The sequence below is a fragment of the Apodemus sylvaticus genome, chromosome X, assembly GCF_947179515.1.
Source record: "Apodemus sylvaticus chromosome X, mApoSyl1.1, whole genome shotgun sequence".
NCBI lineage: Eukaryota > Metazoa > Chordata > Mammalia > Rodentia > Muridae > Apodemus > Apodemus sylvaticus.
Genome location: NC_067495.1, coordinates 148,224,991 through 148,297,079, shown reverse-complemented (window position 1 = coordinate 148,297,079; position 72,089 = coordinate 148,224,991). Strand labels below are relative to the sequence as shown.

Below are 72,089 nucleotides of genomic sequence, written 5' to 3'. Positions count from 1 at the left end.
AAACTAGTGATGTTTTCATTTGACATGCCTGTTACATGACCAAATAGCTATGACAATTTCTCTGTTAGCCCAAGGTCCACAAAAAGAGGGCTGAGATAAATAGATGGCTATAAACTTTGTTTTTGTTTATTTGTTTTGAATGATGTTAGTGTGGATATGTATATGTGAATAGATGTGTCTCTGAAAGCCAAAAAGAGAGTGTCAAATCTCCTGGAACTGGAATTACAGGTGGTTGAGAGCCACTTATATGTGTATAGGAAACTAAACTCAGGTCCTCTGAAAAAGCACTGTGAACTTTTAAACTCTGAGCCCTTGTCAGCACCTTGTTTGTGTTTTGAAACACTCTGACACAACTGTTTTTGAACTTATTATATATCAGAGGATGTCCCATCTCTTATCTCTGACTCCAAGTGCTGGTATTACAGGGGTATAGTGCCACAATGAGTTGTAGATAGGTTTTGAAACCAGGAGTTTGATAACCAAGCCAGCAAATGTAGTGAGTGGGTAAAAAAAAAAAAGTAACAGTGGCTGAGGAACGAGTCTTCTTTCCTTTAACCATAAGATTGAATAAGAAGGAACACAACAGGCCTCCCACAAGTTTTCTGCAGCTCCAGATTTTACCATCCTTACCCTGTAGCCTAAATAATTTACTTTTACCTTTTGCCCTCAAAGCATCATATTTTCCCTTCCAGAGCAAGATCAGCTTGCTCATTATTGCCTTTGTCCTTGTAGTATTCACTAGAATTAGACAATGCCTTATCTTATTATCTCCAGATATCTAGGACCCTGTTGCAACTTAGAGAGCTGGTCACCAACACACATGCAGGTAGGATTTGCTGAACTCAAAGAAATGTCACTATGTAAATATAGCTAGCCAGGGTATGTGTTATGTGTGTGTGTGGGGGGGGGGATCAATTACAAACATGTGGCCATTCTGATGTCACCAGGGTATCTTTTATTGTCATGTGACTGGCTAAGATGTGATCCTGACACTGACCCTAGCACTCTACTTTTGGAATGACTTTAGAACCAATAAGAGACCACTGCAAAATTATTATTCAGTGGTTCTTTTTGGTGAGAGAAATGAGACAATTAAATCTTGAGCCCACAAATATAACCTGGGCTTTATTTTGATATCTGATGTCCCAGATTTCATCAATTAAATCATGGCAAGCCAAGCACTTGAGTTGAAGTATACATCAACTGAATTTAATTAAAAATGTCTTAGAAACACACTAAAATGGCTCACAATCCATTATAAAGTTGGATCTATTATCTCCCATACAAAGAGATCAGATTATGCTTACTATAGAGGCTATGAAATATGACTGCCATTTCTGCCAATCTTTCAAAACTGCAAACTGTTATGAGCAATCAAATCAAGATGACAAAATCTTTGGGACAAAAATGTATAGCAAAGTTAAGTTATAAATGTGTTTGCTTGCTGAAGAAATATTTGGACATTTTAGTTGGGTCTTGAATTACATGTTTCACAAAAATGGAAAACATTATTAATGGGTAAGGAATTGCAAGTTTTCACTCCGGGATAAATATCACTAAATTATTCAAGGACAAAGAACCCCACATATTATTGATACACTAGACACAATTCTGAGTAGATCCCTACTTGTGTCAGAATAGGCATCTTTTCAAAACTTTGGAATTACTCTCTATGTTATATTTTGTTAGAAGAAGAGGTTATGCTGAGAAAGAGAAAGAAAAAGGAGATAGGAAGGGGGAATTCTAGAATTATTGACTACAAACTTTTCTGTTCTTTACTGGTTTCAGACTCAGATTAAAAGCCAGTGAAAATACAACCATCTTAACAAAACTTTGGAAGACAATTGTTTTTGTTTGGCTTTGATCTTGATATTTGGTCTACTTTGTTTTTGCAGTTGCCAATTGCCTCCAGGGCTCCCTTGTATAAAACCAAAACAAACTGTTCAGGTAAATGACAGTCTGACACTTTCATATTTCTGATTCAGTTGGCATTAGTCATATTTCCCTATTGCAAACATCCATGTTTTTGTGACAAGTGCTTCATATTAATTTTAAAAGTGGGTTCAGTGATGTCATAATTTTTCATTTTCTTCAGTCCTGAAGCAAGCACTCATTCCCTATAGAGAAAAGAGATACATTTCACCAGATAATTACTGTTGTTTATTATGGATTCAGAAAGAACAATATCTTTTTAGCATATGCCCCTAGTTCATAAAGAAGATGAATAAAATATTAAGGAATAATGAAGGAGTTGTTATTATACTGTGAGTCACTCTTATTTACTGCAGTAGGTATGTGGTAGGAAATAATGCTCAAGATGGATAGGCAAGGTCTTCCTGGGACATGTGTGGCTAATCTCTAATATTCAATAAACATTATGGACCCAAACTCAGCCCCCAGTGAGGGACCATTTCAGAGTCACTGAATTTCTGAAGCTATGGGAAAAAAAGGATGGATAGCACAGATACAAACGGTCATCAGGCATATTCAGGAAGAAAGCATGTATAGAAACTTGGATTCTGCAGATACAAAGAATGTTGAGTTTCTTTTTTAGTTTGCTTCATTGAAGACACCAATGAAAACAATAGGCTTCTTGTGTGAGTGCTGGCACAGCAATGTCTTCTCCCTTAGACTTGTTTGTTTATACCTAGCTCTCCAGTTAATGTTTTCTGACAACCCCAAGTTTTGAAGAGGATATGAGGAAAGAGGAATCTTTATACACTGCTGGTGGAAATATACCGCCCCCATCCTGTGTGCTGGCCGGTTTTGTGTGTCAATTTGACACAGGCTGGAGTTATCACAGTGAAAGGAGTTTCAGTTGGGGAAGTGCCTCCATGAGATCCAGCTGTGGGGCATTTTCTCAATTAGTGATCAAGGGGGGAGGACCCCTTGTGGGTGGTGCTATCCCTGGGCTGGTAGTCTTGGGTTCCATAAGAGAGCAGGCTGAGCAAGCCAGGCGAAAGAAGCCAGTAAGAAACATCCCTCCATGGCCTCTGCATCAGCTCCTGCCTCCTGACCTGCTCGAGTTCTAGTCCTGACTTCCTTTAGTGATGAACAGCAATATGGAAATGCAAGCTGAATAAACCCTTTCCTCCCCAACTTGCTTCTTGGTCATGATGTTTGTGCAGGAATAGAAATCCTGACTAAGACATTCTGTATGTCTTGGTCCTGGAAACCTCACTGGAGCTACAAGGAAATGAAGAAAGGGCAGATACAAATATAGAAAAGTAACCTGGAAGTGCTGCAAGTTTATTTTATACATCTGAATAAAGACTCAGGCTTATTATACAGCAGAACAAGGAGTCAGGTTAACTAATCTAGGTTTCAGCAGAGACTGGCCAATCATTCACAAATACTCATATTTGTATCCAGAGGAAGGTTCTGACAGTTCCCTGAGTTTGACACAGGCAAAGCTTTACCAGTTCCTGTGAGTCTGAAGCATTAGGGTTATTGCTCAAGGAAACAACAGACATTCATCCAAGATTTCATCGGCTTCTTACACATTTAGTCAGAGCCTCCTCTGCTCCCCACAGTACCCAAGGGCAGTAAATATGGAAATCAATGTAGACAAGGTTTTTTTTAATTTATTGATATATTTATTTATATTTCAAATGATTTCCCCTTTTCTGGACCCCCACTCCCCAAAAGTCCCAGCAGTCCCCTTCCCTCCCCCTGTTTTCCCACCCAACCCTTCCCACTTCCCTGTTCTGATTTTGCTCTATACTGTTTCACTGAGTCTTTCCAGAACAAGGGGCCACTCCTCCATTCTTCTTGTACCTCATTTGATGTGTGGATTATGTTTTGGGTATTCCAGTTTTCTAGGTTAATATCCACTTATTAGCGAGTGCATACCATGATTCATCTTTTGAGTCTGGGTTACCTCACTTAGTATGATGTTCTCCAGCTCCATCCATTTGCCTAAGAATTTCATGAATTCATTGTTTCTAATGGCTGAATAGTACTCCATTGTGTATATATACCACATTTTTTGCATCCACTCTTCTGTTGAGGGATACCTGGGTTCTTTCCAACTTCTGGCAATTATAAATAGGGCTGCTATGAACATAGTGGAACATGTATCCTTATTACATGCTAGGGAATCTTTTGGGTATATGCCCAGGAGTGGTATAGCAGGATCTTCTGGCAGTGAGGTGCCCAGTTTTCGGAGGAACTGCCAGACTGATTTCCAGAGTGGTTGTACCAATTTGCAAACCCACCAGCAGTGGAGGAGTGTTCCTCTTTCTCCACATCCTCGCCAACACCTGCTGTCTCCTGAATTTTTAATCTTAGCCATTCTGACTGATGTAAGGTGAAATCTCAGGGTTGTTTTGATTTGCATTTCCCTAATGACTAATGAAGTTGAGCATTTTTTAAGATGTTTTTCCCCCATCCGAAGATCTTCAGGTGAGAATTCTTTGTTTAACTCTGTACATCATTTTTTAAATAGGGTTGTTTGGTTTTCTGGAGTCTAACTTCTTGAGTTCTTTATATATATTGGATATGAAAACATCCAATGGAAAAAAGATAGCCTTTTCAACAAATGGCGCTGGTTCAACTGGAGGTCAGCATGCAGAAGAATGGAATTGATCCATCCTTGTCTCCTTGTACTAAGCTCAAATCCAAATGGATCAGGGACCTCCACATAAAGCCAGACACTCTGAAGCTAATAGAAAAGAAACTGGGGAAGACCCTTGAGGACATCGGTACAGGGAGAAAGTTTCTGAACAGAACACCAATAGCATATACTCTAAGATCAAGAATTGACAAATGGGACCTCATAAAATTACAAAGTTTCTGTAAGGCAAAGGACACCATCAAAAGGACAAATCGGCAACCAACAAATTGGGAAAAGATCTTCACCAATCCTACATCAGATAGAAGGCTAATATCCAATATATATAAAGACATTGTTTTTTAAAAAACTAGAAATAAACCTACTATATGATTCAGCTCTCCTACTCCTGGACATAACCAAAGGACTCAACAAACCACAGAGATACCTGCAACTTTATTCTTACATTATCCATAGTAGCGAGGATAAAGAACCAGCCTAGATTTCTATGGACAAATAAGTAGATAAAAAATAGAGTACATAGACAAAGTTGAGTATTGCTCATCTATAAAGGAAAATAGAATTCTGAAATTTTCAGGAATATTGATGAAACTTTAGGTCATTAACTTAAGGAAAATAAGCCAGGCTCACACAAAAGCCATATTTTATTTCATATATATGTGTACATATATGAAGAAGGTGTGCTTTATCTCTTATATGTGTGTACATATTTGTGAGAAGTATTGGTATAGGTCAAAAACAAAAAACAAAAAAAAAGGAGATCAGAGGGCATTGGAAGTCTTTTTAATTAATTGTTTTTATTATATTGGTATTTTGACTGCATTATGTCCATGTAACACATGCATGCCTGGTGCTCATGGAATCTAGAATATGATGTTAGATCCCCTGGAACTGGAGCTTTTAATAGGGTTATTTGGTTGTCTGGGGCATACTTTCTTGAGTTCTTTGTATATATTAGATACTAGCCCTCTGTCTGATCTAGGGTTGGTGAATATCCTTTCCCAATCTGTTGGTTGACATTTTGTCCTTTTGACAGTGACCTTTACCTTACAGAAACTTTGTAATTTTATGAGGTACCATTTGTCAATTCTTGATCTTAGCACGTAAGCTATTGGTGTTCTATTCAGGAACTTTTCCCCTGTGCCCATGTCCTCAAGGGTCTTCCCCAGTTTCTTTTCTATTAGTTTCAGTGTGTCTGGTTTTACGTGAAGGTCCTTGATCCACTTGGAGTTGCAAGATAAGAATGCAAGAGGCTAGCAGGGCTTCCAGGCGGCCAGCTGGGAGAAGTCAGTGTGCTCCAGTGAATCCAGCGGGCCCCAGCGGGAGCCTTCGGGTGCCTGCTTTGGGATCTGAACAGCCTGGACAGCAGCACCCTGTCTACAAGCAGTGCAGGGGGTAAGCTGTGCACCAGAGGCCAACGGGGAAGGGGCAGCTTGCACTGGTGAGTCCAGCACTGACAAGACCAAGTAACACCAGTGAAAACTAGATGGCAAAAGGCAAACGCAGGAACGTCACTAACAGAAATCAAGGCAATATGGCAACATCTGAACCCAATTCTCCTCTACCAACATGTCCTGGATACCCCATCACACCAGTAAAACAAGATTTGGATTTAAAATCACTGGTCATGATGCTGGTACAGGAACACATGAAGGACATACTTAAAGAAATTCAGGAGAAAATGGATCAAAAATTAGAAGCCCTTGCAAGGGAAACACAAAAATCATTGAAAGAAATCCAGGAGAATACAAAAGCCAACAATGAGGAAACGCAAAAAAACACTTAAAGAAATACAAGAGAACTTTGGTCAACAGGTTGAGGTCATGAAAGAGGAAACACAAAAATCTCTTAAAGAATTACAGGAAAGCGCAAACAAGCAAGTGAAGGAGCTAAGCAAAACCATCCAGGATCTAAAATCAGAAGTAGAAACAACTAAGAAAACTCAAAGGGAGACAACTTTGGAGATAGAAAGCCTTGGGAAGAAATCAGGGGACAGAGATGCAAATATCAACAACAGAATACAAGAGATAGAAGAAAGACTCTCAGATGCTGAAGATTCCATAGAAACCATGGACTCAACAGTTAAAGAAAATGCAAAATGCAAAAAGCTTGTAACCCAAAATATCCAGGAAATCCAGGACACAATGAGAAGACCAAAACTAAGGATTATAGGCATAGATGAGAGTGAAGATTTACAACTTAAAGGGCCAGCAAATATCTTCAATAAAATTATGGAAGAAAACTTCCCTAACCTAAAGAGAGAGATGCCCATGAATATACAAGAAGCCTACAGAACTCCAAACAGACTGGACCAGAACAGAAATACTTCCCGTCACATAATAATCAAAACACCAAATGTTCTAAACAAAGAAAGAATATTGAAGGCAGTAAGAGAAAAATGCCAAGTAACATATAAAGGAAGACCTATCAGGATCACAGCAGACTTTTCACCTGAGACTATGAAGGCTAGAAGGTCCTGGGCAGATCTCATGCAGACTCTAAGAGAACACAAATGCCAACCAAAACTACTATATCCAGCAAAACTCTCAATCACCATAGATGGAGAAACTAAGATATTTCATGACAAAACCAAGTTTACCCAATATCTATCTACAAACCCAGCCCTAAAAAGGATAATAGGAGGACAACACCAATACAAGGAGGGAAACTTCACCCTGGAAAAAGCAAGATAGTAACCTTTCATCAAACCCAAAAGAAGTTAAGCAATCAAATTTAAAAAATAATGTCAAAAATGATAGGAAGTAACAATCACTATTCCTTAATATCTCTTAACATCAATGGACTTAATACCCCAATAAAAAGACACAGACTAACTGACTGGATACATAAACAGGACCCTACATTTTGCTGCTTACAGGAAACACACCTCAGGGTCAAAGACAAACACTACCTTAGAGTAAAAGGCTGGAAGACAATTTTACAAGCAAAGGGTCTCAGGAAACAAGCTGGAGTAGCCATTTTAATATCAGATAAAATTGACTTTCAACTCAAAGTCATCAAAAGAGACTCTGAGGGACACTTCTTGCTGGTCAAAGGAAAAATACAACAAGAAGAACTCTCAATCCGGAACATCTATGCTCCAAATGCAAGGGCACCCTCTTTCGTAAAAGAAACTTTATTAAAACTCAAAGCACACATTGCACCTAACACAATAATTGTGGGTGACTTCAACACTGCACTTTCCTCAATGGACCGATCAGGAAAACAGAAACTAAACAGGGACACAATGAAACTAATTGAAGCTTTGGACCAATTAGATTTAACAGATATATATAGAACATTCTATCCTAAAACAAAAGAATATACCTTTTTTTCAGCACCTCATGGTACCTTCTCCAAAATCGACCATATAATTGGTCACAAGACAGACCTCAACAAATATAAGAAGATAGAACTAATCCCATGCCTCCTATCTGATCACTATGGAGTAAAAGTGGTCTTCAATAGCAACAAAAACAACAGAAAACCCACATACACGTGGAAACTGAACAATACTTTACTCAATGATACCTTGGTCAAGGAAGAAATAAAGAAAGAAATTAAAGACTTTTTAGAACACAATGAAAATGAAAACACAACATACCCAAATCTATGGGACACAATGAAAGCAGTGCTAAGAGGAAAACTCATAGCCCTGAGTGCCTCCAAAAAGAAAATGGAGAGAGCATACATTACCAGCTTAATGACACACCTGAAAGCCCTAGAACAAAAAGAAGCTATTACACCCAGGAGGAGTAGAAGGCAGGAAATCATCAAACTCAGGGCCGAAATCAATCAAGTAGAAACAAAGAGAACCATACAAAAAATCAACAAAACCAGGAGCTGGTTCTTTGAGAAAATCAACAAGATAGATAAACCCTTAGCCAGACTGACCAAAGGGCACAGAGAAAGTATCCAAATTAACAAACTTAGAAATGAAAAGGGAGATATAACAACAGAAACTGAGGAAATCCAAAAAATCATCAGATCCTACTATAAGAAACTGTACTCAACACAACTGGAGAATCTGGAGGAAATGGACAATTTCCTTGACAGATACCAAATACCAAAAGTAAATCAGGACCAACCAGACCATCTAAACAGTCCCATAATGCCTAAAGAAATAGAAGGAGTCATAGAAAGTCTTACAACCAAAAAAAGCACAGGACCAGATGGTTTCAGTGCAGAATTCTATCAGACCTTCAAAGAAGAGTTAACACCAATACTCTTCAAACTATTCCACAAAATAGAAACAGAAGGAACACCACCCAATTCCTTCTACGAAGCCACAATTATGCTGATACCAAAACAACACAAAGATCCAACAAAGAAAGAGAACTTCAGACCAATTTCCCTTATGAACATCGATGCAAAAATACTAAATAAAATTCTTGCCAACTGAATCCAAGAACACATCAAAACGATCATCCACCATGATCAAGTAGGCTTCATCCCAGGGATGCAGGGTTGGTTCAATATACGGAAATCCATCAATGCAAGCCACTACATAAACAAACTCAAAGAAAAAAACCACATGGTCATTTCATTGGATGCTGAAATAGCATTTGACAAAATTCAGCATCCCTTCATGCTTAAAGTCTTGGAGAGAACAGGAATTCAAGGCCAATACCTAAACATCGTTAAAGCAATATACAGCAAACAACAGGAATTCAAGGCCAATACCTAAACATCGTTAAAGCAATATACAGCAAACCGGTAGCCAGCATCAAACTAAATGGAGAGAAACTTGAAGGAATCCCTCTAAAATCAGGGACTAGACAGGGCTGCCCACATTCTCCTTATCTTTTCAATATTGTACTTGAGGTACTAGCTCGGGCAATTCGACAACATAAGGAGGTCAAAGGGATACAAATTGGAAAGGAAGAAGTCAAACTATCATTATTTGTAGATGATATGATAGTCTACCTAAGTGACCCAAAAAAAACTCCACTAGAGAATTCCTACAGCTGATAAACGACTTCAGCAAAGTGGCAGGTTATAAAATCAACTCAAGCAAATCAGTGGCCTTCCTATACTCAAAGGATAAGCAGGCTGAGAAAGAAATTAGGGAAATGACCCCCTTAACAATAGCCACAAACAGTATAAAGTATCTTGGGGTGACTCTTACCAAACATGTGAAAGATCTGTATGACAAGAACTTCAAGACTCTGAAGAAGGAAATGGAAGAAGACCTCAAAAAATGGGAAAACCTCCCATGCTCATGGATTGGCAGGATCAATATAGTTAAAATGGCCATTTTGCCAAAAGCAATATACAGATTCAATGCAATACCCATCAAAATCCCAACTCAATTCTTCGTAGAGTTAGAAAGAGCAATGCTCAAATTCATCTGGAATAACAAAAAACCCAGGATAGCTAAAAGTATTCTCGGCAACAAAAGAAATTCTGGGGGAATCAGTATCCCTGACCTCAAGCAATACTACAGAGCAATAGTGTTTAAAAAATGCATGGTATTGGTACAGTAACAGGCAGGCAGATCAATGGAACAGGATCAAAGATCCAGAAATGAACCCACACACCTATGGCCACTTGATCCTCGACAAAGGGGCTGAAAACATCCAATGGAAAAAGATAGCCTTTTCAACAAATGGTGCTGGTTCAACTGGAGGTCAGCATGCAGAAGAATGCAAATTGATCCATCCTTGTCTCCTTGTACTAAGCTCAAATCCAAATGGATCAAGGACCTCCACATAAAGCCAGATACTCTGAAGCTAATAGAAAAGAAACTGGGGAAGACCCTTGAGGACATCGGTACAGGGAGAAAGTTTCTGAACAGAACACCAATAGTACACGCTCTAAGATCAAGAATTGACAAATGGGACCTCATAAAATTACAAAGTTTCTGTAAGGCAAAGGACACCATCAAAAGGACAGATGGGCAACCAACAAATTGGGAAAAGATCTTCACCAATCCTACATCAGATAGAGGGCTAATATCCAAAATATATAAAGAACTCAAGAAGTTAGACTCCAGAAAACCAAACAACCCTATTAAAAACTGGGGTACAGAGTTAAACAAAGAATTCTCACCTGAAGAATATCGGATGGGGGAAAAACATCTTAAAAAATGCTCAACTTCATTAGTCATTAGGGAAATGCAAATCAAAACAACCCTGAGATTTCACCTTACACCAGTCAGAATGGCTAAGATTAAAAATCCAGGAGACAGCAGGTGTTGGCAAGGATGTGGAGAAAGAGGAACACTCCTCCACTGCTGGTGGGTTTGCAAATTGGTACAACCACTCTGGAAATCAGTCTGGCGGTTCCTCCGAAAACTGGGCACCTCACTTCCAGAAGATCCTGCTATACCACTCCTGGGCATATTCCCAAAAGATTCCCCAGCATGTAATAAGGATACATGTTCTACTATGTTCATAGCAGCCCTATTTATAATTGTCAGAAGTTGGAAAGAACCCAGGTATCCCTCAACAGAAGAGTGGATGCAAAAAAATGTGGTATATATACACAATGGAGTACTATTCAGCTACTAGAAACAATGAATTCATGAAATTCTTAGGCAAATGGATGGAGCTAGAGAACATCATACTAAGTGAGGTAACCCAGACTCAAAAGATGAATCATGGTATGCACTCACTAATAAGTGGATATTAACCTAGAAAACTGGAATACCCAAAACATAATCCACACATCAAATGAGGTACAAGAAGAACGGAGGAGTGGCCCCTTGTTCTGGAAAGACTCAGTGAAGCAGTATAGAACAAAATCAGAACAGGGAAGTGGGAAGGGTTGGGTGGGAAAACAGGGGGAGGGAAGGGGACTGATGGGACTTTCGGGGAGTGGAGGTCCAGAAAAGGGGAAATCATTTGAAATGTAAATAAATATATCAATAAATTAAAAAATAAATAAATACATACTGAGTTATGGAAAAAAAAAGAAAACCATTGGACTGAGTACAGGGACCCCAACAGAGGAGTTAAGTGGAGAACTGAAGGAGTTGAAGGGGCCTTATCTGGCATCAATGGGAGGGGAGGTCCTAAAAAAAAAAAACAAAAACAAAAAACATGTGTTTAATCAAAAAACTATAAAAAAACATGTGTTTAATCAATAAACTATAAAAAAAACCTCAAGGGATAGCATATGCTGTCAAGGGTGTGGAGCAAGGGGAACACTCCTCCATTGCTGGTGGGATGGCAAACTTATACAGCCACTTCAGAAATTAATTTGGCAGTTTCACAGAAAACTGGAAATAAATCTCTGCCAAGACCCAGCTACACCCCACTCCTGGACATATACTCAAAATATGCCCCACTTTACCACAAGGACACTTGCTCAACTATGTTCATAGCAATGTTATTCTTAGTAGCCAAAAATTGGAAACAACCCAAATGCCCCTCAACAAAAGACTGGATAAAGAAAATGTGGTACATTTACACAATGGAATATTATTCAGCTATAAAAAATGAAGATATCATGAAATTTATAGGCAAATGGATAGAACTAGAAAATATCATCCTGAGTGAGGTAACCCAGACCTAGAAAGACACACATGGTATATACTCACTGATAAGTGAATATTAGCCATAAAGTACAGGATACTCATACTACAATTCACAGACCCAAAGAAACTAAGTAACAAGGAAGGCCTAAGGGAGGATGCTTGAATCTCACTGAGAAGAGGAAATAAAACATACATGGGGGGGGGGGGATGGAAGGAGGGAACTAGGTGGGAGACAGGTTGGGGAGAGGAACAGGAGTGATCTAGTATGGGGAAGAATGAGGGAGAGTGAAAAGTGGAAGAGCCAACTGGAATTGGTTGGGGGAGGCATGTCTGGGACAAACTAGAAACCTAGGACAAGCAAAACTCCCAGGAACCTAGGAGGGTGACCCTAGCTAAGTCTCCTGGCAGCAGGGGATATGGAATTTTAAATGTCCACCTCCTATAACCAGACAAGACTTCCAATGGGAGGATGGGGACATGAACCCAACCACAAAACCTTCTACCCATGATTTGTCCTACCTACAAGATGTACAGGATAAAGTTGTAGCAGACATTGAGGAAACAGCTAACCAATGACTGGACCAACTTGAGACCCATGACATGAGACAGCCCACCCCTGACACAGTTAATGATATTCTCTTATACTTGTCAACAGGAATCTAGCATAACTGTCTTGTGAGAAGCTCCATCCAGCAGCAGATAGAAACAGATGCAGAGACCCTCAACCAAACATTAGATAGATCTTGGCAAATCTTGTGAAAGAGGGGAAGGACTGGAGGAGCTAGAGTGGTCAAGGACACCACAAGAAAAAACCTTCACAATCAACTAACCCATAGGGGCTCATATAGACTGAACCACCAACCAAAGAGTGAGCATGGGATGGACCTAGGCCCTCTGCACTTAACAGAAGCACAGCTTGCTCTTTATGTAGGACCCCTGAAAACTGAATTAGAAGCTCTCTTGCCTGAAAAGGGAAGAGGGGATTTGGGAGTTGTGGGGAAGGACTGGGAGGAGAGGAGGGGGAAGAAGCTGCAATTGGGATGTAAAGTATGCATTCCACCAACTAAACCACAAGGCTTACATTTTTAAATTGCAGTTGTTTTCTGTGGAACATAGCCTTTGGGTGAAGTCTGTAATTTTACAATATAGACTGCACTACTAGTGACCTTAGATTTGTATTTTCTCTAGGTAGTTTGCCAGGATTAATTTTGCACATCATACATTAATCAATAAGTAGGAATATTAAACTAAGGATGATAAGCTGAAATTCACCCTTGTAGAGTTCAAAGTAATTTATATGTGCCATCTGAAAAGCAAGAAAGAGAAATATGTAGTAGGGATTTGATATGATATAACCAACTAAGGAATTTATGGTTATATAACCCTATGTGATGGTTAATCATAGGATCACCATGGATATATACTTCTGGGTTTGTATAAGCATGGTTCCAGGGAAGTTGAACTGAAGAGTGAAGACCCCCCGTGAATGTGAGTGCCAACATTCCATGTGCTGGATACCCAGTACCAATAAAAAAAAAAAGAAAGAAAGAAAGAAAAAGTAAGCTGAGAACATAAATCCATATGTTTCTGCTTCCTGACTGGGAACAAAATGTAAGCTCACATTCCTGCTGCTCCATGGTGAACTGTACCTTTAAACAATGAACTGGTGGCTGCCCTTCAGTTGTTGGCATCAAAGCTTGATATCAGTGCAGTGGGGGAGGGTCTTTGGGGGTTGCAGGGCAATTACACGGAGAACAGCTACATATTTCAGAAGATTTACTGTGATGGATTTCTGGATGAACAAAGCAAAAAGGCTGCCTACAGCTAGCAAACATGCCTAGTGAGATGCTCTCTTGCAATATATCTAACTCAAAGAACACAGTATTGCACTAAAGCCACAGGGCTAAATTCTACATGACCGTAGACTTGATGTTTTCATTATTTCAATGCCAGTTGTTCACAGTCCAAGGAACTTCTTCCACCATACTATGTCAAACATGTGGTTATCCCTCAGTAATTCTTCCTTTCCCTAATTGTAGCAGATGTGCAGTCTACAAATACTCCTTCTATGCCTGTTGTATGCTTTGTACTGTGCTCTCAACTCCCTCCAAAATTCTCTTTTGTTTATTAATCATGCCATTTGTTTATATCTCAAATGATATCCCACTCCCAGGTTACCCCCTCCAACAACCCCCTATCCTATGATATCCTATTTCCTAGTTACCTTTCCACCAACCACCCATCCCACATTCACCCTCCTCCCTCCCTTTTGCTCCCCCACCCACACTCTCCTGCCCCACCACTCCAGCATCCCCATACCCTGAGGCATCAAACCTCCTCAGGATCAAGGACCTCCCCTACTGTTGCTGTCAGACATGGCCATCCTCTGCTACATATGTATCTGGAGCTATGGATCCCTCCACATACACTCCTTGGTTGGTGGTCTAGACTTTGGGAGAACTGGGTAATCAGGCCAGCCTATGTAGTTCTTCCAATGGGGTTGCAATCTCCCTCTGTTCCTCCAGTCCTTCTGTCAGCACCTCCACCAGGTTCCCTGAACTCAGTCTGATGGTTGGCTGCAAGCATCAGCATCTGCATTGGTCAGTTTCTGGACAGAATTCTCAAGGAACCACACACTAGGTTTCTGTCAGCAAGTACCTCTTGACCAGAGCAATAGTGTTGGCTTTGGTGTCTGCAGACATGATGCATCCCCAGGTGGGGCCATTCCCCGGTTGGTCATTCCTTCAGTCTCTGTTCCATTTTTGTCCCTGTACTTCTTTAGACACGAACATTTCTAGGTTAAAAACTTTGAGATGGGTGGGTGGCCCTTTTCCTCAACCAGGGGATGTGCCTATCCACTGTAGATAGTCTCAACAGGTTCTATCTCCCCTTTCTCTGGGCATTTCAGCTAAAGTCAACTCCATTGAGTCTTGAGAGCCTCATGTTTCCCTGGTTTCTGGGACCCTCCAGTGGCTATCCCCAGTTCCTCATCCCCCTGCTACATATTTTTGTTCAATTCCCTGACCCTCTGTTCCTCTCACATCTCATCCAGTACCTGATACTGCCACCCTTATTTCCTACCCCTCCTCTCTCCCTCCCAAATCCCCCTCTCACTCCACCTCCCACAATCATCCTATTCCCTTCTCAATGTAGGACTGAAGCATCCACACTCTAGTTTTCCTTCCTTCTATGCTCCATATGGTCTGTGGGTTGTATCATGGGCTAATTGTGAGCTTTGGGGCTAATATCAATTTTTCAAAATTCTAATTGTAAACCAAAAGTGAATGTTGAAGAGACACTTATTGAAATATTGTTACTATGTGTGTGCTCTATCCTGCCATACCTCACTACTTCATTTCACTTCGACCTAGTCTCTCATGCCTCATGCAAGCCTCTTTCCTCTTCCTTCATTATGCTAGGATCCATGCAAAATAACTGCCATCTACCAGATAACTGCCAAATTTACATCCAGATGCTCAGTACCACCTGAACTTGAAGGCACCAAACAGATCAAAAAAGTGTTCATTGGGACTGAAGGAATGTCTTAACTGGCTGCTCTTCCAGAGAACCTGGGTTCAATTTCTAGCACCCACATGGAGGTTAACAAATGTCTGTAACTCCAGTTCCAAGGATTCTGACACCCTCTTCTGGTTTCCATAAGCACTGCACACATGTGGTACAGAGACATTCATGTGGGCAAAATGCCCATAGACATAAAAATCATTTTTAAAACACTTTCAGAGTGTTTCTTTGGATTGACCCAAAATCTACTTTCCCTTCACTTGGGACACAGACGGGCCATTTACCAACATGGCTGTCAAGAACATTTGGTGCAGGAAATAATGTAGCAACTTTTCGCTGACACTCAGGATAAGTTGTCAGAGGGAAACAAGGGGGAAAGTTTGCCTTCTTCCTTTTTCTTCATTTCGTGCTCTTTCTGTATAAATTACATTTAAATTACCTGCTGGGGAGGAATATAAATGAGACCTAGGAGGCCCTTGTGAGTCATGCTTTCAATGGGAAACAAAGCAGCCTCGATTTCAAAAAAGCAATTGAATTAATTTTGTTAGGTGCTGTGGAAATAAGCTTTTAAAAATGAATCCAAACAGTTGTGTGCAGTTGCCTAAAAATAAGTGAACAACATATATTATTTTCTGGTGTGAAAATATGGGAACAGTAAATAACATAGAAAGATACTTTTAAATGTATAATATCAAATTCTGTGTACATTAAAGAGGGTGGAAAACAAAATAGCATCTTAGCTGGCTACATGTTCCAGATAAAAATCTAACTTGGTCTTTCAGGACAAAGATGGCATATAGGAATCTGTTCTGACTTAGAAGGACAGGATATGTACATACATATAAACATACATACATATATACATACATTGCATCATAGTCTTTGAACTTCTCTTTACTCTGAGTTTTCATTTTCTGTACTTAAAAGTGCAGGTGATTTGTGTTGTAGCTATTTCCAAGAATTGACTGTCAAATTGAACAATAAATATAAACACTCTGTAGAATCACACATAGTGGCTTGCACCTACAAATTTCAGCACTTAAGAGGTTGAAGTCCTCAAACTGCCAAATTGTCAATACCATATTAAGCAAAGTAGTGAGTTTCACAGCAGTTTGGGTACAGGTAAGATTCTGTCAAAATAACTGTCATGAATGTGCTATTCCAGAACCATAAACACATAAACCCTTTGTTTATTGACTAGAAATACAGTCACAAGGTTTAGCAGTTTAATAATAGTAACATCATAAAATTCACTTACCTTGGTAGCCTGGTAGAAGTGAATACAGTTTTTATAATCCAATATTAATTACTGATATTAACATTCACACCATAAAGTACACAGTAAATCTATCTGTATCTCTACATGCATTTACATGGATTACAAAATGAATCCAAGTTAAAGAGACTGCAGCAGAGTTCAAAAGGTTTGGGAACTGGGGTGAACCAAACCAGCTCCTGGAGAGAATTGCTGCAGATGCTGCTAGAGTCAGGGTTTGAGGAGGAAACACTTTTAGCTGCAGAAGAAAAGGCTGAAGTGTTCAAATCAAAAAGTGGGTTGGGAACAGAAAACAGACATGTGAACAGGTGTAACATCAGGCTTTCAAATAGCTACCTGAACAGCAGATGAACAAGCCCCATCCTGGAGTCCTCAGTCCTTGTGTGCCTTTACGCCTGCACCTGGATATAACCTGCTGTTTTCTTGGTCTGCTGTGTCTGATAAGTTCTTGGGCCACTTTCCCTGATATGGTTTTAATATGCTCAGTGTTCCCCCATAATCTCAGTTCTCCCTCCACTTACATAGTGGCTCCCTTTCTATTCCCAGGAAAAAGCCATTCATCATTCTGTGCCACATGGAGTTACCTGACAGATGGTGCAGTTTCTGTCCATCCAGGGACTCCAGTCATCCTTCTCCCTCAAAATGGAGTCAAAGGCTACTTTAAAATTGGAGTTTCCTAAGACAAGGCATAGCCTGAAAAAGAAAAACACACTTTGTATATCATAACAGAGTAGGGCATAGCCTGAGCTCAACAACCATCAGTTTGTAAATGGTGACAAGGCTGCGTTCATGTATGGCATTGGTTCTGTTAATCATGAATAACACTAGTTTTCTAAAGTAAAAAAAAGTAACAATCTGAATTATGGTCTTTTATTTTTGAAAAATCTGCTTTATTTTCTTAACTATTAATTGAAAACTTGGTTAGGAATGAAGGACTTACTCCTGTACTCAAACTGCAGTGCCCTAACTAGGTTTATGCTCCAATGTGCCAAATATTCAAAACATGGTATCCAACTGCATCCCCCTGGTGAAAGCAGACATCATTTCCCCATTTCGTTCTAGGTAATGGACTGCTGGTCCCCTGAACACTGTCCCCATCTCTCTTCTGCCTCTACAACCCAAACTTTACTTTCATGCTTATACTTGGGCCAGGTACTCTCACCCATCCATTTGTTCCACTGTCCCTTTCCTTCCAACTGAAGCCTTCTTTAAATTTAGGAAGTCAGACTAGTCCTTTGGCCAGGCCCAAGAACATGTGACCATTTCCTGACCAATAAGATTTAAGCAAGACGCGCCTACAAAGTTCTGATACACAATGTTTTTCTCCCTAAACCATTAACATTGTGGTATATTCTGGTTGGAACCACCTCTTCTCTCTGGGCTCTTCTGTACCCTGACAGGAAGCAGTCAATAAATGTTGCTATAGGTCCAGAGAGTAGATAGTTCAGATACTGTAGTCCATTTTAAAATGTAAAAAGAAAGAAAAAAGATCAAACCATTTTCCTTGGCCATTTATGGACCATGTAATTTTACATACACTAACAGACATTAGAGACTTTCTTTTTTATATTTCTACTGAAAAAAATGTTGGAAATATTTTAAACACATCAAAAATCATAAAGGGTTGAGTATTCACACCAACTTGAGTGGTGGTGATGTCTTTCTCTGCCTGGGGTGGATACTCCTTTTTGTAAGGCCCACCCCTGGCGACCCTCAGCAAGCAGGCTCCACTCCTAAACTACTCTGGCAGGGCCTGAAAACAGCTAGGTCCCTGCCTGAGGAGTTCTAATGGACAGTTCTCCCCTCCCATCCTGAGGAGCTCCAATGCGTACAGTCTGCCCCTGAGAAGATCTAATGGCCAGGCCTCCACCCCGCCAAACTCCCCTAAGTGTCATAAAGGCCGTTTATCCGTCCAACACAGGACACTCTGGAAGCCTCCATGAATCCCCACCCCACAAGAAACCCTATACAAAACCCTGCGTTCTACCCAGTTATCTGCTCTTTCTCTCTAGAGCATACGCAGCCACCCTTCCTTGGTTTTTTTTCTCCTAATAAATGTCCTTGTGAGGTTTGCTGTGCAGTGTGACTTGGCTCCTGACTGCCAGCATACCGTTCCATCAGAGCTGTAATGCTTGCACTAGGGAAGCCTTCTCCTGCTAGAGGGGAGCTGAAGCATGTCCATCAGGGAAGCCTTTGTCCTCAGAGCTGCAACACAAACAGTAATTCAGTCAGCACCCTGACACCCAAGTCCTCAATACCAGCTGTCACAGACACATGCACTTTACTAAATTTGACCTGTACAGGATTGGGCCCATGAGCATCTTGTCATGGAGACAGGGGCAGGAACAGCCTCACAGAGCCTAACCTTTCCTGAGGTTCTATCAACAATTAAAAGTTTCGGTGGGAAAAAAGATTTTCTTCAATGTTGCAGCCACTGATAAAGTACATGTATTCCTGTAAATAACCCTTATGAAACTCAGTGGGTCACCAAAAGTAAAAAAATAATAAAATAAAAGGCATAAAAGTAGAAGGGGCTAATTGAGAAGGGGAAGTGGATCAGCAGGAATGAGAGGTGAAATGGGGTCTTAAAGGTGGCAAGCATAATCAAAATACATTAATATATGCATACATGAAAATCATAATGAAAATTCCCATTGTGTATAGTTAACATATGCTAATAAATATTTTAAGCTATGTTGCAAATTTTGCTTTTAATAGCTGTTGTCCTTCACACTCTGGATTAACTCCACGGATCCATGTAACTCTAAACAATGCACTTTATTACACTATGTGTTTTGAATTTACATTAAAGACACCCTCCTCCACCATATGAAACCCTCGACCATATGAATGAAGCCCTGCCCCCAAAGGAATTGACTCCTGTGTGCCACACAGAATTGACTCTCATCTACACATCACTTAACATCTGTTGGAGTGTCACTCTTCCATGTCATTTATCATCTTCAGTGTGGGTGCCTCTGTGTTCCTGTACCCTGCTTTTCATGCTTCCCAAGCATTGAGGAGATAGGCTGTACTCACTATATATTTGATATATTAATATCCATATAAAAATTCAAAGTCTCATCTCCACAGCATCAGCTCTCAGGAAAATGAGCTCAAGAATTACGCAGTCTGAAGTGATGCTGGCAGAATCCAATTGCACAGACTTCTCCCCATGGAGATTTGAAATCAGTAAGTTTTGCTATTTATAGCTTCCAAAGTTTTGCTTTCATTAGATGAGTCAACAGATTGTTGGACTGCCCTAAGTGTTCACTTCAAATTATTCTGAAACATAGTTATTTACCTTTAGTTTGGCAGCCTTCCTGTAAAACTAATGAAACTTTCAGAAGTACGTAAGTACTTTTCATGTTGCTAAAAGTCAGTCTTTCTCAACCTGTGGGTTTGACTTGGGTCAAAAGACCATTTCAGGGTGGACAGTGTATATCAAATATACTGCACATCAGATATTTATACTAGGATTCATAACAATAACAAAATTACATTTATGAAGTAGCAATGAAAATAATTTTATGGTTGGGGGTCACCAGTATATGAGAAGCTATATTAAAGCACCACACCATTAGGAAGATTGAGAACCAGTGTGATGAATGAATTTCTAAAAGAGTGAAGCAGAAGCATCCTGGGTGGCAAGATGTAGGAGTTAATGTCACCCCTAAGAAAATTAAGTGAGTAACTGACTCATTAGTCACCAGATGTTTATATTCCAATAGTCACACATTATTTATGGGATCATGGAGCAAAGTCTTTCTACAGAAGACACTGTAAGAAAATGCTTGTATTCCTTTTCAAAACTAAATTACATAACAACATAATTACTATCATCCACAAAATGGGTTAAAAGACTTATAGCCAATAAGTTTTACATCATAATATTCAAGTAGATGCCTATGAAGTTAGGACATGAAATTTGTCCTATTTGGAAGAGTTCCTATAGACACCACACAAAGTTAAAAACACCTCGTTTACTGAGGACTAGGGGGCAATAGGAGATCATTTTTAACATATCTTCAAATATACTCTTTTGATCCAAGGGATTATCCATCTGGAGTCTTTGTCCATTTTTTCCTAAATGAGGCCAACATTCTCCCAAAGTCATTCTCTCTAGGCATTCTGCTGTCAAAGGCTAAGCTGGCAAGAGAACATACTAAGAAGTTAAAGGACAAAGTTATTGTCTTGACATTTTCATGAGCTGGTACAAGACCACCAAGACATTATTTCTCCCTTTCCCCTCTGGCCTTAACATCTGTACAATAAAGATTGACAGCAGATAATTTTGAGACTGTCACTTTCAGCTGTGAATATTCATAACATTTTCAAAAACACATATTATGATTTAGAACGTATACATATAGTTTCACTGTTATATTGATATAGCATTTATTTCACAGAGGGAATATAAGCCTTATGTTCTGGTACCTTCCAGAATTTGGCAGGCTAGAGAAATAAATACATCTTAAATGAAATGCAAGTGCTGGTTTTTGTTCTTAAATGTTACCTTGGTATATACTTTAACAGGAGCAGGTCAGGTTGAAATAATGAGCAAAATGTGTACAATCGATAGGCCTTATTTTTAAGAGACAAACTCTATGGCTTTCCTTCTTAGTGCTATGCTTATTTAGTAATTGAAGAGCTATAATTTCAACATTCCCATCACTCCAAGTATCCACTTACAAAAATGAACACCTACAGTTAATATATATGCATATGTAAGACTCTTGATCCACAAACTACATGTGAAAACTATTTCACAATGTAAAAGAAGTCCCATAAACCCCCCCTTGAATTACAAGGGAATGATGACTAGCAACTGAATCAGTGGAAAATTACCTTGTGCATTCAATGCCTGAAATACTGCTCAAAATGAGAACAAATCAACAAAATAACAGGCTAGACTGAATCCACAGGATGTAATATAGAAGAGGCACTTAATGAGCCAGGCAAAGGGTGCTGCTTGCTCACCAGGTAAGGTGAATAAAAAGACCCTTTAGCCAAGCTCTTCGTGATGATGCTTCACTAATTTTCTGAAAAAGAATCTGTTTTGGTGGTGAGTCACTGCCCTTTTACTGGCATTATTTTAATGATAGAAGTTAGAAGAAAAGGTCACAATTTAGATCAATACCATCTTTGCGTGACAGACTGGGTGAGTCACCAAATGAAATTAACAGGGAAGCGTGATTTTTGCTGTCTATACTCTCCCCTGGTGCTCCTGCAAATACATTCAATGTGATATTTGAAGAGATCTGGTTGCTAGGTACCCACCTCTTTCACAGCTCTTCATTTCAACCTGGACACAAAATATGGAAAATTTTCAAGATAAATGTATCACAAGGCATTAAAAGTCTCAGATGCCTGAATGTTGACATGACCACTCTAGTAGCTGATGCAGAATACAAACACACACACACACACACACACACACACACACACACACACAAAGAAACCAAATCCACAAAACTTTTGAAACCCTCTTTGTCATTCCTTTTACTTTACAGAACACTCTGAGACTCTAAAAAGATAGTGAATCCTTTAGACAACTACTTACTTGCAAAGAAGGTGTGGTCTGATCCAAGTTCACCTTCTTCATTCAAATATTTAATTTTACTTTTAGAGTTCATAAAACACATTACTTGCTCTTAAAAATTAGAAGCGATAGTCAAAACAGACAAGGTGACATTTTTGGAAATGTGACATCTTTCTCAGGGTTATGAAGGTGTGTTTTGATCATGGTAGTGCGAAATAGCTGCACGAACTATTTCTGCCTCCAGTGCACACACGACTCCGGCTTCATTGGCACTTGTTTATAATCCAGCACTGGGGGGTGGGGGGCAGGCAGCTCACAGCTCACTAGTGCTTGCTGGACAGACAGTGTGACCAGCAAGCCCCAGGATCAGTGAGAGACCTTCTCTCATAAACAGTGTATGGTTCCTGAAGAATACCACCCAAGACTCACCTCTGACTTCCATACAGATGCACATGTATGCATGCCCACATACACATGCATGCCCTTACAGACAAAAAACAAATACTATTTTGTTTTAAAATGAAATGTTACACACAAGTTGAAATAAGTATAGAGAATGGTGTTTTGTTCTGTATCATCAGGTAATTGTAAATGAAAACAACCATGAGAGAACCAATATATTCTCTTTAGAATAGCTAAGGTGCAAATCAAACATTATGAAGTACCTATGAGGCAGAGGAGTCAGTCAAAGCCTAGATCACTGCTGATGGGAATTCAAAAGGACACAGTACTTTGGAAAACAACTTGTTGAATTCTGTTTTGTTGTTGTTTGGTTGCTTTTGGTTTGGTTTGGTTTTTAAGACAGAGTTTCTCTATGTAGTCCTGGCTGTCCTGGAGCTCACTCTGTAGACCAAGCTGGCTCAAACTCACAGAGATTTGCCTGCCTCTGCCTCCCAAGTGCTGAGATTAAAACTGTGCACCACTGCCCTGAGCTTGTTGCTTTCTTACTGTATTAAAACATATCGTTATCATTTCGTATGAAACAGCAATTTTTCTCTTTGGTTCACATCTATCTAAGCTGAAAAGAACATGTTTCCATAAAATCCTGCCTAAGAATTTTGATGCTATTTATTTATTTACATACCTAAACTTGAAAGCAACCAAAGTGTCTTTCCTAACAAAAGTGGATAATCTGTGGTAGTACAGATAGTGAAGTATCATTCAGTGATAAAGTAATAAAGATATGGTAAAAGCTTCATTGCATAGCACCAAGTGAAAAAAAGCCACTCTGAGAAGACTACAGTTATCCTAGATGATGACAGCTATATACAATTCCACTGGAAAAGGCAGGTAAAATGATTAGTGGTTAGCAGGACATGGAGGGAGGGAAAAACGAGCATGAAGCACACAAGAGGCAGGATAGTATAATGGTAGAGACATATCATTACACATGTTTTAAGACCCACAAAATGAAACCTAATACAAACTGTGCACTCTGGATTATAAAGATGTGTCAGTGTACATTTATGTTGATGAAGGGAAGGCTAGGGTGAATAAGGAAATAAATGGTGACTCCCTGTACTATGAGCTCAATTCTTTTACATCATGAAAACTAATTACTGCTAAGAAATTCCTAATTAGTAGAATCACATTAACAGAGCACATATTACATATTAATAACTATTCAATATATCGATGCCTATTTTGGTTAACTAATTACATGCAGTTGAATATGTGATCAGAGCTCAGAAAGCTTGTTCAATGAGTTGCTTGCTAGGCTGGCAAGATGGCTCTTGCTGCTAGTGTGATGACCAGTTTTGCTCTCTAGAACCCACATGGTAGAAACAGAACTGACTCTTCAAGTTCTCTGCTGATCTTCCCATGTGCATACACATAATAAGAACATAATAAATATTTAAAATTTTAAAATTTAAATCTGTTCAGTGGACTATATGGTCATGTTATAAGCTATCATCATAAAGTGATGATAAAATCAATGGTTATAATCAGAAGGAGGAAGCCCGTTTCAGTACTAATAAGGAAAGCAAGTGATACAAACAATATAAGCAAAATTATTTATTATGACGGTTTATCTTCATTGTCAACTTGACTGGATTTTCTGATTTCCTAAGAGACAGAACTTCAGCTATGTCTGGGAGAACCTTTCCAGTGAGGCATTCCTGAGGAGTAATGAACCACTGAAGTAGAAACTTAAGGGTTCTTTGGAAAATTGTTTGGATGGTGTTTTGCTGGGGCAAACACGTGAAGGAGTGTTTAACTGAAGTGGACACAGGTGAAAGGCTAAGGCAGACTCATGAAGGAACATTTCACTGAAGCAAACAAAGGAGGAAGGATGTTCTGCTAAAGCAAGCACACGAAACGACACGTGACAACGGATACTTTGCTAACATGCTTGTATTGGTCCACCTTAAATTGTGTGGTTGAGCTCCATTTGTGGGGACACCAAAGAAACATACCCTCTCCAAACACACACACACACACACACACACACACACACACAAAAATGAAAAAAAATAATGGATTTTGCAATCTTTATTGCAAGTTAATGCAAGCTGTATGCTGCAGCTTGCTGCAGTTTCTTGTTGCTTCCATGGACTTAGGCTGACTGGCAGAATGATGTTAGCTGAGACAGATGCATGTGCTGAGGCAAGACCCATGGAGGACACGTGATGTTTGGAGAGTATAAATAGGACTCGATGGACAGTGATGGAGGCTGAGCTGGGCTTGCTCTTAGAGCTAGCTGTGAGTGCTTGTGGGTCTCACTTCTTCACTGAGAGGCATAGCTGAGAACTTCTCCTGGCCTCCTTCCTGTTCCTTCCTGCTGACTTGTGGTAAGACTGAGTCCTGACTTTCTCTGCTAGGTAGTCCATGATGTTGACTTGTGTTTGCTATCCAGACTTTACTGAACTGGACTGCTGGGTATATCCGTGAAGTGTTTGTGAATGGATCGAGCTGCTGCTATTGACCTGCAAATAAAACTGCCGATTTCCAGACAACACAGATGAGAGTTGCTCCAAAGAATCTTTTCTAAAGAGGTCTACCCCCCACACCCAGGTATTCTTTCTTTTCCACTACCTTTGATGGGTGGTGGACTACAAGGGAGGTTAAAACATTTAAGAACTATCATTAAAAATAGGCTTTGAGGACTAGAAAGATGGCTCAGTGGTTAAGAGCACTGACTGCTCTTCCAGAGGTCCTGAGTTCAATTCCCAGCAACCACATGATGGCTCACAACCATCTGTAATGGGATCTGATACCCTTTTCTGGTGTGTCTGAAGACAGCAACTGTATATGAGCATACATAAAATAAATTCACTTCACCATTTGTGCCTTACAGGTCAGGACCAGTTCCTTCAGTTGCTCAAGAATACAGAAAGCAGATACTAATGAGAAAGAAATCTCTACAGGACCACAGAGAGAATGGTCTTTGCTTAGTTGGTACATGCATTTGACATCTAATATGTGCCAGTCCCAGAGATGAGCACTAGGCACCTATAGTGGGGGCAAAATTTGACTGGCATGATATTTGTGTCTAGACTAGGGAAACACCAGAAATGCGAATAAGTTTGTTGAGGACTTGAAGCTACCCTCTCACCTTGCCTGAAGCACATTATTGTGTCTTTGTCATTTGTGTTTTGAGAAACTTATGACCTAAGCAAAATATCAAACTGACCAGGGTTCCAGCTTACAAACTACCTGTATTTCCTGACTTGGAGCTTTCTTTGTCTGTTGGCTATAGATGAATTCCAGGCTGAGTCCTTTCCATATTCATCCTGGATTTTGACAGGAATCCTCATAAGATGAGATTAGAAAAATTTTACACAGCAAAATATTTCTTTGAGGACAAAACAACAAAAAACCAAACATCTGCAAGCCAAGGAAAGAGGCTCCAGGGAGAATCAGCCCTACCCACACCTTAATTTCATAATTATGGCCTATAGAATTGTGAGGAAATATGGTTGTTTTCTGTCTGTCTCGGTCTCAGTGTGTCTGTGTCTGTCTCTGTCTGTCTCTGTCTCTGTCTCTGTCTCTCTCTCTCTCTCTCTCTCTGTGTGTGTGTGTGTATGTGTGTGTGTGTGTGTGTGTGTGTGTGTGTGTGTGTGTGTGCATGTGTGTGTGTGACAGGGTCTCATGTATTTCGGGTTGTCTGGCGGGCAGAGCGGTAACGGGCATAGCCTGAGGCTAACAAAGCGGGGGTCTAGGCCCCAAAAGGCACAGGACTGACCCCAAGAACTGGGCGGCTTGGTAGGCCATCTGTGTGTCAACCCACCCAGGAAGTGGTTAGCACAGCAGACTCTCCCGGCGCTTTCAGGGAGCACAAGCACGCATGCCCACCATCCTGGTCTCCTGGCAGACCCAATTAACAGTCATAGCCCTAGGGGAACTGTGCTCGGACCTTGGCCTCCCAGGCTTTTGCCTGGACTCAGGGCCTGGGCAGCCAGGCTAACCTTGTGTGCACCAGCCCAGTTGGGGGATCGGGTGCCCAGCAGAGTGATCAGAACACAGGGGAGGTCCCAGCAGCATACACAGTCAGCGCTCCCTGGGGGTGCACACAGGCTCCATCTGGTCCACAGACACAATCTGGGGCAAGGTCTCAGGCAGGAGCCCTTAGCTCTACTCTCTCCGCTTCAGGATCCAGATCAGCCTGGGCGGTGGCACCACATCTCCAGGTCCTGCAAGAGGCTAGAGGGGCTTCCGGGCGGCCAGCTGGGAGAAGTCAGTGTGCTCCAGTGAATCCAGCGGGCCCCAGCGGGAGCCTTCGGGTGCCTGCTTCGGGATCTGAACAGCCTGGGCAGCAGCACCCTGTCTACAGGCAGTGCAGGGGGTAAGCTGTGCACCAGAGGCCAAATGGGAAGGGGCAGCTTGCACTGGTGAGTCCAGCACTGACAAGACAAACTAACACCAGTAAGAACTAGATGGCAAAAGGCAAATGCAGGAACGTCACTAACAGAAATCAAGGCAATATGGCAACATCTGAACCCAATTCTCCTCTACCAACATGTCCTGGATACCCCATCACACCAGGAAAACAAGATATGGATTTAAAATCACTGGTCATGATGCTGGTACAGGAACACATGAAGGACATACTTAAAGAAATTCAGGAGAAAAATGGATCAAAAGTTAGAAGCCCTTGCGAGGGAGACACAAAAATCATTGAAAGAAATCCAGGAGAATACAAAAGCCAACAATGAGGAAACGCAAAAAACACTTAAAGAAATACAGAACTTTGGTCAACAGGCTGAGGTCATGAAAGAGGAAACACAAAAATCTCTTAAAGAATTACAGGAAAGCGCAAACAAGCAAGTGAAGGAGCTAAGCAAAACCATCCAGGATCTAAAATCAGAAGTAGAAACAACTAAGAAACCTCAAAGGGAGACAACTTTGGAGATAGAAAGCCTTGGGAAGAAATCAGGGGACAGAGATGCAAATATCAACAACAGAATACAAGAGATAGAAGAAAGACTCTCAGATGCTGAAGATACCATAGAAACCATGGAGTCAACAGTTAAAGAAAATGCAAAATGCAAAAAGCTTGTAACCCAAAATATCCAGGAAATCCAGGACACAATGAGAAGACCAAAACTAAGGATTATAGGCATAGATGAGAGTGAAGATTTACAACTTAAAGGGCCAGCAAATATCTTCAATAAAATTATGGAAGAAAACTTCCCTAACCTAAAGAGAGAGATGCCCATGAATATACAAGAAGCCTACAGAACTCCAAACAGACTGGACCAGAACAGAAATACTTCCCGTCACATAATAATCAAAACAACAAATGTTCTAAACAAAGAAAGAATATTAAAGGCAGTAAGAGAAAAAGGCCAAGTAACATATAAAGGAAGACCTATCAGAATCACAGCAGACTTTTCACCTGAGACTATGAAGGCTAGAAGGTCCTGGGCAGATCTCATGCAGACTCTAAGAGAACACAAATGCCAACCAAAACTACTATATCCAGCAAAACTCTCAATCACCGTAGATGGAGAAACTAAGATATTTCATGACAAAACCAAGTTTACCCAATATCTATCCACAAACCCAGCCTTACAAAGGATAATAGGAGGAAAACACCAATACAAGGACGGAAACTTCACCCTGGAAAAAGCAAGATAGTAACCTTTCATCAAACCCAAAAGAAGTTAAGCAATCAAATTTAAAAAATAAGGTCAAAAATGATAGGTAGTAACAATCACTATTCCTTGATATCTCTTAACATCAATGGACTTAATGCCCCAATAAAAAGACACAGACTAACTGACTGGATACATAAACAGGACCCTACATTTTGCTGCTTACAGGAAACACACCTCAGGGTCAAAGACAAACACTACCTTAGAGTAAAAGGCTGGAAGACAATTTTACAAGCAAAGGGTCTCAGGAAACAAGCTGGAGTAGCCATTTTAATATCGGATAAAATTGACTTTCAACCCAAAGTCATCAAAAGAGACTCTGAGGGACACTTCTTGCTGGTCAAAGGAAAAATACAACAAGAAGAACTCTCAATCCTGAACATCTATGCTCCAAATGCAAGGGCACCCTCTTTCGTAAAAGAAACTTTATTGAAACTCAAAGCACACATTGCACCTAACACAATAATTGTGGTTGACTTCAACACTGCACTTTCCTGAATGGACCGATCAGGAAAACAGAAACTAAACAGGGACACAATGAAACTAATTGAAGCTTTGGACCAATTAGATTTAACAGATATATATAGAACATTCTATCCTAAAGCAAAAGAATATACCTTTTTCTCAGCACCTCATGGTACCTTCTCCAAAATCGACCATATAATTGGTCACAAGACAGACCTCAACAAATATAAGAAGATCGAACTAATCCCATGCCTCCTATCTGATCACTATGGAGTAAAAGTGGTCTTCAATAGCAACAAAAACAACAGAAAACCCACATACACATGGAGGCTGAAAAATATTCTACTCAATGATACCTTGGTCAAGGAAGAAATAAGGAAAGAAATTAAAGACTTTTTAGAACACAATGAAAATGAAGACACAACATACCCAAATCTATGGGACACAATGAAAGCAGTGCTAAGAGGAAAACTCATAGCCCTGAGTGCCTCCAAAAAGAAAATGGAGAGAGCATACATTACCAGCTTAATGACACAACTGAAAGCCCTGGAACAAAAAGAAGCTATTTCACTCAGGAGGAGTAGAAGGCAGGAAATCATCAAATTCAGGGCTGAAATCAATCAAGTAGAAACAAAGAGAACAATACAAAGAATCAACAAAACCAGGAGCTGGTTCTTTGAGAAAATCAACAAGATAGAAAAATCCTTAGCCAGACTGACCAAAGGGGACAGAGAAAGTATCCAAATTAACAAACTTAGAAATGAAAAGGGAGATATAACAACAGAAACTGAGGAAATCCAAAAAATCATCAGATCCTACTACAAGAGCATGTACTCAACACAACTGGAGAATCTGGAGGAAATGGACAATTTCCTTGACAGATACCAAATACCAAAATTAAATCAGGACCAAATAGACCATCTAAACAGTCCCATAATGCCTAAAGAAATAGAAGGAGTCATAGAAAGTCTTCCAACCAAAAAAAGCACAGGACCAGATGGTTTCAGTGCAGAATTCTATCAGACCTTCAAAGAAGAGTTAACACCAATACTCTTCAAACTATTCCACAAAATAGAAACAGAAGGAACACTACCCAATTCCTTCTACAAAGCCACAATTACGCTGATACCAAAGCCACAAAAAGATCCAACAAAGAAAGAGAACTTCAGACCAATTTCCCTTATGAACATCGATGCAAAAATACTCAATAAAATTCTTGCCAACCGAATCCAAGAACACATCAAAACGATCATCCACCATGATCAAGTAGGCTTTAACCCAGGAATGCAGGGTTGGTTCAATATACGGAAATCCATCAATGCAATCCACTACATAAACAAACTCAAAGAACAAAACCACGTGGTCATTTCATCGGATGCTGAAAAAGCATTTGACAAAATTCAGCATCCTTTCATGCTTAAAGTCTTGGAGAGAACAGGAATTCAAGGCCCATACCTAAACATAGTAAAAGCAATATACAGCAAACGGGTAGCCAGCATCAAACTAAATGGAGAGAAACTTGAAGCAATCCCACTGAAATCAGGGACCAGACAAGGCTGCCCCCTTTCTCCTTATCTTTTCAATGTTGTACTTGAGGTACTAGCTCGGGCAATTCGACAACATAAGGAGGTCAAAGGGATACAAATCAGAAAGGAAGAAGTCAAACTATCATTATTTGCAGACGACATGATAGTCTACCTAAGTGACCCTAAAAACTCCACTAAAGAGCTCCTACAGCTGATAAACAACTTCAGCAAAGTGGCAGGTTATAAAATCAACTCAAGCAAATCAGTGGCCTTCCTATACTCAAAGGATAAGCAGGCTGAGAAAGAAATTAGGGAAATGACCCCCTTCACAATAGCCACAAACAGTATAAAGTATTTTGGGGTGACTCTTACCAAACATGTGAAAGATCTGTATGACAAGAACTTCAAGACTCTGAAGAAGGAAATGGAAGAAGACCTCAAAAAATGGGAAAACCTCCCATGCTCATGGATCGGTAGAATCAATATAGTTAAAATGGCCATTTTGCCAAAAGCAATATACAGATTCAATGCAATACCCATCAAAATCCCAACTCAATTCTTCACAGAGTTAGAAAGAGCAATTATCAAATTCATCTGGAACAACAAAAAACCCAGGATAGCTAAAACTATTCTCAGCCACAAAAGAAAGTCTGGGGGAATCAGCATCCCTGACCTCAAGCAATACTACAGAGCAATAGTGTTAAAAACTGCATGGTATTGGTACAGTGACAGGCAGGAGGATCAATGGAACAGGATTGAAGATCCAGAAATGAACCCACACACCTATGGCCACTTGATCCTCGACAAAGGGGCTGAAAACATCCAATGGAAAAAGATAGCCTTTTCAACAAATGGTGCTGGTTCAACTGGAGGTCAGCATGCAGAAGAATGGGAATTGATCCATCCTTGTCTCCTTGTACTAAGCTCAAATCCAAATGTATCAAGGACCTCCACATAAAGCCAGACACTCTGAAGCTAATAGAAAAGAAACTGGGGAAGACCCTTGAGGACATAGGTACTGGGAGAAAGTTTATGAACAGAACACCAATAGCATATGCTCTAAGATCAAGAATTGACAAATGGGACCTCATAAAATTACAAAGTTTCTGTAAGGCAAAGGACACCATCAAGAAGACAAATCAGCAACCAACAAATTGGGAAAAGATCTTCACCAATCCTACATCAGATAGAGGGCTAATATCCAATATATATAAAGAACTCAAGAAGTTAGACTCCAGAAAACCAAACAACCCTATTAAAAAATGGGGTACAGAGTTAAACAAAGAATTCTCACCTGAAGAACTTCGGATGGCAGAGAAGCATCTTAAAAAAATGCTCAACTTCATTAGTCATTAGGGAAATGCAAATCAAAACAACCCTGAGATTTCACCTTACACCAGTCAGAATGGCTAAGATTAAAAATTCAGGAGACAGCAGGTGTTGGAGAGGGTGTGGAGAAAGAGGAACAGTCCTCCACTGCTGGTGGGGTTGCAAATTGGTACAACCACTCTGGAAAGCAGTCTGGCGGTTCCTCCGAAAACTGGGCACCTCACTTCCAGAAGATCCTGCTATACCACTCCTGGGCATATACCCAGAGGATTCCCCACCATGTAATAAGGATACATGCTCTACTATGTTCATAGCAGCCCTATTTATAATTGCCAGATGCTGGAAAGAACCCAGGTATCCCTCAACAGAAGAGTGGATGCAAAAAATGTGGTATATCTACACAATGGAGTACTATTCAGCCATTAGAAACAATGAATTCATGAAATTCTTAGGCAAATGGATGGAGCTAGAGAACATCATACTAAGTGAGGTAACCCAGACTCAAAAGGTGAATCATGGTATGCACTCACTAATAAGTGGTTATTAACCTAGAAAACTGGAATACCCAAAACATAATCCATACATCAAATGAGATACAAGAAGAAAGGAGGAGTGGCCCCTTGTTCTGGAAAGACTCAGTGAAACAGTATTCAGCAAAACCAGAACGGGGAAGTGGGAAGGGGTGGGTGGGAGGACAGGGGAAGAGAAGGGGGCTTACGGGACTTTCGGGGAGTGGGGGGCTAGAAGAGGGGAAATCATTTGAAATGTAAATAAAAAATTATATCGAATAAAAAAAAAGAAATACAGGAGAACATGAGTCAACAGGTTTCCTTTAAAGAGGAAACACAAAAATCCCTTAAAGAAATACAGAAGAATATGGGTCAACAGGTAGAACACCTTAAAAATGAAACACAAAAATCCCATAGGGAATTATAGGAGAACATGGGTCAACAGGTAGAAGCCCTTAAAGAGGAAACACAAAAATCCCTTAAAGAATTTCAGGAAAAAACAAACAAACAAGTAAAGGAACTGAACAAAACTATCCAGGATCTAAAAATGGAAGTAGAATCAATAAAGAAATCACAAAGTGAAACGTCTGTGGAGATAGAAAACCTTGGAAAGAATTCAGGAGTCATAGATGCAAGCATCAACAACAGAATACACGAGATAAAGAAAGAATCTCAGATACTGAAGATTCCATAGAAAACATTGACTCAACAGTCAAAGAAAATGCAAAATTCAAAAAGCCCCTAACCCAAAATATCCAGGAAATCCAGGACATAATGAGAAGACCAAACCTAAGGATTATAGGTATAAAAGAGAGCAAGGATTGACATCTGAAAAAAACAGTAAATATCTTCAACAAAATTATAGAAGAAAACTTCCCTATCCTAGAGAAAGAGATGCCCATGAACATACAAGAAGCCTACAGAACTCCTGACTGGACCAGAGCAGAAATTCCACCAGCCACATAATAATCAAAACACCAAGTGCACTAAACAAAGAAAGAATGTTAAAAGCAGTTAGGGAACAAGGTCATCTAACATATAAAGGCAGACCTATCAGAATTATACCAGACTACTCACCAGAGACTATGAAAGCTAGAAGATCCTGGGCAGATGTCATACAGACCCTAAGAGAACACAAATGTCAGCCCAGGCTACTATAACCAGCAAAACTTTCAATTACCACAGACAGAAAAAATGAGACATTCCATGACAAAAGCAAATTTACACAATATTTTCCCACAAATCCAGCTATACAGAGGACAATGGGTGGAAAATACCAACACAAGGTGGGAAACAACACCTTAGAAAAAGCAATAAAGTAATCTTTCAACAAACCCAATAGAAGATAGCTACACAAACAAAATTTCACCTTTATCAAAGAAGATAACAGTAAGCAGCAATCACTTTTCCTTAATATCTCTTAATATCAATTCTCCTATAAAAAGACATAGACTAACAGACTAATAGACTAACAGACAAACAGGACACATTTTTCTGCATACAAGAAACTCACATCAGTAACAAAGGCAGTCACTACTTCAGAGTCAACGGTGGAAAAACAAGTTTCCAAGCAAATGGTCCCAAGAAACAAGCTGGAGTGGCCATTCTTATATCTGATAAAATTGACTTTCAACCAAAAGTTGTCATAAAAAGATAAGGACACTTCATACTGGTCAAAGGAAAAGTCTACCAAGATTAACTCTCAATTCTGAACATCTATGCTCTGAACGCAAGGGCACCCACATTCATAAAAGAAACTTCACTAAAGCTCAAATCACACATTGCACTCCACACAGTAATAGTGGGAGACTTCAATACCCCACTCTCAACAATGGACAAATCCTGGAAACAGAAACTAAACAGTGACACAGTGAAACTAACTGAAGTTATGGACCAAATGGATCGAACAGATATTTATAGAACATTCCACTCTAAAGCAAAAGAATATACCTTCTTCTCAGCACCTCTTGGTACCTTCTCCAAAATTGAACATATAATTGGTCACAAAATGGGCCTCAACAGATACAGAAATATTGAAAGTATTCCATGCACCTTATCAGATCACCACAGCCTAAGGCTGGTCTTAAACTCAAACAGAAACAATGGAAAATACACATACACATGGACTTTGAACAATGCTCTTTCCAAGGATATCTTGGTCAAGAAAGAAATAAAAAAAGAAATTAAAGACTTTTTAGAATTTAATGAAAATGAAGACATATCATACCAAAATTTATGGGACACAATGAAAGCGGTGTTAAGAGGAACACGTATAGCTCTGAGTGCCTCCAAAAAAGAAAATGGAGAGAGCTTACACTAACATCTTGACAGTGCACTTGAAAGCTATAGAACAAAAAGAAGCAAATACACCCAAGAGGAGTTGAAAGCAGGAAATAATCAAACTCAGGGCCAAAATCAACCAAATAGAAACAAAAAGAACTATACAAAAAAAAAAAAAAAATCAACAAAACCAGAAGCTGGTTCTTTGAGAAAATCAACAAGATAGATAAACCCTTATCCAGATTAACCAGGGGGTACAGAGGCACTATCCAAATTAATAAATTCAGAAATGAAAAGGGAGACATAACAACAGAAACTGTGGAAATTCAAAAAATCATCAGATCCTACTACAAGAGCTTATACTCAACAAAGTTTGGAAATCTGGATGAAATGGACAACTTTCTAGACACATAGGAGGTGCTAATGTTAAAACAGTATCAGATAAACCATCTAAACAGTCCCATAAGTCCTGAGAAAATAGACGCAGTCATTAATAGTCTCCCATCAAAAAAAAAAATAAAATAAAATAAAATAAAAAAAAAAGGGCCGGGCGGTGGCACACGCCTGTAATCCCAGCACTCTGGGAGGCAGAGGCAAGCGGATTTCTGAGTTTGAGGCAAGCCTGGTCTACAGAGTGAGTTCCAGGACAGCCAGGACTACACAGAGAAACCCTGTCTCGAAAATACCAAATTCAAAAAAAAAAAAAAAAAGAAAGAAAGGAAGGAAGGAAGGAAGGAGGGAGGGAGGGAGGGAGGGAGGGAGGGAAGGAAGGAAGGAAGGAAGGAAGGAAGGAAGGAAGGAAGGAAGGAAGGAAGGAAGGAAGGAAGGAAGGAAGGAAGAAAGAAAGAAAGAAAGAAAGAAAGAAAGAAAGAAAGAAAGAAAGAAAGAAAGAAAGAAAGAAAGAAAGAAAGAAAGAAAGAAAGAAAGATGGGTTTAGTGGGGAATTCTATCAGATCTTCAAAGAGCTAATACCAATACTCTTCAAAAATATTCCATGTAATAGAAACTCAAGGAATACTACCCAACTCATTCTATGAAGCCACAATAAAACTTATACCTAAACCAAACAAAGACCAAACAAGGAAAGAGAACATTAGACCAATTTTCCTTATGAACATTGATCCAAACATTCTCAACAAAATTCTGGTCAACCAAATCCAAGAATGCATCAAAACTACAATTCACCACAATCATGTAGGCTTCACTCTGGGGATGCAGGGATGGTTCAATATACAGAAATCTGTCAATGTAATCCGCTACATAAACAAACTAAAGGGGAAAAAAAGAAAACACATGGTCATTTCATTAGATGCTGAAAGGGCTTTTGACAAAATCCAGCATCCCTTCATGATAAAAATCTTGGATAGATAGGGAATCCAAGGCCTGTACCTAAACCTAGTGAAAGCAACATACTGCAAACTGGTAGCCAACATCAACTTGAAAGGAAACTTGAAGCAATCCCACTAAAATCAGGGACCAGACAAGGCTGCCCACTCTCTCCCTATCTATTCAATACAGTACTTAAAGTCCTGGCCAGAGTAATCAGACAACAAAAGGAAATCAAGATATACAAATTGGAAAGGAAGAAGTGAAAATATCACTATTTGCAGATGATATGATAGTATACTTAACTGACCATAAAACTTCCACCACAGAACTCCTAAAGCTCATAAACAACTTCAGCAAAGTGGCTAGATATAAAATTAACTCAAGCAAATCAGTAGCCTTCCTCTACTCAAAGGATAAACAAGCTGAGATAGAAATTACAGAAATGACACCCTTCACAATAGTGGCAAATAATATTTCATACCTTGGTATGACCCTAACAAAGCAAGTAAAAGATCTGTATGACAAGAGCTTCAAACCTCTGAAGAAAGAAATCGAAGAATATCTCAGAAGATAGAAAGATCTCCCATGCTCATAGTTTGACAGGATTAATATAGTAAAAATGGTCATCTTGCTGAAAGCAATCTACAGATTCAATGCAATTCACATTAAAATCCCAAATCAATTCTTCATAGATCTAGAAAGAGCAATTCTCAAATTCACCTGGAATAACAAAAACCCCAGGATAGCAAAAACTGTTCTCCACAACAAAAGATCTCCTGGGGGAATCACCATCCCTGACCCCAAACTCTACTACAGAGCAATAACGATAAAAAAACAAACAAACAAACTGTTTGCTATTGGTATGGAGACAGGCAGGAAGATCAATGGAATAGAATTGAAGACCCAGAAATGAACCCACACGGGTATGGTCACTTGATATTTGACAAAGGAGCTAAAAACATCCAGTGGGGAAAAAAGACCACCATTTTTAACAAATGGTGCTGGATCAACTGGAGGTCAGCATACAGAAAAATGCAAATCGACCCATTCTTATCTCCTTGTACAAAGCTCAAGTTCAAGTGGGTCAAGGATCTCCACATAAAACCAGACACACTGAAGCTTATAAATGAGAGAGTGGGGATGAATCTTGAACACATGGGCACAGGGGGAAATTTCCTGAAGAGAACACCAATGGCTTATGCTATAAGAATTGACAAATGGGACCTCTTAAAACTGCAAAGCTTCTATAAGGCAAAGGACATGGTCAACAGGACAAAAGGACCATCAACAGATTGTGAAAAGATCTTTACCAATCCTACATCCAATAGAGGGCTAATATCCAATGTATACAAAAAACTCAAGAAGTTAGTCTCCAGAGAGTCAAATAACCCTATTAAAAATGGGGTACAGAACTAAACAGAGAATTCTCAACTGAAGAAACTCAAATGGCTCTAAAGCACCTAAAGAAATGTTCAGCATCCTTAGTTATCAGGGAAATGCAAATCAAAACAACACTGAGATTCCACCTTACACCAGTCAGAATGGCTAAGATGAAAAACTCAGGGGACAGCAGGTGCTGGAGAGGATGTGGAGAAAGAGGAACACTTCTGCATTGTTGGTGGGATTGCAAGCTGGTAAAACTACTCTGGAAATCAGTTTGGCAGTTCCTCAGAAAATTAGACATAGTACTACCTGAGCTATACTCCTCCTGGGTATATACCCAGAAGATGCTCCAACATGTAATAAGGACACATGCTCCACTACGTTCATAGCAGCCTTATTTATAATAGCCAGAAGCTGGAAAGAACCCAGATGTCCTTTAACAGAGGAATGGATACAGAAACTGTGGTATATATACACAATGGAGCACTATTCAGCTATTAAAATCAATGAATTCGTGAAATTCTTAGGCAAATGGATGGAACTAGAAAGTGTTTCCTGAGCGAGGTAACCCAATCACAAAAGAACACATATGGAATGCACTCACTAATAAGTGAATGTTAGTCGAAAAGCTCAAAATAAATAAGTTACAATTCACCCAGCATAGGAAGCTGAAAAAGAAGGAAGACCAAAGTCGGGGTGCTTTGGTTTTTCTGTGAAAGGTAACAAAATCCTCACAGGAGCAATAAAGGAGACAAAGTGTGGAACAGAGACTGAAGGAAAGGCCACCCAGAGACTGCCCTACCTGGGGATTCATCCTATAAACAGTTACCAAACCCCAACACTACTATGGACGACAAGAAGTGTATACCAAAAGAAGTATGCCATGGTTGTCTCTAGAGGGGCCCTGCCAGAGCCTTACACATACAGAGACAGATGCTAGCAGCCAACCATCAGTCAGGGCCTGGGGTCCCCAATGGAGGAGCTGGAGGGCTGTTCAGAGGAGCTGAAGGGTTTTACAACCCCATGGGAAGAACAAAGATGTTGGCCACCCAGATACCCCAGGACTCCCAGGGGCTGAACCGTCAACCAAGGGGTACACATGATTCCAGCCAAAAATATGGCAGAGGAAGGCCTTGTTGGGCAAAAGTGGGAGGAGTGGTCCTTGGTCCTATGAAGGCTCAATAGATGCCCCAACAAAGGGAAATCGAGGGGGTAGGTGGGAGTGGGTCAGGTGGAGGGGTATTTACTTGGAGGCAGGGGGTGGGAAGAGGGGTTGAGGGTTTTCGGGGAGGGGGGAAACTGGAAAAGGTTTTAGCATTTGAAATGTAAATGAAGATTATATTCAATACAAAAATAAAAAATTGTCAAAACCCTAATAAATAAAAATTTTCTCATAAAAAAGAGGGGGGCTGGATAATGGGGTGCTATAGGGTTTCAGAGCTAAGTACGGAGCCCCAGAGACACAATCTCAGGTACAGAAAGAACTTGATGACCCTGCTCCAACCATTTAGTTCTCTTCCTAAGTCAAAACTGATGGACTTTGGTACAGGGAGATTGTCCTAAGATCTTTCTATTTCTTAAGGTGGAGTCCTCACATAGTTCTGAGGTCACTATGGGATGGTCCCACCATTTGGCTTTGTTCTGTCCCCACATTAACATTTGTTCCATGCTCCAAAGTACATTGACATGTCCAACACAACTTGCTGCTGGGTCCATAGAACCCTTTATCCAACATATGTGAAGCATAGCCATGTTTTAAACAAACATCAAGTGCCACATTTTAAAATTCAAATATTTTACTAAGTTCCTTTAGGAGCATATGTGGGCCAACTAACTTGTCCAAAATTTCCAGGCTGCACCCTCAGAGGTTTGGAGTTAAAGGTCTACATTACATTTGAACAATTTGTTATTTTTAATTACATTCCAAAGTCAGGTTCCAGTCACCATAGAAGCAGCACACTTTGGTTTCTATAGTGCAATTACCTGTCTGTCTCCTGAACTCCCTGGCCACCTCATTATCTCTACTTTTGAAACAAAGACATTTCAAATGAAAGCTGGAATGGGGTGGTATTTATTACTAAGGATTAGTTGGAGTCCTTGGGAACACCAAAAAGAGTTGGAGCCAGTGCAATAAACAAGTTGCAGGAAACTAGTCATAGGCGTGTGTGTGTGTGTGTGTGTGTGTGTGTGTGTGTGTGTGTGTGTGTGTGTAATGCTGAATCTCTTCTCACCTTGAATAAGTCTCATGTGTTTTCAACCTTATTCCTTTAACGGTATTTGAAATCCATTTATTCCCCAAAACCTACAAGATAATTTGTTTTCAAACAGAAACTCATATAGCACTAGTAGGCCTCATACTTCTTATGCAGCTCAGGATAAACTTGAATATCTTCCTTCACTTGCTGAGATTATAGGTGTGTACCATCATATTTGACTGAGGCAAGCTTTCTTTAACCTAATCCCTTATCAGTTCTAAATGGTCCACCTAGTTGGAATATAACCAGTCCTTCTATGTCAGTATCCCCCTGCACCCCAAATATCTCCATTCTACCTCCATGTGATATAAAGCTTATCTTTGACAGCTCTACAATTATGCTATATGACACACATGGAAGCAAACACACATTTAAAAACTGACATCTGCACATATTCTACATTATAAGCAGAAACAAGCTCACAAAGATTTCTTAAAAGATTTCTTATCCACTGAAAGAGGACACAGCACAGTAGCATTACAGACACTTTTTTTAATGACAAGTGGTAAATTAATATAAATTACAGGCTACAATATACTGAATACAAAACCCATTCAGGTAAAGACTAGAAAAGCATCACTTCACAAGTCAGTCTGAAGCAAGCGGCTAAGATATCTAGGCCCCATTGTGATGACACAAGCTTTACAGACAGCACAATGGCATTCCCACCCCACCCGACCCTGTCAGTGTGCTAGTCAGTGCCGCAGCAAGGCCAGTGACACTGTGACTGAAAATTCTAACACTTATCATTGACATCTAGGGACATCTCTGTAACATGTTCACTATGCAAAACTCAGACAAGGATATGTGAACGTTCTTTGCAAACTGTAAGGTGCTGTGCAGATGTTGTTAGCTATTGCTATTATTCCTGTTCGGTGAGATTTCACCAAACGTGGAAGGAAGACTATATTGTAAAATTAACAATATGACTTACAGAACATCTTTAAAAGAACAGATACTTCAAGCACACATAGCAATTAACACAAGTTTAAGTGTAGCCGGCAACCATATGGAAAGATTCTAGACTTTTGTAAAGGAATAAAGAGTTAAGAAATCCACAGGTTATGCATTGATGGGTAGATTTCCAGTATCTCTGAAAGTAATTTATTTTTAAGATAACTCCATTCTCCTGGGATAAAAAGTGTTGTCAAGCTATTAGAGTATACTCCAGCACCAGTCTGGTAAAAAATAACCTTAAAATTTAGGCACAAAATCTGAATAGTTGCGTTTCACTAGTGAATAATATAGTAAAGAAACCTATTAACCAGAGACAGGTGACAAATACTGTGCCATCATTGAACACTTTGTCTACATTTACTATGCTTAGACACTAAATACAAAACTGTCTGGAGATACGGTGGATATATGTAAAACAGGATCTCAACCCTTTCTTTCACACACCTTAAGCATCAGCCTTCCTTGTGTACATCTTACTTATACACTTTTACTTACCCATTTGAATGTCCTGTGTACATAAGATTTATATGAAAATAAGCACAAGCTCAATGGTTGCTTCTTTGTATAAAGCTAGATTGTTTTTGTAGGTCTTGTTGTTGCTGCTGTTCTTTTGAGACAGGGTCTCATGAAGCCCCAGGGTGGCTTTGAAGCTCCTGCATCTACTTCCTAAAATACTGGAACATTACCATAGCTGGTTCAGTATGACTTTTCTGATGTAAACTTTCAAGTTATTATAATTACTGTTAGATTCCCATGAAATACCCAGTTACTTTGAACAGCAAGTTTAAAATGTTTTACTATCATTGCAAACCAGAATGCTACTCTAACCTGTGAAATGGCATCCATTTGAAGAGTCAGTGATACCAGGTGCATCCTACAGTTGACTTCCATTTTTTTTTTTAGCACTGAAAGGATTATTCAGGAGGCAAATCAGAAGGTGGGGAAGGTAAATTTAACCCATTTTCTGTAACAGTAGCTTGCACTGACACTTCAAGTTATATTCCCTAACTGGGATCACCATTACAATCAAGTTTTGAACATCAGAGAACATATTCCTGCTGGAAAACATTAACAGTTCAATTGTAGCTTTTCTTCTAACACATCATGAAATATATACTTTGTGAAAGACTAAACTAGTTTTAAAACCTTGAAAAATGTTAGCTAGCAACAACAAACTCATAAGTGAACAGTCAAAATCCTAGAAAACTGCTTTAAAACACATTTTATAATAATTCTAAACACCAAAGTGAATATTTTAATGTTCAAACATATTGTACTTTATTCCCAAGGGAAAATTACATGTGTTTACATGAATCCTTGGTTAAAATACTTTTTTAAAAGACCTGTACCATTAGTTAGCAAATGTTTGAAATAAAAAAAAATCCAACAGTATAATTTACAAATAGTACAATATTCCTAAAGTACAAGAAAAAAGCCTTGGCATTACATAAAAAGAAACTGAGTGGACAATTGTAAATACAATAGGCCTAATAAGGGAACCAACCATCTAGAAATTTAGCACACAATGTCTGAGAATCAAATATTATAGTACTAAAAACTGCAGTCTTTACAAAATACTCTCATAGAATACTTATTTTTAAATACATTTAAACTACACACAACTGTTAAGTTCAAGAATTAAGAAGTCTTTTAATAATCATATTAATCTTATTTGCAACAATAACACAAACATATTATTATATCTAATCACCCATTTCTCTAGTCTAGTTCCACAGCATGAAAATAACAGCAGACCAAGAAATCAATAATGGCAAATATTTAAGCAGGGGTCATTTATCATATTAGGGTTACCAGTAACAGGTATTTGAACTTTCTTCATTTTTACAACTCAATTTAATTGATATATTAAAAACAAGAAGCATACATGCTTGTGGGATGCCATGTAATATTTTGAGATATGCATGTTATAAAGTATTTAAACTGAGTTATCACCTCAAAATTTTATATTTCTTTATGGTAAGAACATTGAAATGGGAATTTTAAATTAATAAAGATAGTATATGCTTTGTAAGACAATAAGCAATTATCATACATCTCAATAACTGCAAACAGTTCTTTGGTGAAATTGACAAGATCTAAATTTAAAACAAGGTTTTACCACCAACCAAAGAGTACACATGGAGGGACCCATGGCTCCAGCTGCATATGTAGCAGAGGATGGCCTTGTCAGGCATCAACAGGAGGGAGGCCCCTGGTCCCGTGAAGGCCTGATGCCCCAGTGTAGGAGAATGCCAGGGCAGGGAGGCAGGAGTAGGTGGGTTGGTGAGCAGGGGGACTGGGAATGGGATAGAAGGTTTTCAGAGGGGAAAACAGGAAAGGGGATAACATTTGAAATGTAAATAAAGAAAATATCTAATAAAAAATAAATTAAAAAAACCAACAACAACAAGGTTTTAGTGTATATGTGACCAGCATTAAGAGACATCATTCAAAGCTGTACGAGGGTTGTGAACTAAACTACTGATAATCTGCAGGTAGTAACATTATGGGAAAATTTTTGCTTTTTAATTTTTATATGTATTTTCCAGTGATTTACAGAATATATTATGATCTTTTAATCAGAATATTTGGGGTTCAGTGTTTTTATACTTATACACAGTACCAATAGATTTGTCTGGCCATAGACTGTAGGTACCAAGGTAACTAGGCTTTTTTTCTGGCTTATGGTTGGTCTCACCAAAAAAGACTTCAAGGATTATCTTAGAATATAACTTATGCTCGGGATGTAGCTTCGATGTAATAAAAAAAGAAAGATTAATAGATAAAAATACTTCAAGAATACCTCATAAGAATTGTGATGTTTCAAAACTGTATAGACTCTCAATTTGCAAATGTTGAACATTTTGGTATTCTAAAACTTATCTCATACTGTCTATTTTAAACTAGGACAGCACATTAAGTGGGATTTTGATAAACTTTGCAACTGAAACCTAATTTCAAAGCAAAATGAGGGCACAATGTTAGTGTGATATTCACAATGCTGGCAGACAGTCCAGTTCTCTGTCCTCAGTAACCGTACACACTTTTGCATGAATAGTGTGATTTCAGTAACTTTCCCCACGAAATAATGAAATGTGAAAGCAATCTTTCCTCACTGACTTAAAAGTCAGATTAGCTAAAATGCCTACAATGTAAGTAACTTTTAAGGAAAGCGGCATCTCAAACCCAAGGGCCTGGTATTTTCCAGCAAAGTCCTTGATTTAAAAAGGAAATTTAGATTTGTTTCACAAAGTATTTCTTAATATATCCAAATAAATAAAACTGAAAAGCAAGTATAAGCCAAATCGCTAACATTTTTTCTTATTGTAAAATATGTAAATTCTTCCTAGGATAAGAGATAACTCATTTAAAATATCCGCCTGTACCTATCCAACTTTTCCAAATTTTCATTTGCAAATGGAGATTCAGAGTTCAAAATAACCATATTATTGGGTGGGTCAAAATTTAGCCAAACGTGACTGACGCTTTAACACTGATTTTAACATGTTCTTTCAACTTTATTCAAACAAATGTATTTATTATCAATACCCCAGAATTATTTAACATATTCAAAAATAAATTTCATGCTATCAAAAGGTGATGTTCACTTTAATCCTGTTTGCCTTCACGCCACTGTCGTGAGCCTTCATTCCAGGCCACATACACAAACAGGGACAAAACCACATGAACAGCAACAACAGCAACAATTGCGGCATAAAAATAGCTGTCTCTATTGGACATTCCAAGGGCACCTATCAAGAAAAGAGAATATTTCATTGTATTATTCACTTACCAAACTACAAAATTCAAAACCTAAGAATTCTGTTTGTGATGAAGACCATCACAGAAAACCTCAACTAAGTTGTGGAGCCCAGTCCCAAAGGATACAGGTACAAAAAAACAAAACTCCTGTACCCGAAGGCTCAAGCATGAATTTGAAAGACAGCAAAGCAGGGCATATGGGAGGTTTTGAAAGGAGGAATGGGAAGAACAGTGCTCATGACACAGAAATCAGAATTACTAATTACCAACTATCTTGTTTTCATCTCCCATTTTCACTTGTAGTGCTAACTGCAATTACTTAATTTTAGTACCACAGTTCTAAAATGAAGATACTACAATTAATCCAGAAGATTGTTGTGGGGATTCTGTAGGTGAATTCATGTAAAATATTTAAAGCAATACATTGTAAGTAATAAATATTCCCCAGAATTTTGTTTTGTTTTTGAGACATGGTCTCATGTAGCCCAGTTTGGCTTCTACCTCCCAAGTATTACAGGCATGCAGCACCACACCCAGCCAACCAAAGCATAAGTTAAATATATGGCCAATAACTTACACAAAAGGAAGAAGAAAAAAGGTTTTACAATAAAGATTCATAAAAACTCAGAACAAATTAGAAAATAAAATATATTAAAAGTATGTAAAAATTACCTTCAAATATATAAGATTTAGTTGTAAAATACAACCCGATAGGAACTGTGATCATTAAAGCTGTGAAGAACAGGAGTGTCTTCAGGGTTGCAGCTAAAGAGTTTTCATTTCTGAAAGAAAGTGAACAAAATTTTCACAAACCATATCAAAATATAATAATCCTGAAGATAAAAGAATTCTGTGTCAAATAGCTTCTGCAATCCTGAACGCAGGAAAGAGGCAAGCATGCGCATGTGTGTACCCAAGCCAGACCTTGAGATTGATGTGCTTGCGCATGTGCAGGCACGAAAGCCCCTAAAAATTACATAAAAACCCCAAACCCATTTGTAATCCAACAGCTCCTCCCCAAGGACTGTACACATTTCTTCTCAAACCAGAGGACTAGACCAGAAATGAACCAGAAAAGGCAGATGTATTCTAGAATCAAACTGATTCAATACCCAGCTAGGGCTTTGTAGAATATACAGTTGGGTAGGAGTAAACTGAGAAGACAAACATATTAATAGCTATTCCAGGAGACTCCAAATAAAGCTTAAAATGGGCAGCTTGATCATACTTGAGATGGAACACTCCAATGATGACAGGGTGTAGACACATTTCTTTCAAAGACTAAATGTAAAATACATAATTAACATTACTGCTTAGTTTCCATAATTTTGAAGCTAGTTTGAAATTGCAGAGAAATGCATTTTCGCAAAAAAAAAAAAAAAAAACAAAAAAAACAGGGCATTCTTTTTTGAATAGTAAATCATTTAAACAACTGTGTTTCCTTTAATGTGATTACTTTTTAAAAGTCTGATGGAAAAATCAATCAAAATCCTAGAAAACAGAAATGTATTTTAAACTATTCTGATAGACAGGGAAGAGGAAAAATCAGACAGTAAAAAAGTTACATCAACAAAGTAATATTGAAGGTTTTAATTGAATCGAAAAACTTGAGTAAATTTATTGTGTTCTGTGCTCATCTAGAACAAAAGTCAGTCTACAAACTCCAGTCATGACTAAGTATTCTAGACAGACACAGCCATTTTTTATTTTGTGTGTATGTAAGAGTGAATGTATGTTTGAGTGAGTATGTATATGCACAATCAAGGTAGACAAATGACCAAATCTATAGAAAGACTAAACACTGGCAACTATGGATAGGGACAGGAAATATAGAACTGTATGTCAAAGTCCAATAAAGTAACAGTCACAAGGCTATTAAGTTTAAACAGATAATATACAACATAAAAATTATATCTTATAAAACTGCATTGTATTAGCAAGCTTTCTTGGTTGATTACAATCCTTGTACATGTGGGAGAAATAAAAATCTTACTTTTATGTAAACTGTCATTGGCAGAACAAAACATTCTACACTAACTTTTGGTACCTAAATATATTACCTTTTACCATACTCTACCATTACTGAGCTACAGATATGCTAGACAAATGCTCTACCATGTAGCTACCTCTCTAGCTTGTTTTACTTACCCTTAGAGACTGACTTTCACTAAGTTGCCCATGTTAGCCTAGAACTCATTCTGTATCCCAAGCAGGCCTTGAAATGATGATCCTTCTGCCTCAGATTACCCAATAGTTAGTTTTAAAAGGCCTATGCCACTACAAGTAGTGTGTTCTTTAGATTCTCTCTCTTAAATATCTACTATCTGGTATAATTTTTACAAGGATGGGCCAGAAGGATGGCTCAGTGGTACTTCTCTTACAGTAAACCCAAGTTCCATTCCCAGCACTGATGTCAGACAGCCTTAACTTCAGCTTCAGAAGATTCAATGCCTCTGACCTCCTCAAGGCACCTGAATCATTCATACACACACATACACACACACAATTTAAAACAATAAAGCTTAAAAATAATTTCATAAACTTACTGGAAAAAAATGATACAACACAATAAAAATATTAGTGTGAACAAAATCATAGTTCTATCATGTAAATATAATCTTTTCTATATATTAACATCCAGGTCTCCACAGCCTGTGTGTACATATGTTACTAATTCATGGCCTGTTATTCTCAATACATTCTTACTCTTCTCTATCTCAAACTTTAAAAAAATTGATTTTTCTCTTTTATAACTTCAGTAATTTAAGTAGTTATCCATCATTTAAAAACAGAAATATTTTGAGAAACACATTTTTCAGATGATTCTGTCACTCCACAAACATCACAGATCATACCCATACAAACTAAGATGGCTAAAATAACACTAGATAATACAGCCCCATGGAACACATTTGCAGTCTGTTACTGATCAAAATATCCAAAGCATGAGTGGATAGTCAAAATTAAATGTGCAACAAACTTTAAAAAAAAGTGGTTACCCAACTTCCCCTAGCATTTATACCACATTTCTCCTTAGCTTCTAGCCATAGCTCACTATACCTGTTGGTTCTGCTGTTACAAATTAGGTCAAGTAGTATCAGTGACATAAAACAAAGAAATGGATATCAATTGATTGATTGATCTTATACCTGACTAGGGGTTGCTGAGGTCTGTCAGAAATGAGGAATGAAGGAAAAACCAGACTCTATTCTTCATGTACTTGGTAAGAATATCTGCTGGTAGCTGGGCATGGTGGTACAAACCTTTAATCTCAGCACTTGGGAGGCAGAAGCAGGAAGATCTCTGTGAATCCAAAGCCAGCTTACAGAGTTCCAGGACATCCAGGGCTACACAAAGAAACTTTATATTGAAAAACAACAGAGTAAATGGATTACATGGCTTTGGAGTGAGCAGTCAAGCCATAGTAACTGTGTGGTCTAATTTTGTGATCCTGGATAAAGTCACTTATGTGAATTCAACTTCCTTTTTTTCCAAAGTTAAATACTAAGTAGTCAGCCAAAATAAGAATTAAAAAATCTGATGATGTCAATTACTGGCTGCTAACTTCTTCCCAGGCTCCTCGCTTCTGAGAGACCAGTAGAACAGCAAAGGCCTACTATCACATTCTTTCTGTTTAGTCACCAGTCCTTACCCTACAGATTGATTCCCCTCAAGAGAAGTGGCCTTGACATCAGGGCCAGCCTCCAATCTATTTACATACTAGATATTTACAAAAAAAAATATGTGATGTAGGGGCTGGCAGGCTTCAAGATAAAGGAGGCCGGGTGCCTATCCTCAAAAGACCCATTTGGCAGAGGGGAGACTGCAAAGCAGCAAAGTCGCCAAACAGGGAGGGGAAGTGCAAGGAAGCATGAACTGAGGGCCCGCTCACTTGTGCCCTGGATCACAACTGAAGGGAGGGGCCAGTCACTCAGTATGGCTTCAAACTACTTTCCCTCTACATCAGCCGGCGGTGAAGCACGGAGGGGGGCCGTTCCCAAGCCCACCCTGTTTGTCTCCTGCCTGCCCCGGGGCCAGAGCCAGGCCAGAACCGACCGGCCGCGGTTGCCCAGCTGAACTCTGGATACCTGAACTCTGGAGGCTGCAGCGCATTGAGCGCGGCTTTATCAAGACGCTCCATGGCTTGGCAGGGAGGGAAGCAGTAGGCTCTGGGTAGTCAGCGGGGCTCAGCGGCGGCTAACGGGGTGACAGTACTAGGCCGGTCGCGCCGGAAGTGCCCAGGCTGAAGCGCACTCCTGTGGCGCGGCGTACTGACGTGCAGGCCCCGCGCGCAGGCGCGGGTAAGCTGCGAGCACTCACGTGACTTACCCGCGGGGGGTTCGCGGTGTCCGTCCGGCTGCGAGTGGATCATTTTCTAAGAGCAGGCCGGGCGAGTAGCCTAGCCACTCCACGTTGAGCCGGGACTTTCCGCGCAGCATTGTCCTTCCGGGCCCAGTGCCTGTCGTTCGTCTCTCTGTCCCGCTTGCGGTGTCACGGGAGCCTGGTGACCCAAGGTAGACGAGCCGCGGAAAGGACGACCCAGCTGTCGGCTGTGGTGCTAGGCAACCGAGCAGTTTCCGATAACACAAAAAGCAATGCACATTATTCCACCAGCCCATAAGCAAAGACCTCATTCATTCCTACCCGCCTTAACAGCGGGAAGTTGAGATGAGTTAGTTTAACACTCACCTGAGTCAGTAAAACTAGAGAACTGTTCACTGAAAGAGCCCTTGCTGAGTGACTGTTCCACGGAGGTAGTTAGTGACCCAAACTTCCACTTAGAGTTAAAAGTATGTTTTGCAGCTGTTCAGAAAGCTGCCAATGAGACAACAGGGACTCAAAAATAGTAAGGACAGATGGGCCTAAGCTCCTAGGCAACCCGAGAGGCACCAACAGAAAAGGGCGTGTAAGCTCTAGGACAGGCTTAACAAAATAAGGTTGCCTCTGGCTGCTAATACTGAGACAGCCCTTAAATGGTCAAGCCCGGAAAGGGCTGCTGACCACATACCTATTTTCTGCACCATGGGATACTAAGCACATCCGAAAGGACAAGTAAACCAGCCCTGATTGAGCAGTAGGAAGTTTGAGTTTCAGTTTAAAAGCAATAACCCCTCTCCAAACCTCATGCAGATTCTTAGGTGAACCTAATGTATGAACTCAGGCGGTGGGAAACTTGGTGTCCTAGGTGACACACTGGGCAGCCAGTCAAATATATGAGGCCTGTAGCCAATTTTTCTCTGTTCTGAGGGTTAAGAAAAATGTCAAAGAGTAGTATCTCGCAAACGACTCAGGAAAGTCATTTGAATTTTAATGTTCATAAATTGAACTTTTTGGAACTGGGTCATGCATATTCATTTGAATTGTCTCTACAACTTTAATGTTGTATAGATGCAACATAAGTAGCATGTTCCATAAATCCTAAAATATTGTCTATGTGGATTTGGGGAGAGGGAAAGAAAGAGGGATGGGGAGGGAGGAAGGAAGGAAGATTGGGGGAGAGGGAGACAGCATATGATTGAAATGGAGCCAGGACCTCTGTAGCATGCTGAATATGTGCTCTGCCACTGAAAAACTACTCCCAGAACTCCCTATCCAATTTGAAAATTTGACATATAGTCTCACTCACTCAAGCCAGCCTTGAACTCACTCTACAATCTAGGCAGGTCTTGGACTCAATTCTTCTGTCCCTGCCTCTCAAGTGGCTGGGATTGTAGATTTATAGCACCAGACATGATGATGTAGGGCTCTTTGCGGGAACACTGCTGATTCCTGACCTTGCTTATCACCCCATGGTCCTTAATCCCCTGGGGAATCCATAAACTTAATAATGGGTATTCTGAGAACAAGTTTTGGTATTTCTAAAAGTCTAATGAACTTCAACAATTAAAACATCACATTATTGTTCACTCAGGGGTCTCAAGGATGCCTGAGACCCCTCACCACTTCCAGACTGGTGACTGGATCTATATAAGGAGGCATTAGGGACAGTCGCTGGAACCCGGATGGAATGGACCCTTCCTGGCCCTTCTAGCCACTCCCACAGGCCTCAAGATGGACAGTACTGTGGCCTGGGCACACACTTCCCATGTGAAACCTGCAGACTCCCCGCCCTCCAGAGACCCCCACTGGTCAGTATAGAAGATAGACAAGCTCAAGATCACTTGACCTTGATCATGACTGCTTGTGATACCTTTGGATTCTGGTTCCTTCCCCCATCCTATGTGCCTGTCCACCTGTTACAGCACTCACTGCCTCCTTTCTGTTGGGGTTGGGGATGGCCAAGGGAGCCACCAGGACTTCCACTCTGGTCTTACAAGGGGAAAATTATGACAGTCAGAGGGCAGCGATTGATTTAGATATAGAGAGAATAGAAACTTCCATCAGTCCCCCTCAAGAATCACTGACATCATTATCAGAAGGAGTACTGCAGGATAGGAGGGCTATGTGCTGCCTAAGCTGAGGAGGATTGTGCTTTATATAGACCATTCCGGGGTTGTTAACCCTGTTAGGACCCCTAATTGTTCTCCAGCTATTGTTGACTTCTGGCCCCTACATTTTGGACCACTTGGTCACTATTTTTTTTAAGGATTTTATTTATTTATTTTATGTATGTGAGTATACTGCAGCTGTCTTCAGACACACCAGAAGAGGGAGTCAGATCCCATTACAGATGGTTGTGAGCCACCATGTGTTTTCTGGGAATTGAACTCAGGACCTCTAGAAGAGCAGTCAGTGCTCTTAACTGCTGAGCCATCTCTCTAGCCCAGTAGCTATTGTTAAGAAACACTTAGGTACAGTGCAGCTAATGATCTTAAAGCAGAGATACAAAGAACTAGATACAAAAGATCAGGAATATGAGCTATCAGAATACGAGCAATTGCTTCAGGATTGAAGCATTCACAAAGAAAAGGAGTGAATGAAAGGGTCAGCTCAGGAACTTTGGAAAGGTCGTGGAAAACTTTCCCCTCCCAGAAGGGAGAGGCTAAATTACATTCCTCAGACCACAGGGAGATCCCTGGAGCTAGGGAATGCTGAGACTTATTCCGAGACTTATTGCCTACCTCATTCCCTAACAACCAATTAATTTAAAAGTAACACTGTTCTGCCAATCACATTGTGCCTAATGGTGGCTGCCGTGAGGACTGCATAAAGGCCTGCTGGGCGGGCTGGGCGTGGTCATTCTCTCCCCTTGTGCAGGGTGTCCCCAGCATGCTGGATTAAATAAAATTCCTCTTGGTTTTTGCATTGAAAAGAAAATCACATTATTTGACTTGAGGCATAAATTTTGTCACACTGACAAGGTAATCCTGTTCATCTAATGAGTAAATGGAAAGACCATTACTAAAACCTAAAATATGCTATAGTATACTTGATAAAATAAATCTTTAAAATATGAATGTAAAAGAATAATTGTGTGCACCCAAGAGTATATGTTAAACAATATGTGTTAAACAACTGAGTTGTGGCTACAAAACCAATGTAGATGTATTAATGTTTGTCAGGATCACAATAACGAAGGACTTCAACCTGGGTTGTTTAAACAACAAGTTAATCATCTCCCACTTCTAGATGTCTAAGATAAAGGTATTCTCAAGGTGAGTTCTGAGCTCTACAAGAGAAAGATGTAGTCATTCTGTGCTTCTCCCTTAGCATTTTGGGGTTGTATAAGTGTCATCCTGATCTTTGCCTTCACTTTTTTCATGGCATTCTCCCCACATGCCTGTCTGTGTTCAAATGTCATCCTGCATTCATAAGGACACCAATCCTATTGCATTAGAGCACTACCCTACTTTCATATGACAGTATCATAACTAATTATATTTGGACCAACAATATTTCCAAATAAGGTCATACTGTGAGGTGTGGCATTGTCACTAGGGAGGAAAGTATAGTAGTGACATCATTATTTCTCCTAGAATGAGGAAATGATTTTCAAATATTTGTCAAATATTTACCATTTTTGAGAAAACTGAGAAGTATTTAGGGAAGTGAATTACCCCAGATTTCTTGGTTTGATGTGATTAGAGAATTTATAGCTCCTAACTCTTGGTCTACTACATTCTGCACAATATTATTGTTAATGCCACTGGTATTAACCAAGTAGCACAGAAGGTATGCAAATAAACTCAGGTTTTGAGCTACCTCTCAATTTTTAGTACTATCCCACAAAGCCATATTTTCACACAGCTCCATTTAGAGCTCCCAAAGTGGCTTTGGATGAGACAGCAATACTTGAAAGACGAATTAGTCCTTTTTGAGTCTATGTCTTCACAAAATGGCATTTCAAAAACTGAGCTATGAGGAAAACAAAAATTCCACCACATAGTCAATAGAATCAGTGCAGAGAATAAAGATGCTGCCATGGCTTCTTCATATGAAGAGTTCATTTGTTCATTTGTTAGTTCTTATTTTGTCAATGGTAGTTAGTCCAACAAAGACCCATACTTGCTGAAACTTCTTCCCATTTGTGCCAACTAGCCAATTGTCTTGGATTGTCAAGTTGAGCTCCTAGCAATGGGATAAAACACAGTCACCACCTAGTCAGCAATAAAAGACAGAGACACCTTGGGCCCCAGTATGCTTGCTAGTGAGGGTCAATCTTGGTGTGTCCTTTTGCACAGGAGGTTGTACTACTGAGCCACTTTTCCTTTGTGTGCTCTGTTGTGCAAATGCTGAGCTTGTTGGGGTCTTTGTTGTTGATGTTGTTTCTAACACTTATGATGATGGGCAGTGGGTATCTTTTTTCCGAAAATACACACTCATGAAATATACCCTTTGGGGAAAAAAATCATAGTTCTACTTCTAGACCATATTTAAAAGGAGGAAAGGATATGATATGGAAAAAAGTTTTCAGGATCCCCTAAGCAATGAATTACACCGTTTCCACCTCCCACTTTCCCTGATTACTGTCCACTCACAACCTCTACAATTTGTATGCCACTCCCATTTTATATGTTAGAAATGTTAAGCTAAGGAAAATTCCAGAGTTTAGTTAAGGCCTTCCTCTTGCCTCTTGAGTCTCAATCCTGTGTGTACTCTGAATTTTCCATAAAGCTAACCTGTCCAGCTCTGTGTTACACACACAGTTAAGCTAGGATCTTAGATCTATGATTGCCCTTGATAGAAGAGCCTGAAGATATTCAGGGTCCATGGCTCAGAGCTGTTCTTGCCCAGCAGGTATGTCTATGCACTATTAGTAGAGCCTTTGGAAGGAAGTGTGTACTGCATAGAAGTATGGCTTCAGCCCACATCATTTGATACTCCAGTGGTTTGATATTTAAAAAGCCCGGCAAAAATGAAGGTAGGTATTATAAAGACAGACATGTTATGCTCAATCTGACTATAAGACTATCAAAACAATGATCCCCAAAGAAGTGGGAATTTCCCCCCAGGAAACTCATGTTTGGAGAAGGAAAAGGCCACAACCAGAGGGAGAATTTATCTAACAACTTATCAGATTACCTTACACATTGAGACTGAGAAGCCTAGCCCAAGATGGTTCAATGGGGAACAATGGAGTACAATCACGCTTAAATATGCATGTATTTGGCCTTTTAGTTGAATTTAATCTCACACAAAACAGACTTGAGGGTTTTAATAGATCACTTTGTCCATCTCCTCTCAATGTGGCCACAATGAATAACTCTCCCTTTTCTGCTATCCATTATTAATTGGCTTATTAAGGATTGGTAGGTAGTAGGGAGGACCTAGATTGGGGCCAGTTTTTGAACCCCAAGTTCTATAACAGCATCCTAAGAAGAAGACTGTCCACATGGACTGTCAAGGCTCTAGCTGCCAGTTGAAAGTTCAAAGATCCTGGCCCAATTGCTTTTAGATGGGACCCCACAGTACTGGAAAATGTGGACTGCAGAAACTGGAAGAGAAGTCTTACAACAAAGCCACAACCCAACAGATATATACCCATGCTCTCCAGGCGAAGGCTGAGTGCTGAGGTGATGATGGTAGCCTGTTGGCAGAACAAAAGGCAGAAGGTTGTCCCTTGAGAAAGCTGATCCAGGAAACCAGAGCCAGTGGGTTCCAAAGACAGAGCTCCTCTAGTTCAGGCACTGAACTAGAGTCTAGATTCAGATTTCCGGGAGGTCTTCTGAAACACCTAGAGGAAGGGAAGGGCAGGGCAGCTCTGATTGGGCCTCAGCAGAGCTTCCTTCTGGCAAAAGCCTAAGGTTAGGCAGAAACTCTTCTCAGGAAGTCTGTGAGCCTGAGGCCAGTGGACCTCAGAGTGTGATCTTGGTTCCCAATCCCCATTCACTCCAGGAGGAAGCTGTACTCCCAACATTGATCAAATAAATTAAGTACGTTGATGAATGGACGAGAGAAATCTAAGGGTATTTTAATTTTCCTTTTCTATCACTCCAGACTCCAGAAAAAGGAAAAATGCAGATACTATAGGAAAAACAAACTTAGAAGCTTGACAAGAGTGAGTCAGTGTTTTTATCACCGATAATAAAAGACAGGGCTGGAAGGCTGCTCTGAGGCAGAGGGCTGACGTGGTAGAAGACGTGCTTAGTGTGAGAGCAAAGCCCTGGATTCCATCACCAGGTCACAGAGGGGAGAGGGGAGGATAACAGACTGAGCAGATCAGCTGCCTGCTTATGGCCTTTCTCTTCCAGCTGCTCCTCTGGCTCTAGTCCTGGGAAGAAGAGACCCCCTTCCAAGGGGGAAAGGTTAAGGGGAGTGCACAAATGTGTGTGAGTACAAATGTGGGAGTGTGCTTCTCCAAGAGTGAAGTCATGGGGCACTGTGTATCCTTGTGTGTCTGTGTGCTTGTGTATTCGTGCATGCTATTTGGTGAAATATGATTAAACATAAAGTCTCCCAACCTAAAAAAAAAAAAAAACTACATGAGGAAAGTGGAAAAGAGAAACAAACAACTAAACAAAATGTACTGAGTAAGCATTAAATCCTAAGGACTGACAGGAGGACCATGAGTTAGAGGCCAGGCTAGGATACACAGGGAGTTAAAGATAACAGTACTTTGCCACAAAAAGAAGGGAGCAGAAAAATTGTAGGAACCAGAGAGTCTGGTAGCTTCACCCTTGTCTCAGCAGCAAACTGTTCAAATAGGAGCCGAACAAGGACAACAAGATATGGAAGTGGGTGGGAAAACCCCGGAGGCCTCACTCCTTCCCAAAGAACTACGGAGAACTAAGGAAGAGCACTCCATAGGTTACACAATCCCAAATGGTCAGCCCTGAACACATAAATGTAGAGTTAACAGTACACAGACTGAGCCGATTATACTTTGGAGTATATTCACATATATGTGCATGTAACAGCAAGCAATGAAAAAAGAGGTCATGAATTTGAAAGAGCAAGGAAGGGAATAAGGCAGAATTTGGAAGGAGGAAAGGAAAGGGAGAAATGTTATATTATAAACTCAAAATTAAAAGAAATAAGTAAAGAGGAGGAGAAGGAAAGTCAGGCATGGTCCCTCACAAGTGTAATCCCAGCATTCAGAATGCACAGGAAGTTGGATCAGGAAGTTGGTTCCAGACCAACTTGTGCTACATATCATGTTTGAAGCCTGCCTATGGTACATGAGGTCCAATCTCAAACCAAAGACAACAAAATTCTGAATGAACTGGGAAAGAAGAAGTATCATATTTTTCAGTGGGAAAATGAAGTGTATTGATATGGATGTGCCTTTAGGGTATGCTAAAAGCCAAAAAGTGTGTGTGTGTGTGTGTGTGTGTGTGTGTGTGTGTGTGTGTGTGTGAGAGAGAGAGAGAGAGAGAGAGAGAGAGAGAGATCTATTCCACAATGGTACCTGCACATGAAAAAGCCCTTTGCTGGTCCACTATTCCCTTACCACATTTGGGTCATGGACTTCACTAACCTTGTTCAATGTCTCACTACATTGATTGGCTTGTTAGAAAGATCTCGGGTGTCTGTGTGAATTCTTCCATGTCTTCTTTGACCCGCTTCCAGGGGGAATTATGGAAAGAAATCTGTGTCTGCCTGCTGCTCACTCTGACATCTCCCATACATGTTCACAAGACAACCGCAGATATCCAAATGAGGATGCAGCTGAGTCCCAGTGCAGAGGATGCAACCTGTAGCCAAAGTTCTGGAGATGAATCAGTTCATTCATGATTTTCTATCCATAATATCACAGACAGGTTACCATCTACCTCTTTCTGAACAACTGCTTGCCTCATCCTGTAAAGATTAGGGTAGGGACCGGCTGCAGCCATCACTTTCTATAGTGACAGCTCGGTGGGCTCTGTGGGAGAAAGAGCCACACCAGTAACAAAAAAAAAAAAAAAAAAGTCTAGGTACAAATGTGACTTTATCCTGTGGCATATGTTCAACTTCTTTTCCTTAGATGTGAAGAACAGGGATGCTTATAGTCAAGGAAGTATGGCAGAGCTCTAAGCTCTAAGCTCTAAGCCTTGCCTCTTAAGGCCTGGTTTATAACTATTAGGGGTTTACAGCTGTGGCAGAAGGAAATCTGGCTCCCTGGTAGTCAGTGGATAGAGTAGTGGGCTCCTTGCCCTCAGCTGAAGGTAGAGGGTGAATTTTGCTACATGGCTTTCCCTTTCTCCAAATCCCAGGCAGGTTTGTCCTCTCCGAGCATGTGGTGAGATCAGAAACATGGTATACATCTAGAGCAGACAGGTTATTGTCTGTCCCTTTCACCGTCTGTGTACACAGACTCAACAGAATGAGTAAATGAATCTTCCCTCACAGGACAAGGAAGACTTGTATGGAGTGTCATCCTTGTCCACTGACAGCAGGACAATGATGGTATCCCACAGTAAAATGTTTTTGTGTGTAAACATCACTTAAGTTTGCACAGCAGTTGTTAAGCCTGACAGATGTCAGTCCACCAACCTGGAAATATTTTATAGTAATCATTTCCTACAGTCCTTAAAGCTTCAAAAAGAGGACATTTAAATACTCCCCTAGATGCTGCACCTGGAATGAAGTTTCTACATCACACAATTCAAGCCTTTCTTTCCCAGATGAAGCCAAGGCATCCTCTGTGGGCGTAGGCATGAGAATGATGCTGTCTTCCCTGGACTGGAACCTGACATGTGGCAGGGACCTACTAGAGCAATTTGTTATGTTGTGACCCCCAAACATAAAATTATTTTTATAGCTACTCCATAAATGTAATTTTGATACTATTATGAATCATAACATAAATATCTGTGTTTTCTGATAGTCTTATGAGACCCCTATGAACCTCCTTTGAACCTCCTAAAGGGGTTAAGAGCCATTATATCAGAGGGTGCTGCTGCTTGCTTGACAGTGTGCCAAGCAAGGCCATGACGGAGTGTGGTGGCAAAGTAGTCACCACCCAGGAAGTCAGTAGGAGCCAAGTTAGAATCCTGAAAGGCTGACTATTTATACATACATACATACATACATACATACATACATACATACATACACATAATACGCACAGGAGTTGAAAACAGGTCTTATAAACAGAGGAAGGCAAGAAATGGGGAATCAAAGAAAGGCGAAAAGAGGATTAGGTGGGCTAGACTCCCTTGTGGTTTCCTGAAATATGTATGACACAAGCAGAAATAGCAGTGAAAGGCCCACTAGGCTCTTTTGTGTGGGAAGTGAAATCTTGAAGAAGATGCCAGGAAATGTAAAAAAGCCTCCATGAGTCTTCAACTTGGAGCAGACCTCCAGGTACAGCTTTTAGGACTGACAAGTTTAGGAGTTACCTTTTTCTTCACTGCAACCCAGTATCTCACAAAGAAGGAGCTTAAGGGAGGAAGAGGGTTTATTTGACTCATAGTCTAAAGAAATATGGAGAGGAGGTCAGAGAGGCACACAGCCCATGGGGCAGGAGTGTGCAGTCATTTTCTTCCATGAGATATTTATTGTAACCAGATCCCAATTCAGCGGCTCTCACTTCCCATTTTCTGCCTCTATACTCATATTAGTCTACTTTGATTTTAAAAATTTATTTATAATAAGGTTTGTGGGTGTGTGTTTTTGTGGATTCCTAAACATGCATGCAGTGCCCAAGAAAGGCAGGTGAGGGTGTTGGATCTCCTAGAGCTAGAGTGACAGGAAGTTGGGAGCCACTTTGTTAAGGGGAATTGAACTCTGGTCCTCTGCCAGGGTAGTACCTGCTCTTAGATCGGAGCCATCTCTCCAGCCCCTCAGTCTGACTTAAACCCCTTTGTCCATAAGGGGTTTAAATTCTATAAGGGGGACATTATCTTTCCTGGACCGGTCCTCCTTTCAAGTAATCAGATAGTTAAATTCAGTGTCCCATGCATATATTTGGCCTCTGGTATTATAGCAACTGGGAGAACATCTGTGGCCCTATCTAAGCCCTGAGGAAAGAGACTAAGTAGTTCTATGGCTTTCTTTTCTTGTATAATACTTCCTCCTTCCTGTACAGCACCCAGGAAAAACAATGAAGGAAAAGGAGAAGGTAGGAATGACAAGGGGAAAATACTGAGGATGCAAACCCTTAAAAACACACAGGGCCTCCTGGCAAACAGATACTGCTGGACCAGCACACCATATTCCTCACATAAGCAGAATGTGCACTTCATGGGGCTCTGTTCCTTGATTTAGCCTTGCACTCGTTTATTGTAAGCCTATTATGTATAGAACACTTTTTGTTTTGCTTTTTGATTGTAGTGTCCTGGTTGCAAATTACCTAACAGCAAGCCAATTCCAGAAGGAAAGATTCCTTCTGGCTTTCAGTTTGAGGGTCTATCAAGGCAGGAAATGCAATAAGAGACTACCTGCTCACATCTACATGGGTCAGGTAGCAAAGGGAGAAGGTTAAAGATACTCAGATTCCTTTTTTCTTTTTCTCTTGTTATTTAATTCTGCATTCAAGCTTATAGGATGACATCACCACTTCCATTTGTGCCTCCCTTCCCCCAGTTAAAAGATCCTAGAAACACTGTCTTGCACATATTCAGAATTGTATCTCCCAGATGACTCTAAATCCAGTCAAATTGACCATGAAGAATAACCATGACAATGTGCATCAAGGTAGATTTGTGTGAGGATTCATCAACTAATAAAATCTTTGACAATAGGGGGTTTAAATTCTACAAGGAGGAGATGGACAATAATATTACCAACAAAGAAAATCTTCTTAAGAGGCAAATATGATTTTGGAAATGCAAAGCAGGTAAGAATAGTTGGAATATGAAGGTGCTTTTAGGTATGACTGTTAAAGGGAAAGCAGGTATAACAGATCCCTCTCCCTTCTCCCCATGTTGACTACATGAGCTTCAATTTACAGCTTGGAGTTAGCCTGCCTTCCATCTTTGTGAAGCCTGTCCCAAGAATCCAAGGTTGAAGTGAGTGTGGCAAAACAAGAAGTCTTTTGACAGAAAACTCGGGAACAAGTGACTTACGGCCTGAAAGCTATTTGCAATGAAGAAAAGGCAGAAAAGTTGGCAAAGAACTGAGGCATTTGTCAGGACAGCACAATGACTACTTGCAGCCAAGGCTGCCAACTGCTGGGCTCCGTGGAACAAACATGTCCCTAGCAGCTGATACAGATACAATGAGGGGAATCAAACCCTTTGGGAGATCTTAGCTAATGCAGGTCCCTCGATGGGACCACATCAGTCTTTCTCTAAGCAGACCTTGCTCTTGTCTAGGTTGAGTGATGGCACAGCCTGGGAGTGGACAGAATTTGTAAGTGCTATAAGTACTTCCAAAAAAAAGAAAAAGAGAAAAAAAGAAAAAAAGATATTTTGCTATAAGGGATTCAAAGAACCTTTTCTGAGTTTTGGGGCCTACTGACTACAAACAGCTATGAGATGTATTTTCTAGATACAAGCTCCAAAGGTAAGGTATATATAAGTCTAAACCTTACAAATCCACTTACTGTAAAGTCATTTACAACCCCAAAGCCCATGCTCAGCTTTTGTTCCTGACCCATTGTGAGGTTTTTTTTTTTCATTCTGGGATGGAGTCCCTAATCTTAGATTGTAGTTCCCTATGATCAGGGACTGTCTTTAGGGCATGAGAAATTCTAAAAGAATCATTAGGGAATGCAGATTCAGGTAATTATTCAATAAACATTTATTGAACATCTACTAAGTGGTATGTTTTGTGCTCAGTGCTTGGAAACAAGTTCTTCCTTCATAGAGTTTATATGTCTACTAGTACCAACACTAGTCATAATACAGTTTTCAGCACCAAATATCAATCTGTATTGTTCTTGCTACTAACTTAGCATTTATATCAAACTTTTATGTCTTGAGATATAATTTATTTAAAGAAAAAATTTGCCCTTTTAGGTGCACAATTCTATACATTTTGCAAAATGTCAATAGCCATGTACCATCATTAAGAGAATGACTTCTTCAGCAGAGGAACATTTGGGCCATTCTTAGTATGGTGAGATCATGGATAAATTACTATAATGCTTTTATATATATATATATATATATATATATATATATATATATATATATATATATATATATATATATATAGAGAGAGAGAGAGAGAGAGAGAGAGAGAGAGAGAGAGAGAGAATATTTAACATGAATACCACGTTGGTATTTTGGTCAGCAAAACACTATGATTCTAATTGCTCTACATGGTTATATGTTTATATTTTAGCTATCTAATGGATGTATGTGGGAATCTCATCATAGGTTTCATTGGGATTTATAATTAAAATTTTAAATCCTCTTTTCCTGAGGTTATTCTCATTCATCTCCTCTCTTTGGTGAGAGTCAGTTCACATATTTTGTCTATTTCTTAATTGAACTTCTGCTCACTGTTTGAGCGGGTTAGTTTCCTAGGGTTATAGCAATTTAGTAATACAGATGCAGTGGCTTACAGCATAGCAGTTTAGCAATATATTCCTTTTTAGTTCTCAGAGGTAGAAGTTGGAGTTTTATGGTGGGTCAATCCTGGAATCAATCATGTGGTCATGCCTTGCCCCCTTCTGGTGTTCCAGGAGAGAATGTAGTCCCTGTCTCTTTCAATATGTGATGGCTGCTGGTGTCCAGGGCTTTTGACTGTCTCTTCTTTGTGGTCATAGTGCATTCTTCTGTCTCCAGGTGAACCTCTCTGCCTCTCTCATTCAAATACATGTGACTTCATTAAAGACCTGGATGATCTGAAATAATGTCCTCAGTTCAAGTCCTTCACATATAAAGCCACATACACAGTGTTAAGGGCTTAGGCCCTGAAGATCTCAGGGGTTATACTCAGGAGTAATATTCTACCTACCCTGCTGTCTTCAAGAGTCCTTCATAGATCTAGTTTCATCTTAGCAGATATGTACTGCCTATTTGAGACTTATTTCATTTTCTTAACTGTGTCTGTTTTGTTTTGTTTTGTTTTGTTTTGTTTTTGAGATACAATCTTCTTATGTATCTCACATTGGATTCAGACTCACACTCTTCCTGACTTAGTTTCCCAGATTCTGGCACTATAGACATTAGCCACCATGCTTGGCTCTGAACACTGTTTCATTGCTGTTGTTATTGGTGGTGATGTTTTAATAAAGGTTCTCACTCTGTAGTCCTGTGTAGAATGGAACTTGATAGGTAGCAGAGGCTAGCCTGAATTTTTATTTAATCCCCTTCTTCTGCTTTCTAAGCCCTATAATTATAGCATATACCACCATAATTGGCTTTAACTGTGTTTCTTGATAAATACATTTCTACTATTTTGATAAGTTCCAATTTTTATAAAATTTTCTATTGTGATTTATACCTTGTCCTATCTGAACAAGCTTGGTATAAGCTAAGGTCACCATCTGATCAAAAATCTCATTTTCTCTGTTCAATTACCTTTGCATCCTGTCAAAACCAAGCTTAATGTGTTTGTTTTTTTTTCTGGTCTTCATTCTGTTCAGTTGATGTATGTGTCAGCCATGTCACCTCCTCATCTGGTTTAATGTAACATTATAGAAAGTATAGAAATGTGATTGTCTGAGTCATCCAGTTCTGGTTCCTTTGAAATATGGACACTTCTTCAAATTTTCACTTTTGCAGTTGTTTTTCTTAATTTATGGAAGCATAATTGCCTCTGTATATTTTATATCTGTCTTATACTATTTCATTTATCAAAATTCCTCAGAAGTTTTACATAAATAATCATGCTGTCTGTAAACAAAGGGTGCTTTCTTTTTTTCATTCCAGCCTAAAGACATTGCATCTTTTCTTTCCCTGAATGCACTGACTAAGCTCCCACAGAAGGAGGTGAAGAGCAGTGTTGACTGTGGGCATCCTTGCTTTGCTCCTAGTCTTGGGGGAAGGGAGGGGAAGCATTCATTCCCAGTCTAGAATATGGGTGTGGCTTGCTTTGTTTAAACTGCATTCATTGTACAGCCTGCAGGACACTTTGAGCCATTGGGACTTTTACTGTATATTTCACTACCACTCACTCCTTTCCCCTCATCAACCTGCAAGTTCGTTTCCTTCCAGGCTTGATGGGAGAGACAAGTGAGACTTTCATTGCCAGAAGTTCTGCATCTTTGATGTGAAAGGGACAACAGAGTCATTTAAATTTAATCCAACCTTTTTGCATTCTACAAGGTTAAACAGCCAAAAGAAAGAAAATCAGAAGGCCATAATCATGGAATGCACTGTACATGTTGGCTTCTCATTGCAATTTCTAGCTTGCTTCTCCTGTTTAATTATTTCTTTTGATGGCAGAGGATTTTTCTCTTTTGTGCTTCTGCCATATCAAATTTTGATTTATCAGTTTTCTCCCTCTCAGCTACGTGGAGTTGTCTACCATGGTTGGAGAAAGGGCAGAGCTAGGAGCATGAACTAGAAAAGTTGGATCTGCTGAGTGGCCTCTACCGGGTGTCCTGTCTGAACTCGATCAAGCTTCTCTGTCTGAATAGTTTTTCTACTCCATAGAGCAATGATCTAAACAAGGGCATTGACATTGGTACAATGAGATTATCTTAGTACTCATTCAGATTTCTCAAGTGTTTTCATGCATACTTCATTTTGTTTTGGATTTTGGTTTTTAGAGATAAGATTTAGCTATGATGTTTTGCCCAGCCTTGTACTTGCTATTTAGCCTACCTCTGCCTCTCATGTGCTGGAATTAAAGGTCTACACCACCACTTCCAGTCAATCAGATTAACAAAAAAATTATTTTTCAGATTGTTGTTACAAATTGCATCACTAGGTATTTAGCTCCTATTAATTGTGTATAGCCTTCACTGAGACCCGTGAGCTCCAGTAGTGTTGGACCTGTTTCTCATCCAGACATCCTGTTTTGTATTAGAGATTTGGCTCCAGCCTAATTGTCAAGTACCATTGCAAATATGGTGAAGTTTTTTAATTAGAAATTCATGAAGTTTGGAAGATCATGTTGTTAAAAATTCTAATCCATGTATACAATGTTTTTGTTTTTATTTATTTAATGCTTTGTTTACTTTTAATAACCAAAATACACAATATAGAAATCCTGCTGATGTTATCACTTGTCAATAAGTATTGTATAAAATCACAATATAAAAATCATAGAGCACCAGACAATTTGGTTATAAAACAGTAAACCCAGTTCATCAGGATGGGAACAGGAGGATGAGAACCTCAAACTACAAACCTAATTTGAGGTAATTCTGAATTAAGTGAGATACTGTCTCAAAATAAATAAAAGCAAGCAAAATGAATAATAAATAAAAATGAATCATAAACAAAAACATCAATGTTACTAGCAAACACAAGCAAGCATCTAAGTAAGATGATTTTCACATCTGGCAAACATTTTGGTCTCGTTTCTTCATATGCTATGAGAGGAGGAAACATCTGCCTTGGAAGAGAGGGATGTGAATGTGTGTGCTCAGGATACTCTTTTGCGTCTGACCCTTTGTTCCAAGGAAGTCATCAGCCTAGCATGCTACTTTCCTTAGCTGCAAAATGAGGGAAACAGTGCCTCCTGGTGTAGCACCAAGGAGACCATTCCCTGTGATGAGACTTCAGGGAAATTTCAAAAGGGCACCTGTACTTGGTGAGATGTTGTTTCTTGTCCAGGCTAAAGTCCAACACATGGCAGTCTTCTGAACCAATATGACACCTGGCTAACACCTCTGTTAAAAACTCTACATGGCAGTCCTGAGACCATGTAAACTCCTGAGCAAACCTGTCTATTACTGCCCTCCAGAGTATTCTTATGATAGGGAAATTCTGAATGATTTCAATGTACAGTAGCATATTTGTTGTCTGCCTTAAAAAAAAAAAAACAGAAACTTCCTATGTAGCCCAGGCTACCCTCAAACTTGCTAATGATCATCCTGCTTCAGTCTCCCAAATGCTGGGATTACAGACATGAGACGCCATGTGTGACTCTTAATTCTTGTTTTAAAAACTTTCTAAATGATGTTAGAAAATCACTAGCATCAAGATTTTAAAAATCAAGATCAAAATTGAATTATTTATAAAAGTTTCAGTACGTTTACAAATGTGTGTGTGTGTGTGTGTGTGTGTGTGTGTGTGTGTGTGTGTGTAAAAGCTGACAATGGCACCAAACCCCTACACTATGACTAAAAGCGTATACCAAAAGGAGCATGTCATGGTTGTCTCTGGAGGGGCCCTGCCAGAGCCTTACAAATACAGAGGCAGAAACTAGCAACCAACTATTGGACTGGGCTGTAGGGTTCCCAATGGAGGAGCTGGAGGGTGGTCCGAAGGAGCTGAAGGGATTTACAGCCCCCGTGGGAAGAACAATGACTTCAAACACCCAGACATCCTAAGACTCCCAGGGACTCAACCATCAACCAAGGGGTACACACGGTTCCAGCCAAAAATGTGGCAGAGGAATGCCTTGCTGGGCATCGGTGGGAGGAGTGGCCTTTGGTCAGGTAAAGGCTCAATAGAGGCCCCAACAAAGGGAAACCAAGAGGGGGGTAGGAGTGTGTCGGGTGGAGGGGCATATACGTGGAGGCAGGGGGTGGGAGGAGGGGTTGGGGCTCTTTGGGGAGGGGGGAACCGGGAAAGGTTTTACCATTGGCAATGTAAATGACGATGATATTCAATAAAAATATTTAAAAATTAATTTTTCTGTTACTTAAACGCACAAAAAAGCTGACAATGGTTTGCACTGTTTGTGGGTTTTTGTTTGTTTGTTTGTTTTTTGGTAAGGAAGTAGTTTCCTGAATACAAGAAAATGGAAAAAAAGGTTTCTTAGGATATAAGGTATTGATTGGAATTCAATACAAAACAAGTGTAGCCAACACAGACAACAGAATCATCATTTGTAGTGGGATTTCTAAAATCAAAGCAGATAGATTGAAATACCATCGACTTGCTGTGTGACCTTGACAAGATACCTAACTTCTCTGTGCCTCTGAATTCTCCTTTAAGAAACAAGCAGAATACAGATCTTACCCATCCCTGGAGTTATTCAGCATAGAGTGCTAGGACAGAGCCAGCCTTTGGAAGGGGTCTTTCGGCTCTAGAGTGCACTATCCTTTTCCTGTCTCCCACCTGGGGTAAATTCTTTATTGGAAGCCTGTGGGAGCTCAGCTGTGGAGTCTTGTGGCTAGAGAGGCTAATTTAGCAGGTGAGGTGGTCTGCAGGCCCCATCCCCTGAGTTCTAGGTCCTGCCGATGGCAGGCTTTTGTCTCCTTGGCAGTAACAGCTGCAATTTTCCCATCTCTCCACCTCAGACATGAGGATAATGGGCTGGCTGTCCTCCCTCCTAGGGCCCCTGCAGTCGCTGTGAGGCTCAAATGAGATAATGGCGGAGACCTAATTGGGTGATTAGTCTCTGAAAGGCCCACTGAATATGTTTGCATAAAACTCCTGCAATTTTGTACTCAAAGGGTGTTCTTTTCCATATTATCTTCCTCCTCTCCCCCAGTAGTTAGTTATGTGACTCCCAAGCCTGTAACAGCCGGTCACAAGGATTCGCAATTTTCTCCAGCAAGCAAATGCGGGTGCTGTCCCTCCATTTCTCTTTCAGTCTCATTTTTAAGACCCAAGATGTGTCTTGTTCATCTTTTATTTGCACCCTAACCTTCACATGCTGGAAGTCAGCCCTGATAGAACCCCTCCAAGTGATGTGTCTTATGCCCTTTCTCCAGGTACTTGCCACTGTTTCCTAGGTGGACTTGATGAGGAACATAGGGAAGAGATATGGCAGTGCCTTGCATGGGGTGCTAGCCCAAGGCACTGAATACCCACAGCAATGGGCATAGCAGGCCAGCAAACCACCAGCACAACTCCATGCCCTTTGTCTGGTTTGACTCATTTGGTCCTTTGCATGACACAGCTGAATCTTTACAAAAATTCTCTATAGACAGTTTTCTTGGAGGAGTGTTTTCTGCAGTAAAATCCTGGTACAGACAACAGATATTCTTTTCTCAGGTCAATCTGTGATTTACCTTGGGCTTCATGTCTGGCCTGGTCCCTACATAAGAAGAGGGGTTTGAGGATCATAAAAGAGAAAGGCAGGCCATCCTCAGGAGCTAAGGGAAAGAAGTGAACCAAGACCTATCGGGCACCTGGAAGGGACACAAACTGTTTCTAGGTTGTCCATATTCCTTTTTTAAATTGCATGTTCAGTGTGCATGTGTGCTTGTGTACATGCATGTGTGCATGAATGTGTGTGTTTGAATGTGTGTTGTGTCACACACATGTGGAAGTCAAGAGACAACTGCTTTCCTCCCCTTCCACCAAGGAGTACAGAGGCTCAAACTCAGGCAGGCGGTCAGGCTTTGGAGAAAGCACCTTTACCCACGAAGCCATCTCTCCAGCTCAAGGCTATTGGTTTTCTGAGTGTGGCCATGATAGGAAGAGAGCCTATTCCCAAACTATCACCAGACTTTTGGAGTGGCCTGAAATGGCCTCAGCAATTTCCTAAGGTCTTCAAAAAACAGTAGTGTGAAATTCCAACTTGGCAGAAAGAAAACTCATAAAATACTGATCCTTTTATGGAACTTGGGGTCTCCAAGTGGGGTAGCCTGAATACCTGTTCATATAGCAAACTCCACACTGTGTTTTGTTTTGTTTTTTTAGCAAACACTTGGAATTACTCCCGTAAGCAAGGACTGTTCTAGAAACCTTACATCCCTGAGGTGTCCATTGAATACCAGTAATCCTGATAAGCACAATGCAAGGTCCTGCCCTTTCCTGGCTAAAAAGATTCAGTGCAGAATTATGTTTGAAGCCTGGGCAGGGCTTCAGTATTTTAATGACAATTGTAAAGTGGCCAATGTGTCAATGTTACACTTAGAAGACCAATAAGCCACAACTCTTTAAGCAACAATGTGTAACGTCCCCAAGGTACAATCTGAGGGATGCAGTTGGGCAATGTCAGAGCAAACCCTGGCTTTAAGATGCCTAACTATACAGAAGGTGGTGTGCCTCTGTCCAAGAAACCTGAACAAAAGCAATGTCCCCCTGACAGTGTTAAATATGCTCGGGCTTTGCTTCTCTCTTTGACTTTTATGCTTATTGTCTGAACGTTGCAAAACTTATGTGTGTGGATTTTATGATGGAAAATAAGATTGTTTTTTGTCTTGATAAGCAAAGAAGAAAAAGAGGACAGGAGAGGAGAAGAGAAGAGACAGGAGAGGAGGAGAGGAGAAGGCAGATTAAGATTAAGGTTTACTGACTTCACTGGGATCTAGGTCATTGAGTCCCTGTTAGGCTTTCCTTCCTTAGCTTTTCACTTCCCTGAGTTTCCTCATCGCTGTCTGAAAAAAAGAAGGAAGGCTAACTGGACCATCTTAGGCAAGCTTCAGGTAGTTATCGTTAGGAAACAGGATATATGAGTAGGGAAAGAGGGAATTGCCCTAAAGCTATGTCCAGTGGCTGGGTAAGAGTCCAGAAAATTGAACCTTGCATGACAATGCATGTCTTTATTCCCAGCAGAAGAAAGCAAATCTCTGAATTCCAGGTCAGCTTGGTCTTAAAAAATAAGTTTCAGGATACCCAGGGTTACATAGAGCAACCCTATCTCAAACAAAACAAAACAAAACAAACAAACAAACAAAAAAGAGAGTTCAGAAGGTTGGAAAGCACATGTAAGCACAGCTGACAAAGGAGAGTAAAGTCCATAGGACATCAATGAAAGGCAGAAAAGAAAACTCAAGTCTTAAGCTGAAAGATGTCAGGGTTTCTAGAACACAGACAAATCGATATGATGAATGCATATATTAAATGAATTTGTTAATTCAGCTTACATTAAAATAGTGCTAGCACTCCAGAAAGGTTCCTCAGTAGTCCCGGTAGTTCCACAGTGGATTTCTTAGACTAGAGAAGCCCATGGTGGCACAGTTGCTCAGTTCGTGAGGCTGGGTTCCTCAGTAGTCTCAAATCTCACACCAACAGCCTGGAATGTCTGGAAAGCCTCTGGCCCTTCATACTGGAGGGAGCCTGAGACACTGGTTCTGTTATCAGCAACAGAATCAGCAACTGGCACAAAATAAATCAACTTGGTAGCAAAGGGCAAAGACAAGCAAGCAAAGAGAGATAATCTTCCTTCTGTCATGCCGGTTTTGAAACTCTGGGCTACTGTCAGAAGGCATTTCCCACACTGGGATGGAGCTTCCTATATTAATAAGGCAACCACGATAATTCTTCAGTTGAGGCACCCAGCTAAAGTGATCCTAGCTCATGAAAAGTTGATATTAAAAAAAACAACCACTTTAATTCACCCCTTGTCAATCTGACATGCAAACATATCACTTTAAGCACCATAACCTTACATAGACACAGGCACCTACATATAAATAAACAGTAAATTTTAAAAAATTTTAAAAATTATAACCTTGTCTCCTAAGTCTCATGCTTATTTTAAAATATAAAATACAGTCCACTTCAAAGGGTCTCCAGAATCCTTAAAAATCCTGCCTGTAGATTGAATGAATTAGTATGTTACTAGAATTAGTGTCATGAGCCTTGGCCCTGAGGGGCCTAACAAGCCAGGTTCAGTCACTGGTCTCCAATAGCCTGATTCAAAAGACACTAGTGAAAAGTGGAAAGGGGAGTTAGTTTACTTATTCAGTGTGGTGATGTTGGGAGCAGGAACAAACAGGAACAACAACAACAATTTGTCTTAGGGTCCAGACTCAAGGTTTAAATTTAAACAGAAAGAGAGGTATGCATGATGAAGTATCATGTATCATGTTCAAGGTGTGGTCCTCCGGGTCACCAACCCATCAATGTCTCAGCTCCAGTCTCTCCTGCAAAGTAGTCAAACAAGTTGTCAGAACTGTGTGAAATGACTGTGGGAGACAGATTCCTCCTCTGGCTGGCATCAGGCTTCTGGCCTTTTTCTTCTCCCAGACTGAGATTCATGGAGTAAATTCTTTTTTTTTTATTCTTTTTTTTTATTCGATATATTTTTTATTTACATTTCAAATGATTTCCCCTTTTCTGCCCCCCACTCCCCAAAAGTCCCATCAGCCCCCTTCCCTCCCTCTGTTCTCCCACCCACCCCTTCCAACTTCCCTGTTCTGGTTTTGCCTTATACTGCTACACTGAGTCTTTCCAGAACCAGGGGCCACATGGAGTAAATTCTAACTCCTTGGGGGACTATTGTCTCAGGAGTCTGATGGCCAAAGAGAGGGGTACAAGTATCTCTCCATAGAATATCCTCATACACTTGCAGGTAATTGCAAATATGGTTAAAATAGCCATACTACTCAGTACAATCTAGCAGCTCAATTCAGTCCCTATGCAAACCCCAATGACATTGTTTACAGAAGCTGCCGAAAAGCATACCTTTAAAAATAGGCAGATCTATAAGAACTGACATGAACAACATCCGTGACATATTGTTTAGTGAGAAAAGCAAGTCATGGCACAATGTATATAGTGTGATACTGTTTATATAAAGCTATCCATAAATGTGTTTATATATGCACACAAGTCTGGAGATGTATATGCAAGCAGCTTGCAGCTGAGCTCTCTGGGGAGGAGAGTGATAAGAGAGGAAGCCTTTGACACACGCTTCTGTCTGGTTTGGATATTTTGTAATAAGCCTATATTACACTTGTAATTTTAAAACTCCAAAGAAGTAAATGAATAGAGGACAAAGAAGAGGCAGGACAGATAATTCTATGTTGAAATGAAAAGAAAATGTAAGCAAAGAAAGAAAGAAATGTCACACCGCCACAGATAATGCAGGCTCCTCCGAGACAACCACTGTTGATGTTTTGTTGGGAAGCCTAATTTGTTTCTGGTCTGTGTAATAGCCACATAATTTTATCCACAAAAATGAATTCTATTGTACATACAATTTTCTTCTCTTGTGAGTATCCTACCTAATAATATGGCATAAACATCTTCCCAAGTCTTACGCCTTCCATAATTTTAAAATGGTTATAGACTTATTTAGGTTGTTTCCTTTCATGCATGTATTATAACACAAGGCTATTATGATTTGTAAAGCAGTTACATTTTTCAAACATTATGTCCTTAGGCTGAATTCATAAAAGCGGCATTGACGTTCAGGGCTTACGGGTTTTTTTACTCTATGACATTCATCACCTTCCAGAATGGCACTGATGTTGCTTTTCCTCCAGCTGCGTCAGACAGGGCCCCTTCAGGGCCACAGAACTCTCCATGAGTTAGTTCTACTCTGAATTTTTTGTTCCTTTGGTAGGTGAAAAAAGTCTCTATGTGATTTTAATTATCATAACTTTGATTGTTCTTAAGGCTGAACATTTTGTGGTGTTTCTCAGTAATCTGACTTTTGATGAGTTGCTTATCCATGTATTTTTTTCCCAACTTACCCACTGAGGTGTTTGTCTTTTCCTATTGATTCACAAATGTGCCTTGTGTATTAAAGACATTAATCATCATCTCTCCAGCATGTGGTGATTTTCCAGGTTATTTGCTATGTTACTTTGGCTTTTAACTGTAGCTATGACTTTTTTAATGCACAAGTTTTGAGAGCAGAGTTTTTTCCTGTGGTGAAACATTTAGAATACTATCACTCCTGGGAACTTAAAGAATTATTTACCCACACTGTTGTGTAGTGGGACACTGCATTCTTTGGTTCATGTGAATATTATTTGTGTCCATGGTGCCTTTTTGAGAAGAACTAGCTAACTGTCATAACACTCACACTGATGGTCCCTCCACTTGGATTCACTTGAGAGTATTGTTTATGTCATCCAATGGACAACTCTGTTTTGCAGGGGTTACTCTCCTCATTCTACCACTTCGTTAGGACTAGAGGTTTGGAGGTAGCTTTCCAAGTCACAGGGGTATTAAGTGTGTTTGTGACTGGGGCAGAAATGCAATGCCAGACATCCAGACATCACTGATAAATCCTTAAGCCCATGTTCAGAGGCAAAAATAAATAAATAAAATAAAATAAAATAAAATAAAATAAAATAAAATAAAATAAAATAAAATAAAATAAAATAAAATCTGTGTTGTGACTGGTAACCTCTGGGTGGCACTGTGGAGTACTTCAGTGCTGCTCAGAAGGTGGAAACTTGGGAAGGAGGTTGGGGATCTCTGGGAAGAGTCTGGTCTTTAGGTACTTAGTTATAGGGATTCAAAGTGATGGGGTGCTGGACAAGGCGACTGCCCCACAGGGCTACGTGCCTTATTTCGCTGGAGTCCTTGGCACCAAACCACACTCTGAGGCTGCAGGTGCAAGGCCATCAGCGCAGAGCCTAGGCTCTTCTTAAGTAATCCTAGCATAGGCAGAACAGAATGTTGCCAGGGTTCCCATAGGGGAAGAACACTGAGGCACAAACCATAGTCATAGCCTCCACGTTTGAGGATACTTGGTACATAGCATGAGAGATGCTTGTGAAATGAACTAGCAAGTTTTAAAACCTCTAGCAAATGTGAGAATGTAGCACCATTATTGTGCTACAGATTCATCCA

General features: G+C 40.0%; 1 protein-coding gene across 2 annotated transcripts; it reads right to left on the bottom strand.

Moving 5' to 3' along the window:
* Positions 1-42,149: 42,149 nt before the first annotated feature.
* Vma21 (vacuolar ATPase assembly factor VMA21) lies at positions 42,150-48,800 on the bottom strand. Of its 2 annotated transcripts, none has more exons than XM_052171268.1 (3): positions 48,616-48,800; positions 44,959-45,068; positions 42,150-44,276 (listed from the first exon to the last, which is right to left on the bottom strand). In XM_052171268.1, exons 1-3 carry the CDS (start codon positions 48,723-48,725, stop codon positions 44,134-44,136), a joined length of 363 nt encoding a protein of 120 aa, XP_052027228.1. In that variant the 5' UTR covers positions 48,726-48,800; the 3' UTR covers positions 42,150-44,133. The 2 variants fall into 2 exon arrangements, with proteins under 2 accessions (XP_052027228.1, XP_052027227.1); XM_052171267.1 differs by lacking the exon at positions 48,616-48,800 and adding an exon at positions 48,375-48,549.
* Positions 48,801-72,089: the final 23,289 nt, after the last annotated feature.

What these genes read in the sequence shown, in the direction of transcription:
- Vma21 (XM_052171268.1), bottom strand. Translation starts at nt 48,725, where the DNA reads ATGCTGCGCGGAAAGTCCCGGCTCAACGTGGAGTGGCTAGGCTACTCG. An exon ending in ACACCGCGAACCCCCCGCGG is followed by an intron (nt 45,069 to 48,615) that starts GTAAGTCACGTG and finishes ACTTTCTTTCAG; the next exon opens with AAATGAAAACTCTTTAGCTG. An exon ending in TAAATCTTATATATTTGAAG is followed by an intron (nt 44,277 to 44,958) that starts GTAATTTTTACA and finishes TTTTCTTGATAG; the next exon opens with GTGCCCTTGGAATGTCCAAT.